The sequence below is a fragment of the Mercenaria mercenaria genome, chromosome 17 (genome assembly GCF_021730395.1).
Source record: "Mercenaria mercenaria strain notata chromosome 17, MADL_Memer_1, whole genome shotgun sequence".
NCBI lineage: Eukaryota > Metazoa > Mollusca > Bivalvia > Venerida > Veneridae > Mercenaria > Mercenaria mercenaria.
Genome location: NC_069377.1, coordinates 39,779,053 through 39,851,141, shown reverse-complemented (window position 1 = coordinate 39,851,141; position 72,089 = coordinate 39,779,053). Strand labels below are relative to the sequence as shown.

At 35.5% G+C, this 72,089-nt stretch overlaps 4 protein-coding genes across 4 annotated transcripts in view; 2 read left to right on the top strand and 2 right to left on the bottom strand.

Moving 5' to 3' along the window:
- Nucleotides 1–7,468, bottom strand: part of LOC123536228 (vitamin D3 receptor A-like) — an 8,223-nt gene extending 755 nt beyond the window's left edge. The window contains exons 1-8 of the mRNA XM_045319216.2: nt 7,312–7,468; nt 4,238–4,479; nt 3,790–3,931; nt 3,359–3,556; nt 2,879–3,063; nt 2,360–2,603; nt 762–989; nt 1–246 (exon numbers count right to left, since the gene is read on the bottom strand). The exon at nt 1–246 is cut by the window's left edge and continues 755 nt beyond it. Coding sequence (XP_045175151.2) covers nt 1–246; nt 762–989; nt 2,360–2,603; nt 2,879–3,063; nt 3,359–3,556; nt 3,790–3,931; nt 4,238–4,423 — 1,429 coding nt within the window. The 5' untranslated portion in view covers nt 4,424–4,479; nt 7,312–7,468. The remainder of the gene's footprint in view (nt 247–761; nt 990–2,359; nt 2,604–2,878; nt 3,064–3,358; nt 3,557–3,789; nt 3,932–4,237; nt 4,480–7,311) is intronic.
- A 6,314-nt stretch (nt 7,469–13,782) lies between these two features.
- Nucleotides 13,783–31,316, bottom strand: LOC123536905 (BTB/POZ domain-containing protein 6-like). The gene is made up of 2 exons (XM_045320404.2): nt 31,010–31,316; nt 13,783–28,145 (listed from the first exon to the last, which is right to left on the bottom strand). Exons 1-2 carry the CDS (start codon nt 31,270–31,272, stop codon nt 26,951–26,953), a joined length of 1,458 nt encoding a protein of 485 aa, XP_045176339.2. The 5' UTR covers nt 31,273–31,316; the 3' UTR covers nt 13,783–26,950.
- A 4,981-nt stretch (nt 31,317–36,297) lies between these two features.
- On the top strand, nt 36,298–37,662 carry LOC128550209 (zinc finger protein 22-like). Its single transcript, XM_053528740.1, has 2 exons — nt 36,298–36,475; nt 37,138–37,662. The coding sequence occupies exons 1-2, from the start codon at nt 36,310–36,312 to the stop codon at nt 37,389–37,391; spliced, it is 420 nt and encodes a 139-aa protein (XP_053384715.1). The 5' UTR covers nt 36,298–36,309; the 3' UTR covers nt 37,392–37,662.
- Nucleotides 37,663–57,520: 19,858 nt separating this feature from the next.
- On the top strand, nt 57,521–71,870 carry LOC123536159 (60S ribosomal protein L12-like). Its single transcript, XM_045319064.2, has 6 exons — nt 57,521–57,682; nt 65,076–65,149; nt 67,244–67,424; nt 68,338–68,445; nt 70,509–70,600; nt 71,808–71,870. Exons 1-6 carry the CDS (start codon nt 57,646–57,648, stop codon nt 71,811–71,813), a joined length of 498 nt encoding a protein of 165 aa, XP_045174999.2. The 5' UTR covers nt 57,521–57,645; the 3' UTR covers nt 71,814–71,870.
- Nucleotides 71,871–72,089: the final 219 nt, after the last annotated feature.

The following is a 72,089-nucleotide window of genomic DNA, read 5'->3' as shown; positions in this document are numbered from 1 at the left end:
CGTCATATGAGAGCATTTCTTTCCACAATGGATAATCGTGCATAACAAAGTCCCATTCGTTTAAGAATTTTTTGTTTGCTTTGACATTTAGATGAGTGACGTCGCGCAGTGACAGCAGCAAGTTAAACAGTTGGTAGATGCGTTGTCCGGGGTTTTGGCTGGTCTTACTTAGATAGTACTGCAAACATTCAACATATTTCTCTTGAAGATGTTGGATCCTCTGTGGGTCAGACAAGATACAGCGATCTATAAAAAGAAAATATGCAAAGACAAATAAGTACATGAACAGCACCATTGAAGTTTTCATAGTTCTTTATGCATGGATCCATTCTATTTCATCAATCTATAATTTAAAGGCCACAGATCTAGATTCTTTATCAATCCTTAAGAAAATCTAGTCTAAAAAACATTTTTCCATTTAAGCACAGGGCGTCACCTGAAACTGGATATCTCGCACTTATTTCTACTGTATAATGTACGACACAGGAATGGTATCGATATACTAATAAATCTTCCTTTTTTAACTTCTGTAAAGAAGAGTTTCAACTTTTCATGATTTATAGCTCTAGTCATTTCCGATTATCATGTAACAATGAGCATTTTAAAATTTAAAGGTTTAAAAGAGCCCAATGTAACCGCGAATCCATCCAATTTTCCAACCACATGAACATTAGTAGGTCTATTTATATGAAAAGTCGGTAGTATGCGTATACAAAAATGTTACATTTTGTAGATAATGCTATCAGTCGAGGAGTAAATACCTGTATACGTAAGAGCGATCAATCTGACAAGGGCTATCTCCTCTAATGTTAGATTCAGCAATTTAATTCTGTCAGAATACTCCAGGATGGTGTCGAGGATCTCTTTGTCAAAGAACTTAACCATGTCATCTTTCCTTACTTGTGATGTTCCATCAGAGCTACTACACACCCCTAGTTTCCCATTACACAACATATAGTTTCCAAGCATGTAGAATTCCATATGTGCAGCTGAAAAACCAAAAAGAGTCAAATTTAAAGGAATTCAGACCACGAAGCTTTGGTTGCTCAATGTGTACTTCTTATACCGGCAAAAAATTTGATTTTAACTATTAGAATAATAAAATGTTCATAAAAACTTTACTTTTAAGAAAATTATAATCAAAGGCCTGAATGGCCTGAGTCGGCTAATGATTGATGTACTGAAAGTATAGTCTACCAGTTTCAGTTTGTTTTTAGTTTTTTTCTTAAAATTTCATAACACAGCTCGATATTTACCCAAAATATTATATCCGGATACGATTACACTTTTCTCCAGTTTGAACAATATATTTTACAAATTGTGATGATACGAAGACATTTAGCAGCAATTGGCAGTATCTGACATTGAAGTTTACGGTTAAATTACCTCTTATTTAAATCTTTTCATAAAAAAGTTGTTTCGTTTCGCCAAACATAGACGATCTACTTTCGATTTCAAAAACTACAAGAAAATACAATTTAATGTTTCGCCGATTTGTTTATTTCTCGAAAAATAAGAATTAAAACCATTTCTAATATCAGTAGTAACTAAACAAACCAGTAAGAGCTTCTTCTTCCGATAATTTATCCGTTTACTGACTGCAAAATTCAACCCACGCAAAGTTTATAGAAATCATACGATGCGTGTTTACGTTCAATGTGGGAGAATTAAGGCTGATCGGCTATGTTAACTAACGCATCCAGACGATTCAGATTTTGTTTTTAAAAAAGCATTGTGTGCGTTTCTGTAATTTTATATACGTTTTTATACGCTTAGAAATTATTAGACATGCGTATTTGCATTATTTCTATACGTAATTTACGCTAATACGCATCTTATCTGGAGCCCTGCTGGAACTATTTTTTGTCTTTCGCTGGATGTTACCCAATTCTTAAAATGCACATTTATGCTTAATGAGTTACATTCGAGAATTGCACAATTACAAGTCATAAATATGACAGATTACATCGTATATTGGTCATAGCAAAGGGAATTGACACAACTTAACTTCATTCATGCAGTGAACTGTTTGAAATTTGAGAAATCTAATGGAACTACATCCCTTCACATGTTATTCGGTCCATTTAGAGAATCGTTGGATAGCAAGGACTCGTCAAAAGGCTTTCAGCCTTTAGCCGACTCAATAATAGTAATTATTTCTGTTCAGTGTGTGTTTTCAATGTTTACGGTGCACAAACTTTCATGTCAAAAATGACATATGCTGTAGTAACAGAAAAAAAAACATGGAAAAACACTGCGTTTCAACGATATCATGTTCTTTGTCCAAATATTGTTTGCGTTTCACTAGGTAAGTTTAAAAAGGGGTTTTCTGTTAATTGAGAAAATTTGATTTAACTACCTTTTAAAAGTTTAGAGACGTCCTTTGGATTTAAAGTCTTAAAACCTGGAACCAGTTTAGCGAAGTTGACATATTGGGCGATATTTTCTTCCATCGACTTCCCTTTATTGTTAAACACTGTCAATCGATCGTCCAGATCAAGGCCGGTCTCAGCAAATATCTGTTGATACTCCTCCGTAGAGACAAAATTAGTCTGAGTCCCGAACAGGTCGCCAAACACTTCTTCTTTCAGTGTAAACTGCTCCTAAAATTTGCAGACGATAGAAATAAGAACTCAATACAATGTACTTAATAAAACAGTAAACGGCTTAAAAATTAACGTTGATAAAAATAGTTTCGGACCAAAGGATTACATGTAATCACACCGTTCATGAACACGAGCCTTACTGGAGATAAAAGAGATACATCCGTTATATCAAGTTCTTTTTAGCCAAAACATCGTACGCAAGTCTACAGTGGTTCGAAACAAATGAAAACTATTCTAAGACCGTTTCACAAGTATATTGTAAGTATACGTACATATAGCTTGTAGTGCTGTTGTTCCATCACACGAGCGTACTTGTAGTGTTTCTTGAGATTTGGATATACAGCCTCTTGACACGACATTATTGCGTCAATCAGAAACTCTAGCTCGTGATTCTCTACAAAAACTGGTTTCACTTCCTGTTTGATGTCCTCAACCGTAATAGTGAATTCGGTGAGATCTGCATAAAAATAATTTTTTAAAAACAAGAAAAACCACCTGCAAATATCAATTAAAACTGGTATTTTCTTTTTTTTCAGTTTGTAATATGGTTGACAGGGAAGGTTGCCGATCAGAAACCTTTCCAATAAAAGAAAGTAAAGGCTATACGACCATATTAGCTTCGTAAATTATTATTTAACTTTACCGAGATACAGAATGAATGGCTGCTAAAACTGTGTAAAATTTCAGGCAATTATCGTTTTATTCTCTTAACTTTGTGTTAAACAGTTTTAATTAATACTATTTTCACTTACCTAAGTCTAGGAGTCCGTCAAATACGTCAAGCGCTATTCCTGAATCAGGTGAAGCGTCTAAATTGTTCTCTTCTGTCGAGTCTAGGCGCTGTTTCTTGACTGGTACAAGTTCCGAGACGGTAGTTTCTGCCTCTCGAGCTTTCGCTTCAAGTATGGCTTGCGTCCGGATAGCAATAGAATAACGTCCGCGACGTACACCTGAAAAAAGCGAGTAGAATATTTTAGAAGTGGCAGAATATGGACCTTGGAACGATTCATTTCAGAATTTTGGCTATTTTCATTGCGTTCCCATATTCAAATAAAATATATACTAAAGTAAAAAGCTGCAGCGACTCAAAATCTACAATTTGCAAACCCTGATCGACTGACCTCCTGTATGGCATAATAATGTTTATGAATTTAATTCCGAGATCGTGGTAATATAAACTTACCTCCTTTAGACATGCCTATGTCAAAGCATTTTCTAAGACGACAAGCGGAGCAGTTTCCAAGTTTCTTGTCAGTAATTTCACAGTTGTCGTCCTTGATACACTTGTAGTTATGTTTATGAAGCAACGCTCGGCGGAAAAACGCCTGAAAAAAATTATTAAGCCTTCATAACTTATTCAATACAAAAACGTCGAAACATCTTCCTTAAAAGTGTCTATAAGTCCATACCTTTTAAAACGGGACAATGCAATATGCCATTTATGGTCATATAAAACTCAGACTCGAACTGAAACTCAACTAATTCAGAGTTATCAGAACTTTATAATAACTTTACAACAGTTCAAACTGAGTAAAAATTAAACTTCAACTTAAACAGAAACTCGAAATATTGTAAAACTTTGAAACTCCGTATATAATTGTGATGAGATTAAATTTTTGACGGACGGATACCTTGCAAGCCTCGCATGTGATTACACCAAAATGATACCCGGTCGCATTTCCTCCACATACTTTACACGGGGGAAGGGGTACGGAGGTATATGGAGACCCGCTGCCGGTCTTCTTCCCCTCGCTATTTCTCTTTCGCCGCTGTGGTATGGTAGCGGTAGTGTCCATCGGCTGGAGTAAATCCGTCATTTTGGTTTTGTTGTTTAGAGATGATTTTGTTACAATGTCCACCTCTGGTTTGATATCTGTTGATTTAAAATGCAAATAATCATACTGTTTGTACTCAAACATATCCTGAATGGTAGTGCAGTCACGTAACAATTCCGGTTCGGTTTTTAACGTTATTGGATAACGTAAAATGTTAGTTGTATAACACTGGGAAAAAACGAAACTTTCGTCAGTGGGCTCCTGCTTGACTAGGCTTAAATCAAAATCAATGTTATCCATGGTTTGTAATGACACTTAACGGACCTATTTTTTTATAATTTACGTGCACGACTGAACAGTGAAACAATGAAGGGTCTTGTCAGATTAACACAGCGTTTTATATTTTCTTATCAAGGGAAAATTGTCATATGAAATCGTCATGTGTTTAGGATGAAATACCTTTCCTTAACAGTCGTTATCATTTCACAATTAGATTACCTCGACCTATTTAACTACTTTAATCACCCCAACACCAGTTTATAAATGCACTTACAATAACAAACAACAGTGGCACAGGACTCAGTTTTGTAAAAAAAAAATGGTCAAAGCTGTATATATATATATGCTGGCATCAAAACATCATTGGTTTTCAATACATGTGCACGTGAGATCAGTTCTAGTGCGATTGCACATTTTTAGTTGGATTCTATCAGAAGGATACAATAATTATGTATACTTGTTCATTAATTTCTCGCGAGTAAGTTCTAATTCGTAAGCTTATATATTGGAGATCGTGATTTTCCACTCGATCGCGCTCAACAAGCCGCCTCCTGGGTTTTTAAAGTGCAGTTAACACTATATTTTGATGACCTATAAACACAGATCTAGGCCGATAAACTTATACTTGTAATGTACATACTGAAGCGTGTTATGATATAGTCTACCCGGCCAAAAGCGCTCCCGATGTTTAGTTGACAGTGGGCACACACTGATGTGCCGGTCATTAAAGTGTGTAAATATTTCGAGTACTCGAGCATACACTGCAGGGGAGCTTTTAAAGAAATTACGATTTACACTTTCTTCAGTGCCCACTTTTACAGTCAGTGACCATTGTAGAAACTTTATATTAACTTTATACAGAATGACTGCTTGCCTCAAAAGCGCATTTTCCTCTAAAAAAAAACATCTAAGCGAATCACATGCAATTTCACAACACTGTATACTATGGATAAAAATTCATCATTTAGTCACGTATTGACTACAGTGCGCATGCACATGCATAATTTTATTGCCATAGTTTTAATCTCTGAAATCCGTCCCAGCTTTTGACTTGTCGAAATAATTTGCAATGGAAAGATTTAGCCAACCATACCATGCCTTTGTATGATCATTTTTATGTTTAAAATAGAAAAAGATATTGGATTTCTTAAAGCGTGATAAACAGTCGACCTCGCTACTATTTACATATTTTTTGTTTTATTATAAAGAAAAGAATTTCCCAAGGCCAAATGTTTCGGCTCACATATTCATTTTTGGTAAACGCGGGTGGTATAGTTTTTTCCAGACAAATTCATAGGGGGTAATGGTATTAATTAGAAACGATAATTAAAAGATCACTAGTAAAATAATTAGTAGCTGTTAGCATTCAGTATTCAAATGAACAAAACTTTGCCTTTAGGTTCCCCTGAGATTCCCCCCGGTAACGTACGTATAATCTAACTTATATTTATTCAAAACAATTAGTATTCAATTAAGAAGTAGCTGCTAAATGGTCATTTTGAAATAATTAGTAGCTTAATGGTCAGTATTCAAATGATAAGTAGCTGCTAAATGGTCATCATAGCTTTAAATGATCATTTTTCAAATAAGTAGCAGTTAAATGGTCAGTATTTAAATGATTAGTGACTAGTCACTATAAAATTTTTTTTTTCAAATGATTAGTAGCTAAACAAATTATTAGTAGATCTATTTTACTATTATTTAAATGATCATTGTTCAAATGATGAGCAGCTGCAAAATAATCATTTATATTCAAACGATTTATAGCTAAACAACCATAATCAAATGATAGGCCTAAGTAGTTAAATGGTTATTTTTTAAATAATTATTATTTCAAATACTAGGCAACGAAATTTGCAAAACAGGAGAATAATTATATTATTTTGATCATAACACCTGAATGGCGTAGAGACTGCCCATTAATGAGTTTCACAGCGTTATTAATTAACTAAAACAACAATTATAATAACTGAGCCGCGCCATGAGAAAACCAACATAGTGCGATTGAGACCAGCATGGATCCAGACCAGCCTGCGCATCCGCGCAGTCTGGTCAAGATTCATGCTGTTCGCTAACAGTTTCTCTAATTGCAATAGGCTTTGAAAGCGACCAGCATGGATCCTGACCAGACTGTGTGGACGCACTATGTTGGTGTTCTAATGGCGAGGCTCATATCATATTTTATGTAAAGACCACATACGAAGAAGAAAAAAAACAAGTACACTATTTTAGAAGACTCATTCGGTTGGAGGGTAAAAGTTCGAACCCTTCACACTACTGCTACCTGGCTGAAACAATCATTCATGGACTGGTTTCATCACAGGAGCCTGAAATTCTATCCAAAAGCCACGAAAAGTCTGTATATGAAAAAAGACCCCCCTTCTATATAATAAATTTTATTATATAGAAGGGGTGTCTTTTTTCATATACAGACTTTTCGTGGCTTTTATTATATAGAAGGGGGGTCTTTTTTCATATACAGACTTCTCGTGGCTTTTGGATAGAATTTCAGGTTCCTGTGGTTTCATATATGAGCACATGTGTACTAAAACTTAATCTACAGTCATGCAATGCACAATCTTATGTCTAAATAGACGAAAATAGACGAATTTTTTAAAATGTTATAAAATACTAAAATAGTGTGTACTTACCACTTAGTAAATAGTCCACTGCGGGTTTTAATTGACAGAATGCACGCTTATGCTTATGCAACAATATTATAGTGTAGTATTTTGCGGTTTATAACGTCACGTGTGTTATGAATGCATGCATTGGATAGCTGTACAATGTAGAAAATCCGCTACTCTGACGTCACAGCAGTTACGAGAGGCATCAAGCGGGGAATGAGCTAGAAAATAACCGCGCTGTTAAAACAGATTAAATTTCGGTCAAGTCTCACTGGTACTTTCAAATTTACTGAAATTGTCTTGTAGAGAATTATAAACCTAGATTGGAGAATGAAAGCATTTCCACGTTATTCTTTGCAAAACAAAAATGCTTTCATTCTAAAACGCTTTAATAGTCATGTTGACCCGAATCTTGCCCCGGTCATACCGAACAATTGGTTAAACCTTGGACGATGACCAACTCAAATAAAAGAAGTATTAATATGATCAATGTATTCAAGGTTTCCAGTCATCATGCAAAGGCCAAGTGGTTATATAAAAGGATGGTATATCATTTTTACAGAACTTAACTGGCATTTTATTTTTAGCAATGAGTCTCTTATTATGAAATCTGTTTGCTACTTTTATCATTTGTTGTCCCATCCCGAGCATATCTGGGTAGCTTAGTACTGTTCTTACGTTTGGCCTTGGCCGATATCAAAATTTGGATAACTCGGGTATCTATGCCGAAATATACTAGATAGACTTAATCCTGACGAAATGAGCATTTATTCTTTAACAGATACTAAAAAACGATGACGGCCGTAAAAACCAGAGTTGCCAATCAGCATTTTTTTTTGTGAATGAATATTGTTTGTTTTGTCCAATAAGTTCGCATAGTACTTATTGATTGTAGCGTCACGTGGCACAAGGCTATTTTTAGAATGAAAAGTGTTCTGGCTTGTATAGTGTGTTATAATATAGTATCGCGTGGGAAAATACTATTTAAAGTGCAACTTGAGCAGTTATGGCTAAGCGATCATCAGAATCCCTAAAAAAAACTCACGTAATGAGTACCACAACACTTAGTGTGACACCTTCTGTTCCCTTATGACTGCAGTACATTCAGAGTGTATCCCATAGTCAAATAAGGGAACGTTAAAAGAACTTTCGAGCTTTTGAAGAGTGTAGGATTGGCCGCAAAATGGTTTAATATTCGGATGGCACAGACACTGCGTGTCACACAGCAGTAAGCATGCAAACGTAGCTGTAATCTTTTTACCCCGCCTTCTTCGAAGAACAATAATTTACAGAAATGTGCTGCTCGGTCATCATCAAACTGTTTCAAAAAATGTCACCCTTTAGATCTACAGAAAATGTCACGCGCAAAATACACAGGCCCACAACTCATAGGTTAATGTCAAAGGCTTTAAGATGTGCTTATCGGCCGGTTTATAATGTGTTCGATCATAGCTATGCCATCAATACAACGAGCCAACAATGTTACGAGTAACCAGTTGACCTGTCACCTGCCAAATCAGTCAGTACCGCGGACAGCATCACAGTCTGCCAAGCATCAGTCACGAAATCTAACCCTTCCTTGAAAAAATAGCAACACATCTAGTCACGCAAAAACCCGGCCTGTTACTTGAAGGTCAAGGTCACACTTTGAGTCAGAGGGAGCAGGTGGAGTCAAATGTTTATATGGTAAGTTTGATATCTGATCTATAACTCTGCAATCCTTTAAGAGATTACAAAATTATTTGACACAAATATTACGCATAATGTAGACTAACCACGAGACTGATGATTAAGATATTTCTACATTTTTTCTCATTTTTCTAATTACATTTCATTGAAACTTTCTTAGAAGAATGATGTACAAATTGTCACTGTGATATTGAGTGAAGGATATAGCTGGCTCAATGCACTACATTGAATCATGAAAATGTAATCCAAAGATATAGCATAATCTAGAAGCTAGTGTAGCAATAATGAGGCATTTTGTCATGCACACAATGATTTTTTTTTTCAAAATTTTCATTTTATAAAGAAATAATTATTCAAATATTTTTGGCCTTTTCCAAAAATAAATGTCCAACTCGGATATCAATGTATACCCTCACTTGTACATCTAAGACTAAGGTCACGCTGTCCCGTACATGGAAACTCCACATGTCGCTCAACAGGACAAAACGAAAATATTGCAGGCACTGTTAGACTGAGCCTGTTTATGGACGGTAGTGGAAAAGGACGCTACTGTCAACGCCCTCTAGCCCCGGGTTGAGCAGAACTCAACATTAACACATGCTGCAAATACAAAAGGCAATTTAGAAGACATCCGCAGATGTGTTCATACGGCGGTGCACTTGGAACCTTCAATGATACACTCAGTCCATGGAATATGCCCAGGGAAAGCAAAAATACTAGCGTGTAATTCCATGAAAAGCGGCGTATGGTCCCCAGTTAAAATCAAAGCCCTGAAAGAACTGATAGCCAGAGCTTATTGGGCGATATTTCAACCGATACACCTGAAGAATTAACATTTCATTGTGCATAGACCGGTCATGATTTGAACAATGTTGGTAGCGGTCCGCTAGACAATGTAGTCCAAATAATAGGACGTTTCGGGACAGCGTGATAACTTTTGACTGTCGCTGTCTCCGTCACGTCCAAACTTGCATATTTCCGTTAGGAAATCCCAATGAAATCCGTTGGGAACGTTTTCTGGTACATGTACAAAATATTTGTAATTATTACATCTCTGGTAATGAATTTATGTTGACATTAAAGCATAAACTTGTCCCGCTGACATTTTATGAATGTATATTTTGTGTTTTGTTTCTGCAATTTAGTGCCATCGGCAGCCTGCTGTTTATTGAAACCGGTGTCAGGGTAGATATCTCCTCGCATCTGTCACATCATATTTTCGAAGATTTAAGCATCTTTTTAAAAAAAAAATGAATTAAATTCAACATATTTGAAGTTTCTACATGAATATTAATGTTTAATTTATTAAAGCAAGTAAGTCTAACCAGTATATTATGACTTTTTTAATTTTAATGTCTTCGTTTTCCTAACAGTAAAATGCAGATACGGGTAAGGCTTATTAGAAGGATGACAACTATAAAATATCAGATCATAAAATAAGTCATACCGATAAGCCAAATGAGTAAGGCTATAGACAATGCTACATGCCAAATATCTAAGCTCTGTACATTGTGGTTCAAGACAAAAAGATTTTTAAAGGGTTTCTCTATACAACTCTATGTAAAACTAAGTTTGTCCCAGGGTGGGGCCAATTTTAACCCTAACCCTAGAGCGGAGTGATTCCGAATGTGAATATATGAAGTTCATATTTATTCTAGAATCCGTTCGTTTCTGCTTTTTTGTTGTTGTTCAAAACAATAGCACTCAATTGCTCACACACTCACACAATACCAAGATTATAAACAAGGAGCTGCGTTCAATAAACGCTTGATGCCCCCGGTGGCATCCTTGTTGATACAAGGCAACCTAAGTCCAAAACGAGGTCAAGGTCAAACTGAGGTTAGGTGATGTTTGAAGATGAGGAATGGTCACAGGTTACATCTGTATTAGTATCAATTCATTCTTGTAAGCGGTATTGATGCTAGACGAAACGGTTCCTTTGGTTAACTGGCATCCTTGTCTATACAAAGCAACCTAAGTCCAAAACGAGGTCAAGGTCGAACTGAGGTTAGATGATGTTTGAAGATGAGGAATGGTCACAGGTTACATCTGTATTAGTATCAATTCATTCTTGTAAGCGGTATTTATGCTAGACAAAACGGTCCCATTTGGTTAACCAAGGGATGACCCATATAAAGCAACCTAAGTCCAAAATGAGGTCAAGGTCAAGGTCAAACTGAGGTCAGGTGATTTTTGAAGATGAGGAATGGTCACAGGTTACATCTGTATTAGTATCAATTTATTCTTGTAAGGGGTATTGATGCTAGACGAAATGGTCCCATTTGGTTAACCAGGATATGACCCATATAAAGCAACCTAAGTCCAAAATGAGGTCAAGGTCAAGGTCAAACTGAGGTCAGATGATGTCTGAAGATGAGGAATGGTCACAGGTTACATCTGCATTAGAATCAAGTCATTCTAGTAAGGGGTATTGATGCTAGACGAAACGGTCCCATTTGGTTAACCTCGTACGGACGAACGAACGGACGGACAGGACAATCACTATATGCCTCCCGCATCAGTAAATGCCGGGGGCATAAAAATAAATATGGGACTATTTTTTTACACGTGCAGAATATTTGTGTGATGCGGTCACATATAAATAGAAGGAAAACTCAAACAATGCGGGGTTGAAACTTGGTAGTTGATTTAGAGCTGTAGCCAGTACTTGTACATCATATTACAAGCTTACCCAAACATTCTAAGTTGAAAAACTGTGTCAGAGTTATGAAATTACTTATGCATTGAGCTGTAAATACATTATGACAAAAGACTTACGAAGAATTAGGAAGTTTTCGACGCAATTGTTTTCAAGAAACCTGCTGACATACAAAACTTTCAATAATTTTATGTTAAAATGGAGCATGATTTGACAAAATGTAAGCTGGAGTTCTGAAACCTGCCCACTGAGGTCAACTCATTATGCCAAGGATTTGTGTGGAATTTGAAAATATTTAGTTCAGTAGTTTTTTGAGAAATCTTCTTCCACGCAAATATGTTGAAAAGGGGCATACTTTTAGAAAAATGGAAGCGATAGTTATGAAACTAGCTTTGTATGACCATCTTTAGATGTCTGTTACATTGAACGCATTTTGTCAACAAGTTTCGAGAAAAAAAAACCTGCTTATATGCATCACTTTCACAAAACTTCTTTGTTGGAAAGGGCGTACTATTTACAAAATGTAAGCGAGAGTTATGTAACTTGCCATGTGACGCCCGCTCATAATACCAACGCCTGTTGTAGAATTTGAAATCTTTAACATGGCAGCTTCTGAGCAGTGAGCAAAATGTACGCTAGAGTTATGTTCTGTAAGGTCCTTTCAAGATGCCAATTAAGAATAAGATCAGATTTTGAGAAACCCGCAAAACTTTTGTCACGCGGAGTGACAATAAAAGTTCTACTACAAATATGTTTGAACACACTCAAATCGTCGAGCTAAAATTTAATAAAAATGGTGCCAGTTTTAGCTCAGAGTATATCTAAAACCTTGCTTGTTTATATCATATTCGTGGTACTGTACCTATACCTACCCATTTTATTGACTGTTAGCGGCCTTACTATCTAAAAGTGTTCGGTCATATTTAAGCAACATTTTACGGCATTTTTCAGTTTTAGTATATTATATTAGAGGCTTATTTAATGATAAAAAAGACCCATAACCAAAGTAAGCCCCCTATACTATAAGAAATGTATGTTTAATATCGTTTACGAAATTTTGTTCTAGTTTCACATTTGCATTTGACAGAAGCTGAGATATAAAAAAGTCTTATTCTAAAGGCCTTGTTTCAAAATGTGTGCAGCTTCCAAATTCATTTGTTTCCAATTAATCCTGGTTCATCATGCCGCAACAAAGATAAGTAAAAGGGGGTAATTACAATTTTACAAACATAATTACGACTTAATATGTTTTTGTCAACTATGATATTTGACACGCTAAAACAGCGTCCAATTAAGGCCATCGCTCGAAACAACGACAGAACGAAATCAAGATGTTGAGTACTCGAAATAACGAAACTGTGATGGTGAAAAGTCGAAACTCCAATGATGAAAAACACGAAACTACAATGTTCGAAAGCCGAAACAACGAACGTACGATGGTAATAATCGAAATTATTTCGTACTTTCATCATCGTTTTTTCGATTATTACCATCGTAGTTTCGTTATTTCGACTCCTCAACATCGCGGTTCGATATTTCGATTTTTCAAAATCGTTGTTTCGACTTTCCATCATTGTTTTTACCACCGTACTTTCGTCTTTTCACCATCCTAGTATAACGTTCCTGTAAAACATGCGCAAAGGATACAAAATCGACGAATACATTGAAATATACTTCCACGAGGTTACACGTACACAGAAATTATGTTGCTGCGCCTGTGAATCTTCGGGCTGGCCAAAGGTTAACTAGTGTTTATTTATACTGCTGAATTGTTATAAATAAAACACAAGTTACTCTTCTAATGTAATCATCCTTTCAATATTTTTAATCTTTTGCGCATGTGTAACAGGAATGCGATATACTGCGATAGTAAAATGTCAATGTTGAAAAGTCGAAACAACGATGCTGAAAAGACGGAAGTACGAACTAATTTCGACTTTTCACAGTCGTATATATAGTTTCATTGTTTCGACTCTTCAGTATATAGTAGTTCCGTATTTTCATCGTGTAAATAGGCAGCGATGGCCCCGAGCACCGTACAACTTTAATAAATAGATGTTACATTCATTTCATTACTTGGGCAAAGCGTACTTTTATTGAATTGTTAAGCAACCAGGATAGGAGTGATCAAAATCTGATTAACAACCTTCAAGGTTAACATGGAATTTATTAAGCAATATATTAGATAGATAGGTCCGAGTTTTCTTACTGACTTGAATAACTCTATCTATTTAAGCAAAGTATGTATTTAATCAATACATTAAGTTTAACCCTACAGTGTATCAAATCTTTCTCACGGTAGTCACCTAACTGCACCACTATTTCAACCGGGACTACTCTATAAATAAACTATGCGGGGCCCTTCACGGGAAAATATGTTTAACGTACTGATTCATTACCTTCTCTGGAAATTTCCATAGAAAAAAGATTATAACTGACTCAAAATTTGTCTAAAAATGCTTTTGTGCTCCCCTGTCCGTGTGTCTGTAGTGTGCGTGCGTGCGTGTGTGTGTGGTCGGAAATGAAGAGGTCGGCGTCCATGGTGGTATTCCGTACTAAGTCTTGCAACGTACAAACTAAAGTCTGCAGGCTTGGTTTGAAGCCCGTGAATGGATGGTAATGAAATGCAATTTATAGAGATGGTCTGAGGTTATAGAGCCTGCATATCACAGAAATTGCCAATTAAAAAGCAGGCACTATTTCCAATTATGGATGATTAAACAATACTCAAATGTAAATTATAAGCCGCCCAAACAGAAATGTTCCAGCTGACAAAAAATGCTGAACAATCTGAAGAGATCATTTGAAATACTACTTCAACTGTGTTTCTTCCAGCATAACTGGAAGTTGTTGCTGGAAGGTTGAGGGGTCATTAGTAAAATCTTACTATGAGACAAGGGTGTTAAATATAGTTAAAATAAGGACAAGAACATGTTAAAACAGCTAGGCTGTTAGTTAAGCACTGAAAGCTTGCACTAGCCTTGATGTTGTATGGGAGTTCGTTCCAATATCTGATTGTGCAAGGGAAGAAAGAGTTGATGTGAGACTGTGTTCATGAGAATGTTGTTTGGTGGTTATGGTCTACCATGACAATGCTATTAGAGATCATGTACAGCATGGTCAATGAAGCATTTATTCTAGGGTGTTCTAAGTCGGCCAATGATGTATCACTACCCTGGTATGAGTAGTCATTCATGACATATAGATTATCTGCAGCTCTTTCTATATTATCATGTGTAAAGAGATTTTGCCATGAGTGCCATACTGTGCTACTGTATTCCAAAAGTCAGGTCTCACACAGGTCTAGTATGCTTTTTCTTTTGTACTTTTGTTACTAGTATGTAGTAGATCTACATTCCTTTTTATAAATCTAAGGATATTACGCACTTTTGATGTTACATTACCAACAATATGCTTAGCAACAGCTCAAATTGAAAGTATGAGTAGACGGCACACAGTACGGAACATGTGCATTGCACGCCTGATCATCACAGTGAAAAAAGTGTGTATTCTCATTAGTGGGTACTGAGATATCAGCTTACAAAAATTTTACCAAAAATTGCAGAGATGGAAAAGGGGCATAATTTTATGAAAAAGCAAACTAGAGTTATTGAACTTCAGCAGTGCAATTTAAGTCAGTTCATCATAGTGAACACGCGCAAAGTTTCAATCCATTCCCACAACTGGTTACTGAGCTGACATACAAAAAGTTAACCAAATATGGACGCTGACGCAGACTCATAGGCAAGTCCAATATAGCTCTGGCTCAAAGACGGCAAGCTGAACAAACTTGCGAGAGACCCATGCAAGGATGCTACTAAACAAGTTTTGTGTGTCAACTGGTAGATGTTTAAACTAGAATTGTGTCCACTGGACACGGACGCCCCTACAAAGTGTGCCATCCTTTAAATAACAAAGTTTTTATTAAAGACCATCTTCATAATGAAGGATGTTCCACTAAAGGTTTGAAGAAAATTGTATTCAGATAAGGTTGTGCATCTGAGCAACTTTGAATCCATTCCTTCAAAATGTGTATGAGGAATTGAACACACCAAATTTCTTCACTATGGCCTATTTTGTGAAATTAAGGAAGGGTTATAATTCTAGAAAAAATAGCTACAGAAAAAAGTCAATTATTTATGGTCATCTTAACTGAATGAAGGACCTCCATCTCTGATGAGGAGTTGGACACACAAAATTTTTCTCTATATTCTTTATAGCAAAACTATCAAAGGACCATAACTGGGGTAAAAATAATCACAGAAAAAATCCTTCATTTAAGGTCATCTGCACATCAAGCTTGTTCATCAGTGAAAGTTTGAAGCAAATCAGGCTAACAGTGTGGGAGAAGTTGGACATACAAGTTTTTTCTCTATATTCTATATAGCAAAACTATCAAAGGGCCATAATTTGTGATAAAAATAGCCACAGAAAAAATTCCTTCTTTAATGGTCATCTGTACATCAAGATTGTTCATCTGTGAAAGTTTGAAGCAAATCAGGCTAGATATATACACGAGATTTCAGGATGTTCGTACATGGAACACAATTCATCATGCCCTTAATGTATATTTTTGACTAAGTCAAGGGCCATAACTCTGCTCTTGCTGAGTGATCTGTAAAACAAACATAAAACTAAAGTCCACAAATTCACATACTGAATAATATTCTTACATGGTTTCGTGACAAGGAGAAATATTTTTTAAATAATATTTTACAACACTAAGTAACTTTCTAGCACTTCATGTGTATTTTTCACAGTCAATGACGATAACTCTAGTCTAGTTCAATTAAATCCATAATAGAACACCAGGCACAACCTAACATGCTGTGACACTATATAGATATCATATGGCAGTGTGTATGACAATGTCAATGTCACACACACTGCCATATGATATTCATTTTATGATACCAAACAAAATTTAGTACATAAAAATGTTTAAAATTTTTTTAAGTTATTTAATGTAACAGTTTCATCTTTAGTGCGGTAATCACCTGTGTACACATTGAATAGTGACGTCACTACTGTAAGTGTACAAGCAAGGCAATCATACGGCTAAAAAATTGAAGCAGTTAATTGCCCTTATATGACATTCAAAATATCAGCACGGTCACATGACCTGACAGTCACTTACGCTTGGCCACGTGTCAAAAAGGTTGAAAATGTTTTTGACAGTCGAAATATCTCTTTCCCGGGTAATGGAATATTATCAATGTAGGCAAAAGAGAGGCATAATAAAAACTTATATGCCCTTTATGCATATTTTTCACTTAATCAAGGACCATAACTCTGGTCTAACAGACAAAATAACAAGAGCACCGCCTTGCAGGTGCTGACGCTCATCTGATTTTTTTTGTATAATAGAAATATTGTCCTACCCATGATTTTCTAAGCTTAAAAAGGGCCATCATTTTTGCAAAAAGCAGGATAGAGTTATGTTTCTTGATGTACAGTGTCCACTTATGATGGTGAAAAACTGTTGCAAGTTTTAAAGCAATAGCTTTGATAGTTTATGAGAAAAGTTGACTTAAACATAATACTCAACCAAGAAAATGATTTTCTAAGTCCAAAAGGGGCAATAATTATTGCAAAAAGCAGGATGGAGTTATGTTGCTTGCTGTACAGGGTCAGCTTATGATGGTGAACAAGTGTTGCAAGTTTCAAAGCAATAGCTTTGATAGTTTAAGAGAAAAAGTTGACCTAAACATAAAACTTAACCAAGAAATCTGATATTATCTAAGTCTAAAAGGGGCCATAAGTCTTGCAAAAAGCAGGATGGAGTTATGTTTCTTGCTGTACAGGGTCAGCTTATGATGGTGAACAAGTGTTGCAAGTTTTAAAGCAATAGCTTTGATAGTTTAGGATAAAAGCTGACCTAAACATAAAACTTAACCAAGAAAACTGATTTTCTAAGTCCAAAAGGGGCAATAATTCTTGCAAAAAGCAAGATGGAGTTATGTTTCTTGATGTACAGGGTCTGCTTATGATGGTGAACAAGTATTCCAAGTTTCAAAGCAACAGCTTTGATAGTTTTGGAGAAAAGTTGACCTAAACATAAAACTTAACCAAGAAATCTGATATTTTCTAAGTACAAAAGGGGCCATAAATCTTGCAAAAAGCAAGATGGAGTTATGTTTCTTGCTATACAGGGTCAGCTTATGATGGTGAACAAGTATTCCAAGTTTTAAAGCAATAGCTTTGATAGTTTAGGAGAAAAGCTGACCTAAACATAAAACTTAGCCAGGCAACACAGACGCCGACGCCGACAACCGCTCAAGTGATGACAATAACTCATCATTTTTTTTCAAAAAATCAGATGAGCTAAAAACAAATCAGATGCACAACTTTGCATTCTGATTAATATTCCTATCATGTTTCACAACCCTAGGTAAAATACGTGTGACACAAACTACCAAGTATTATGCTCTTTTATGCATATTTTTGACTAAGTAAAGAGTCGTAACTCTAAACTGGCTGAATGTAATCTCTAACAAAACCCCAAGTGCACAACTTTACATACCAAATAATATTCCTGAAATGTTACATAATCATAGGTCAAATACTCTCGAGATACATGCTACACAAACTTTTAGGCCCTTTTTATGAATACTTCTGATAGATTCATGGGCCATAACTCTGGTCTAGCTGTGTACAACTTCAAATGCTGAATAACAATCATGTGAGGTTTGATGACACGGAGTCAAACACTTTTTGAGATATGCACCACACAAATTCAAATGAACAGAAGGACAAGAGCAACTCTTAAGACTTAGTGCCAGTCCCAAATATTTGGGGGGCACAAGAACAATAAATAAATATTATGTAAATGCTTAATTTTAGTCTAGGTTGCTAAAATTAATGTAAATTTTTTTAAATAATATTTACTCAATCAATTAACCCTTAGCCTGCTGCAGGCGAATTTAACAGCCTTTGCAAACAGCTTGGAACCAGATCAGACGCCGATTAAATCGGCGTCTGATCAGGTTCCAAGCTGTTTGCTACTCTGACAATATTTCTTCCAATTTTGGAGCAAACTGAATGAACTTTACTATTTGAGCAGATGACATTTCCAGCAGACGACAATTTATCTAGCATACTAAGGGTTAAAGAACACAAAATTAAATCAGCATTTTAAGTAAATGTAACATATAACTATCATACATATAAAACAAGAGTAAATACAATGAATAATATAAATTTAAGCAAAATTACAGATCATTATTGTTGATATGCTCGCTAACAACTTCCTGTAAAATAATTTAATTTTGTGGGCATTACATTTCGTGGTTTTGGTCGAGATGGCATTTTCCTGGGGATATAAATTTGTGGATTTCAACTTTTGAACATAGAATGAATGGGAATTTTACTTGTTCGTTGGGAATAAATTTCATGGAATGACTCAACCACGAAATCCACGAAAATTAGTCCCCCTCGAATATTAATGATTCACAGAATCACTACAAATTCTAAGGTTATTATCACAATGAAATAAGAACACTGCAAAACAAGACAACATAAATCAAAGTTGTAAATCCTTGCCTGGTAAACTACAGAGCTACCTCTAAATAAAAGAACATCAAACAAAGGTTAGTGTCATCATAGTTTTTGCATTTTTACAAGCAGTGTATCGAATATCAAAAATCGGGGAATGGTAGGCGGTACAGATATGATTTAACTTTACAGAGAACTTTAAGTTTGCTAATTCATTCTTAATTTGTGGTCGTGGTGATGTTTACCAACAAGCTGATTTAGCAGTAAATTCGGCAATTTCGTCATGAAAGCACTTTCATTGTCATTTTAACTAATATTCTGAAGCAAACGAAGTAGGCGTGAGATAGCTGTAAAATAAACAATGCATTTGGAAATAAAATATGTACCGAAAATGGTTCGGGAGTAAAATTATTCACTTTTTATTGTGAGAGATAGCTTTGTCCTGAAGGAGATAGTCATGTCGCTAAGGAGATAGCTCTGTGTTGCATTAACAGTTTTGCGCAGTGTTGAATGTATCTGGATAGTAGTTATGTCCACTTACGAGATACAATTCAATTATCTCATCTTTATATCTATACATCATTTGTATAAAAGATATTGAATATTTTCTTATTTTTATTTTGCTTGTTTTTTATTTAGTGCCGTTTTAACAAGTACTTCTGGATTCAGCACCAGTACTAACTTGTTCTCAGCAACTAACTATAAAGTCCTCTTACAGGCACATTGTAAAATAGTCAGGGGGTTCAAACTCAAAGCCCATGATCAATAGATCTGCACTTTCACTATTGATATAAGCGAGCGAGCTATATTTTTTTTACAATTGGCATGTGCTACTTTTTCTATAAAAAAGATAAATTCAGTTAGAGAAAAATTGATGCGTCAAATTATCTTGTGAAAAGCAAGGGTTGCCTATAACTTTAGTGAAAGTGGCTCTGATACTTGTTTACACTACCTATTACACTATGTAATATTCAGATATGATTTTACAAGGCTTGTAAAATCATATCTGAATATAATGATACCATATTAACTGCTTTTCGTTGAGGACACGACCAGTTTGTTTGTACGTACCGGTAAATAAAATATACTTTCTACAAATATCAGAGTCGCTGTGACTTCATCATTGTACGAGCACGTTCAAATGCACTAATGAATCTAAAATCTGGAAGTTTTAAAAAGTCATGCTGACTTATACGGAAGCATGGAGGGGACATCAGATTTTTTTATTTTAATTTATGTCGTGGCCATGAGTTATAACTAAGAAAAAAACGAAAAACAAAGTGTTATCTCGTGGCCACGAGATAAAACTAAGAAAAAAACAAAAAACAATTTCTTAATTCGTGGCAATGAAATAAAACTAAGAAAAAAACAAACAAGAGCTGTCCATAAGACAGCCAAGCTCGACTATTCGAAATATTGTCACAGAAGCAGGAAATTATTACCCAAAATGTTAAATATCGAAAGAGTTTTAAGTTCGAAACGGGACATAATTTGACCAAAATGCATATCAGAGTTATGGGACTTGATGCTATCAACTAGTTTAATAACCCCGAAGAAACATGTTAAGTTTCAATTCCATATCTGCATTAGTTTTGGAGATAGTATCTTGCATGTAAAACTTTAACCAGAATTTTCTAAGTCCAAAAGGGGGCATAATTTGTTCAAAATACATGTTAAGAGTTATGGAACTTGACCCAGTGAGGTTGGTAACTGACCTAGAAAAAGAATAAATAAGTTTCAAAGCTATATGCCTTTTGGTAATAGCTGTATGTACTTCCACGCAAAACTTTAACCAGGATTTTCTAAGTCCAAAAGGGGGCATAATTTGCCCAAAATACATGTCAGAGTTATGGGACTTGATTCTATCAACTAGTTTTATAACCCCGAAGACACATGTGACGTTTCAATTTAATATCTGCATTAGTTTTGGAGATAGTAACTTGCATGTAAAACTTCAACCAGGATTTTCTAAGTCCAAAAGGGGGCATAATTTGCTCAAAATACATGTCAGAGTTATGGGACTTGACCCAATGAGGTAGTTAATTGATCTAGAAAAAGAAAAAATAAGTTTCAAATCAATATGCTTTATAGTAATAGCTGTATGTACTTGCAAGCAAAACTTTAACCAGAATTTTCTAAGTCCAAAAGGGTGCATAATTTGGCCAAAATACATGTCAGAGTTAAGGGACTTGACCCAGTGAGGTAGGTAATTGATCTAGAAAAAGAAAAAATAAGTTTCAAATCTATATGCCTTTTAGTAATAGTTGTATGTACTTGCACGCAAAACTTTAACCAAAATTTTCTATGTACAAAAGGGGGCATACTTTGGCCAAAATGAAGGTCAGAGTTATGAGACTTGGTGCTATCAACTAGTTTTATAACCCCGAAGACACATGTGAAGTTTCAATTCAATATCTGCATTAGTTTTGGAGATAGTAACTTGCATGTAAAACTTTAACTAGAATTTTCTAAGTCCAAAAAGGGGGCATAATTTGCTCAAAATACATGTTAGAGTTATGGAACATGACCCAGTGAGGTTGGTAATTGACCTAGAAAAAGAATAAATAAGTTTCAAAGCTATATGCCTTTAAATGATAGCTGTATGTACTTGCATGCAAAAACTTAACCAAGGTGTGACGCCGACGCCAGGGTGAGTAGAATAGCTAGACTATTCTTCGAATAGTCGAGCTAAAAACGATTTTTTTGTCAATTCATGGCCACGAAATATATCTAAGAAAACAACAAAAAATAAAAAAATTTTTTGCTAATACACTGCCACGAAATATAAGTAAGAAAAAAACAAAACAAAAAACTTTTTTTTTTTGCTAATTTGTGGCCACGAAATATAACTAAGAAAAAAAAACATTTTTTTTTACTAATTCGTGGCCACGAAATATAAGTAAGAAAAAAACGAAAAACAATTTTTGCTAATTCATGGCCACGATATATAACCAAGAAAAAAACGAAAACCGATTTTATGCATGTGCTCTGCACATTGTCTCATTGACACCTATCTAAGTGCCAAGTTGAAAGTCAACAAGTTAAATGGTGCGCAGATGGACAGACACATGGGACATTGCATACTGTGTTATATCATTTGTATTATTAACATGCATATAAAAAGAGAAAATTAAGCAATCTACAATACAATGAAAATATTTTAAAAGAAACTGAAAATATCTCAAATCTGAACTGTTCATCATGTTCCCAAACAACTTTAAAATGCAAGCAAGAACTTATTAGTTTAATGTTCTTGCTTTGATAGAGTCTAAAAGTATGTGCCATGGAAACTTAAACTTGAACATTATCAAAAATAACAGCAATTCTAAATAAAAAATATCTAAACAAGAATTTGTAACAGAGTTACCAACGTCCTCCACCATTTTTCACAAAACATACTGCATCTTCTAAATAATAGGGCAAGATACTAACAATGCAAGTAAGTCATAACTATAAAGCATGTCATTCATGAAGGCATTATGAAGTTTAAATATCTGTATTTTCTACTGTTTGTCAATGCAGAGCTGCACTACACAGGGTTTTTTCTAAGCTGTTTTGGGAACAGAGCCTATATCCCCAAATTTGGGAACTTTGACGCATAAATGTTCCAAATTGGGAAAATTTAGTCCCATAGGATATAGTAAGGACAATTTTCAATTCCCCAATCTAATTCCTTCTTTATTCAATGTAAAAATCCTCGGTTACAGGGAACTCGGTTATAAGGAATACTCGGTTATAAGGAACACTTTGTCCAGTCCCAAAGTACAAAATTCAATGGAAAACTCCTCGGTCATAGCGAACAGACATAGAGTATAAAAATTACTGAAAACCGAAAATAAACAGAATCACGGATGACGTCAGAGTAACATTGGCACTTTCACGCGCTTTTATAAACATGAATAAACACAAATATTTCATTTCTATGATCTTTAGTTTGTTAATTCATGGATACGATAAAAAGAAAATATATAATATCATCAAATTACCAAATACTAGACAATAGTAGACTTATATTCTCAAGATTATGTCCGAGAGCTACATGTATTAGATATTTCATGTTAACAATAGTGAACGAAATTCAGTCACAGTCATATCCTAAATAAATGTGCTAATCACACACGATTAACAATGGCAATCAGTTCAGTTTACCAAATTTCCAATTATAAAAATTATAGCAGGTGCTAAAATGGACAATAGCAAAATATAGGTATAATTTACACTTTAATCCATATGTATGGTGCCGTTTTCTAGTCGTAATACACTGTAAGTCATAAACACCCTACTTTTAGATTTTAATGGGTAGTCTAATTTAATATTTTTGTAATAAAAAAATTAACATTTGTTTTATATTAGTATTGATGTCTATTCACATAACATGTGGTCAAGCAAGGTAAGGGGAGTAACTGCAACATATCTGATAGTTATCATGTCTCTAAAAAGAAGATAGAAATAACCGACAAAAATTACAATCATTCTTACCGACGAACATTTTGGCTTGTTTCGGGTTTAACGCCGCGTTTCAACACTATTTCAGTCATATAAATTCTGATAGTTTACCCAACCATCTCTCCAGGAAAGGGCTGGTACTAGAAATGAAACTTTCTCACATGAGGATTCAAGGTCGGCCCGGAGTGTGAACCCACAGCCCTTATCAAACATCAGTCAAATAGTGTTCGCTATACAAATTGTGTTAATTATACAAACCTCGGTTACAAGGAACTAGTTTGCTATACGGATATAAGGAACCTCGGTTATAAGGAACAATTTTTAGAGGTCCCAAGCTGTTCCTTATAAGCGAGGTTTACTGTACTTCCATTACAAAATTGTCCATAATTTGGTCAATGTTTGTGCAATTTTAATGAAACTTTTTTCAGAATGTAGATTAGGAATTTTTGCACTAGTTTTGGGAAAAATACATATTTTTGGCACTGGGAATATAGCCAAATAACGGCTATAAAAAAACGGCCGAAAAATAAAACCTGCTACATATTAACCCATAGTAATGCTGCATTTACCTATATATACCATTAGGTTATAACTTGCGCCTGGGTCTACAATTGTTAACAGTTTTTTAAATCTATCAACACCAATCATAATTTCATTTTTAAATTAGTGAGAAAACTCATATAAAAACACATGTATTGGAGGTAATTTCATGAAAAAACAAGAGCACCGCCTTGCGGGTGCTGACGCTCATCTGATTTTTTTTGTGTGATAGAAATATTGTCCTACCCGTGATTTTCTAAGTCTAAAAAGGGCCATCATTCTTGCAAAAAGCAGGATAGAGTTATGTTTTTTGATGTACAGTGTCCACTTATGATGGTGAAAAACTGTTGAAAGTTTTAAAGCAATAGCTTTGATAGTTTATGAGAAAAGTTGACTTAAACATAATACTCAACCAAGAAAATGATTTTCTAAGTCCAAAAGGGGCAATAATTATTGCAAAAATCAGGATGGAGTTACGCTGCTTGCTGTACAGGGTCAGCTTATGATGGTGAACAAGTGTTGCAAGTTTCAAAGCAATAGCTTTGATAGTTTAAGAGAAAAAGTTGACCTAAACATAAAACTTAACCAAGAAATCTGATATTTTCTAAGTCCAAAAGGGGCCATAAATCTTGCAAAAAGCAGGATGGAGTTATGTTTCTTGCTGTACAGGGTCAACTTATGATGGTGAACAAGTGCTGCAAGTTTTAAAGCAATAGCTTTGATAGTTTAGGATAAAAGCTGACCTAAACATAAAACTTAACCAAGAAAACTGATTTTCTAAGTCCAAAAGGGGCAATAAATCTTGCAAAAAGCAAGATGGAGTTATGTTTCTTGCTGTACAGGGTCAGCTTATGATGGTGAACAAGTATTCCAAGTTTCAAAGCAATAGCTTTGACAGTTTGGGAGAAAAGTTGACCTAAACATAAAACTTAACCAAGAAATCTGATATTTTCTAAGTACAAAAGGGGCCATAAATCTTGCAAAAAGCAAGATGGAGTTATGTTTCTTGCTATACAGGGTCAGCTTATGATGGTGAACAAGTATTCCAAGTTTCAAAGCAATAGCTTTGATAGTTTAGGAGAAAAGCTGACCTAAACATAAAACTTAACCAGGCAACGCCGACGCAGACGCCGACGCCGACGCCGACGCCGACGCCGACAACCGCTCAAGTGATGACAATAACTCATCATTTTTTTTCAAAAAATCAGATGAGCTAAAAAGAAAGTTAACTTGGGTGCCTGTGACCTTGACCTTTGCACATGACACAATGTCTTGTAATGGTGAATATTTATGCCAAGTTATTTGCATATACAACCATGCATAAAAATGTTACAGACAAGACAAAAAAATACCAAAAATGTCTAAAGGTGACCTTGACCTTAAAACTAGGGATCTGGGTCTGCATATAAACTTAGAAGAGAGCTAGCAAAATTTCAGGATAAGAACATTAGTATAAAGATATATAGCTGCAGAGAGGATGCTAGTCTTCTGTATTTTAGTTCAACGGAAGAACCTCATTCCACCCCTAAGAGAAGCTCAACTCCATCAAAAACCAAACCTAAGAATGCCCGAGAAACTGACACAAAACATGTCGAAAACATAACTGAATCCGCTGATGTCTAGAAAAAGAAAAACAACCGAAGGAACATGGAAACAAATCCCGGCAGTAACAAAATAGGAAGAAGCAAAAATTCATCACTGGAACTTCAAATTCAAACTAGAAGATGCTTTTGTACAAAAGCGCATGTCTCCCCCAATGCATAGTTGTATAGGTAGGAAATCAATAGGGGACAGGAGCGAAATATATTATATGCCCCAACGGTAATGTAATGTTTATGAATTCAACATTTTTGTAACTCACAAAAACTTCATGAAAATCATTCTTATAATACTGGTAATATACAGCTATACTACAAGCTTTCAAGTGGACAATTTAGGCCCTTCCCGAATAAATGTATTTTCACAACTTCATCTGCTTATTCAACTTATTCTGTCAATCTCTTTTCAGCATAGTTTTAAGAATATAGATGAATAACTATCTTACACTGTAGAAACAAAATGTGATTGAAATTTACCTAAATACACTGATTTATATACATACTGCTACATTCATTCAATAAAATTTTAGACATTAAACACATCCTCTTGGCCTAATATATGTCACTGTCAATTTGAAACTAAAATCTTGTATATCTCATATTTTTCATTCAAATCATGTATAATTACCATCATGGAAATACAAAAGAATACAGTTATTTTGTGGCGCGTCTTAACGGATATTTTCCAAATGATTAAAGAAAAGCCATAAACAGGAAAGTAGGACAAAATGACCACCCATGTCAGTCTAAGAAAATACAAAATAAATCATTTGTTTCTCTGCACATGCTTTGACTTCAAGGGAATATTGCATGGCAATCGTAATGTTTAGTAGTATATTTCAAAATGTGTAGTCTTTTTTTAAGATTTATGTTTTTTTATTTGTCTTTATTTGGCACCTTTAAATACTATGCTCCTGTCAGAATGACATTATTTACCTTTTTCTGATTTTTTAACAAATACATATATTTTATGTTATTAGATTTGATAAATCATATTTACAAAGGGAAACAACTTGATTTTTCGTTCATTTAACATTACTACTCCAGTTAATTCCCTTCTGATAATAAGCCAGTAACAAGGGAGACCACTTGTGACCTTGAATCCACCAATTTTTCTGAAACAACATGTCCCAATCCATAAGGAAAGGGCTATTTCAGTGATAACTGGTCACGAGTTTTAGGAAATAGACACTTTATCAACTACCTAATGCATCATTCAGCTCTATCAATCCAGGTATTATGTCGCACTACCATCAGTTGACTGAGATGTGCCTTCAGTTTCGTCTTCTTTCACAGTTTCCTGAGAATTATTACGACCAGAATCATTCTGAAAAATGACCGACTTAATTGAATATATATTAAACGCTGACCCGTAAGTATCACCATATGATAAGTTCAAGGCTTTGGAGCATCCGTTTTCAAAATTATTAGATATTGTATGTCTTTTCCATTCATGATACTTAATCCTATGTGAAGCAACTTTCAATTGTAGTACAATATCAAACTGCCCTTCTTGTTTTACAAGTTTAACAGGATTTCTCAACTGGACTGAAAACTCATTGTTATATTCATTAAATTCCACTATTTTTACAAATTTTTCACTTGTCTTTAACTCCTTGTATGACACTTCAAATTTTCCTTCAAATTCAACATGTTTATTAGGCTTTACACCGCAACAATTTCTGCAGCTTGACGTACAGTATCGACATCCTGGGAGAACTTCAATCTTACTTGTATCAATCGTAAAGCTAAGGATTGTCAAAGTTTTCTCCACTGACCCAAAAAGTTTAGTTTCAATCTGGTAATTCCCTTCTGACTTGCCCAATCTTTTTTCGACTAACTGAACTTCGTCAATTCTTGGGTATCGCAACTGGTTACTATTGGGTAGCATACTAGCATCTCCACCACCTGCTATGTAACTAAGGATGCGCTCATGCTCTTCAAAATTATAGTAACCTTTCAAAAACGTGCTTTCACTAAATTCCTTCACAGACATTATTGGCACACGTAGCTGGTAAAACACATCTTTTAACATTTCCCTTACAGTTTTGCCATCTTTTGGCAAACTTTTGATATCACACTGAGCCTCCGCCCATTTTACAGCCAATTCAAATATTTTTTTCTCATTTGCGTCAAATGTGTTTCCTTTAAGAATAAGAAACAAACAATCCTGAGGAAGCGTAAGAAAACTGTCGCATCCTAAAATCTTATCAGCATTGTCATCAATAAACTTCAGTGTTTTATCCTCGTAAGTTTTTTCTTTATAAAATAATGCCATCTGAAGTAGATCTAAGGCTGTATTGACAGTAATGTTTTGTATCATGTATTTGAAGCAGTATTCCACGAGGCCTGTTACTTGATACATGTGTGCATTCTGCAAAACAAGAGGAGCCGTAGATTCTGTCAGATTTGCCATGTCTGTGTACAAATACCTGAAAATATCCAACAAGGTGTAATTAATCCTAAATGTTATATTACACATTCTATGCTTGTGTTCGGCCATACCTCCCACAGTTTCACCGATCTAAATAATATTCATACAAGGATCCTTTAGAAGCATTGACAGCAACCATGAAAAATAACAGTAGTTTACGTTTGGTAAAATCTAAACATGATGAAATATACTAAAGCAGAATGAAATTGTAAAAAAAAAAACATTGAATGGACTTAATAATCCAAAATGATCAATTTAGACAATTATAGTCAACATTTTCACTACATCTTGTCTTGAATCTTGCACTGAATTATAAGAATTTATCAAATGGTGCAAAAAAGGAAAACAGGGAAGGGGATAGATTTTTCAATCAAGAAAATTAATGTCTGACCTATTTCTAATTGCTTTGTATGAAGTCAATGCAGTAATGTTTTAAAAAATGCAATAAACAATCAAGCCTTAACCCTTACCCTGCTTAATTTCTATAATGAACTTGTCCATCTTTCAATCTGGACATTACCATTAACTGTTAAAAGGGGTGCTTACTTGATACTGACTGAACGGCAAACAGTGCAGACCATGATCAGACCTAGTTTTATAACCCCAAAGACACATGAATGTGAATTTCAATTATCTGCATTAGTTTTGAAGACAAAATTCATAAGATACTATTACAACCACTCACTAATGAAGTCCTATCAAAACTACAGCTATCAATGAAGGAGACTGATACCCAAAATACTACTTTGAAACAGGGAAACTAAAATGTTGTGATCATGACATCTGACCTTCAAGTATGACCTTGACCTTGGACCTAGTGACCTGGGTTGTGCACTCTGCATGCTGTCTTAATGAGGCTAACAGAATCTGATGATGCTAGTTTTATGAAAATCCTTCCAGAGGTTAAGAAGATATGAACTGGACACACATTTAAGCTATAGATTTGATCTTTGACCTTGATGTATTATCTTGCCCTTGGCCATACCGTTGGCCCTAGTGACTTGGGCTTTCAACTCAGCATATTATCTGGATAAGATTTATAGTTGATGTTAGTTTTATGAATATTATTCTAGAAGTTTAGAAAGCATGGCATGGACATGAATTAATGCTAACTGATTTTTGACCCCTGTAACCTTGACCTCTGACTTAGTGACCAAGGTCATGTGCCATGTATTTCGCCTTCATAAAATGAATGATTAAATTTCGAGGGCTGAGCGCGAAACTAATGTAACTGTATATGAATAAAGAACAAGATACAATAGTTTCGCGCTCAGCCCAAGTAATGCCAGTTTTATGAAAATCATCAAATTTGATAAGAAGATAATGGAGTGCTAAATTACAGACAGACATGTGTGTCAGACTCCAATATAGCCCCAATATACTTTGTATCTAGGGGTATAATCAGAGTCCATGTTATGTACATTGTAAAAAAAGAATCCAAGATCTTAGATGCTTTAAAGATGATCATGAACAAAATCTACATTCTGCATGGCTTTTTGCAACTACTCTTTTTTGTAAGTGTTGTTTGTTTGTTGGGTTTAACTCCGCACTGACGCAATTCAGGTCATATGGAGACTTTCCAGCTTTGACGGTGGAGGAAGGCCCAAGGTGCCCCTCCATGCATTATTCATCACAGGTGGGCACCTGGGTAGAACCAACAATCTTCCGTAAGCCAGACGGTTGTCTTCCTCACATGAAGAATTTAATGCCCCAAGTGAGGCTCAAACCCACATCGGTGAGGGGCAAGTGATTTGAAGTCAGCAAGCTTAACCACTTGGCCACGGAGGCCCCTAGTTTATTAGTTATGGGCTGATTAATCACAGCATCGCTGAACATAAATAAATATTTTATGATGTGATACATCAACAAAACTTCATTGTTGACCAATCTTTAAGTCCTATCAATACCCACAAATTTATACTAATCTAAGTGCTTTATAACATTCTGGCAGTCAAAATTCCTGCTGTGAACTAATTATGTGTATGTAAAATGATTTTATATATTAATATTATTATTATGCCTCATTTGTGGTAAAAACCATAACTGGGCATTATGGTTAATATCAGTGGAATTCTTCAATTCTTCTATTGCTCTAAGGTCACCTTTTTGATCTTCTTTTGGCCACTGTTCCTGTATCATTCTGATTTTTTATCATTATTAGTTACTGTAAAATCATTTAATTTCATGGGCATGAAATTTCGTGGTTTTGGTCAAAACGGCAATTTCGTGAGGATATGAATTTGTGGATTTCAACTTTTGAACATAAAATGAATGGGAATTTACTTGTTCGTTGGGATTAAATTTTGTGGATTGACTCAACCAAGAAATCCACGAAAATTAGTCCGCCACGAATATTATTGATTTCACAGTATTTAATCAACGGTTAGGCTATTTTTGTACTGATTAATCAGGGTAGAAATTTTGACCAATTCCGAACACTAGTAATATTCATTACAGGTTGTCCTTGTACATTTGTATAGATCTCCAATGTCCCTCATTTTACAGGTATACATTCTTGTAATTTATCATATCCGACAGACATCATCCTAACAGCTAATTCTGCTATAATAAATGACAGGTTTGTGTTTTGGCTTCAATTATAATCTAATACAGAGTGTGAGAATATTTGTAAATAGTGACATTGTTCATCCAGTTACTTTCCATTCATATTAACTTTAATAGCAAAAAGTTGAGATACATACTGTTATATTAAAATAGCAAGCAGAAACCTCTTTTGTTTCCCAATAGTAAAGTATACATTTTACTGCAAACCTTTTGCAAAGGAAGACATCACATTTTTCAACCAAACTGTGAAACATTCTCAAGAAGTTTAAATGAAAATGAAATTTTAGAAAATCTTACATGAGAAATAACTCAAATATCTCCGAGTCTATTTCTTCCATCTTTAGTGGATATGTCTCACTAGCGCAGGGACCATAGAACATTGCTTCAAAAACAGGGCTCCTTGCTGCCAGGATGACTTTATGTGCATGTATACAAGCTTCAATGTCATCTGGATCCTGATCTCGACATTTAAAGCTGACATCAGTCCATCGCTTGTCGGTCAAGATGGTACCCATACATTGTAGAGCAGTCTTCCCTAGTTGCCAGTGCTCCAGAACCATGCTTCTTTTTGTCAGCACCCTGAACAGCTGTTGTTTTTTTTTTAAATCTCTGAAATGGAAATTCAATATTTAAACTAAAGTCTAATAACCTAGGGATTCTATTAATCATGAAGACAAACTGTGAATAAATGCATGCAGGTCCATGAATTAATTCTGGACACATAAATGTACATCATAGATAAATGTGTACATCCTAAAAATGCCCCACAAAAGTAGAATAAGATCAATCAATCAAAAATGGCATTTTTTAACTATTAATGTACAAATATTTAATGATCTGTAATTAGGCAGAACTCTGAAGAATTTACAAGTCTCATTTTAATGGACAATAATTATTATTATGATTAAAAGTATTAAATTTTATGAATCCCTGTCGCTACACAGTGAAACAAGAGCTGTGCGCTACACTATTGGGTGATTTGACAGTAAAATGAATTTATGTCTCAATAAGAGACCTCTACTTTAAAAGGAAGATACAGCAAGATAAAAAATTATATCCAGAAAGCGAAGATTGCCAAAAAACTTTAAGTATGAAAGGGGCATAATTCTATCAAAAATACAATTAGAGTTGTGGGGATTGTAACCACACATGCAGATGATGATTATAAAGAAACATTTTTAATTTCAAGTCATTATCTTTTAAAGTACCAAAGATATGTCTATAAACGAAGCTTTCAAAAAACATTAACAAGAAAATAATTCCAAGTATAACAACTTGGTGACCTTGACCTTGGGTATAATGGAACCAGCCCCTGCACATACTTTGTATGCTGGACAATGTTTATGTGAAGTTACAGTAAGATATAAGCAAAAGTAACAAAGATATGACAGAAAAACAAAGGTTGCCGAAAAACTTTAACCTTAAAAATAACCTAAGTATATCACCTTGGTGACCTTGACCTTATGTATAATGGGCCCAGCCCAGCCCCTGCACATACTTTGTATGTTGGACAATGTTTATGTGAACCTACAGTAAGATATAAGCAATAGTAACAATGATATGACAGAAAAACAAAGGTTGCCGAAAAACTTTAACCTTAAAAACTAGAATGTGTCTGTAGGACACAGGGTGTGCCCCCAATGGTACATCTGTCACAAATAAGGGGAAATAATTCAAATGTTTGCAGTCTTAATGGGGTATAGCCTCAACAAACATTTTATGAAAAGGGTTAATTATTCTAGGCCATATACTTTTTGAGCTATGAGCATCACAAACAAAAAATCCACTATTCTGGGTCATCCAAGGGCCATAACTCTGTAATAAGCGCTCAGATTCTCAAAAAGAATGCCAAGTGTGCAAGGTCATATCATGATAAAGACTCAAGCAAGGTTTCATGAATTTACATCCAATACTTTTTGAGCTAGGCACATAATTAGATGAAAATGTGCATTTTTTTTACTATTTCAGGGGCCATAACTTTAACAAGAGATCACACAGTAATCTTGGCGCCCACCATTGAGCCATTTTTAAATGTTCCAAATTTCAAGACTAGCTCAAGGTCAAAATCAAGGTCAAATTTCATTTTGGTACACAACACTGTGCATGTGGTCCATGCCATGTGGTCCAAATTTGAAAGCTGTAGCTTGAGAAATGTGAAAGTAGGTCACTAGATCAATTTCGAGGTCAAAGTTCATTTCGGTATACAAAACTATGCGAGTGCTTCAAATTTGGAGGCTGGAGCTTGAGAAATGTGAAAGTAGGTACTAGGTAAAAATCAATGTCAAATTTCAATTCAGAACGCAAAAATATGCATGTGGTCCAAATTTGAAGCCTGTAGCTTCAGAAATGTGAAAGTAGGTCACTAGGTCAATCTCAAGATCAAAGTTCATATCGGTACACAAAACTATGCATGTGGTCCAAATTCGAAGGCTGTAGCTTGAGAAATGTGAAACAAGGTCACTAGGTCAAAATCAAGGTCAGATTTCATTTCTGAACACAAAACTATGCATGTGGTCCAAATTTGAAGACTGTACCTTCAAAAATGTGAAATTAGGTCACAAGGTCAATGTCACGGTCAAAGTTTTTTTCAGTGCACAAAACTATGCATGTGGTCCAAATTTGAAGGCTGTAGCTTGAAAAATGTGAAAGTAGGTCACTAGGTCAAAATGAAGGTCAAATTTCATTTCTTAACACAAAACTATGCATGTGGTCCAAATTTGAAGCCTTTACCTTCAAAAATGTGAAAGTAGGTCACTAGGTCAATGTCAAGGTCAATTTTTTTTTCAGTGCACGAAACTATGCATGTGGTCCAAATTTGAAGGCTGTAGCTACAGAAATGTGAAAGCAGGTCACTAGGTCAAAATCAAGGTCAACTCAGGTCAAGGTTCGTCTTGCCACTCAAAACTATACATGTGGTCCAAATTTGAATGTTGTAGGTTATTGACAAGAAGATTTTAAAAGCTTCTCCCTATATAAGTCTATATTAACCATGTGAACCCCGGGGCAGGCCATATTTGACCCTAAGGGTATAATTTGAACAATCTTGGTAGAGGACCACTAGATGATGCTACATACCAAATATCAAAGCCCTAGGCCATGTGGTTTTGTACAAGAAGATTTTCAAAGGTTTTCCTATACAAGTCAAACCATGTGACCCCCGGGGCGGGGCCATATTTGACCCTAGGGGGATAATTTGAACATTCTTGGTAGAGGACCACTAGATGATGCTACGTACCAAATATCAAAGCCCTAGGCCATGTGGTTTTGTACAAGAAGATTTTCAAAGTTTTCCCTATATAAGTCTATATAAACCATGCGACCCCCGGGGCGGGGCCATATTTGACCCTAGGGGGATAATTTGAACAATTTTGGTAGAGGACCACTAGTTGATGCTACACACCAGATATCAAAGCCCTAGGCCATGTGGTTTTGGACAAGAATATTTTTAAAGTTTTTCCTTTCGGTTGCCATGGCAACCAGAGTTCTGCATGGAATTCAATTATTTGAATAATTTTGAAAGGGGGCCATCTAAGGATCATTCCTGTGAAGTTTGGTGTAATTCTGCCCAGTGGTTTTCAAGAAGAAGATTTTTTTAGAAATTGTTGACAGACAACGGACGACTGACGACGCACGACGGACAGCAAGCGGTCACAAAATGTCTGTCATATCTAAAATAGTAAAAAAAATATCTTCACTTCTGAGAGACCATTATGCCCTTTTCTCGTTATTTTGAGCCCCTTAACCGGTATTAATAGACAAAAGAGTTTTTGCTATAGTTTGGTACTTAAAAAAATTCCCATGAAGAAAAATTCTAAGGATTGTTGTCAATGAATAATCCAGGCTTTTACATGATGACCCTCTCCCTCTGAAACAGCCAGGTGCTTTCTCGCTGAACCTAGACTTGTGATCATTTGTACTAGCTTGCAAAAACTAAGGCTTTTTTGAAAAAGTTCTTTTTTAAAATTAAGAACAGATATATAACTTTATCTTTTACAGTAAGTGGTTACTGTTTCCAATAAGACAGGCAGTGATTTTAGATAAGCAAAATTTTGTGCAATAATTTTCTCTTGTGTATACAGTCAACTCACCAATAGCGGATCACTGCCAATAGCGGATCACTTGAAAATAAAATGTGAATCTCTCTTAAACTTAGGAAAGTATACAATATTAAAGTATTCAGTTATATAGACCTATCACTTAGTAATTCTTAGACAAAAGAAGATGGATCTAATCTGATGAGTTTGAGTTCCATGAGTAGATAACTCTTGCAAGTTGCAACCATGTTTCCTGACTTGAATTTTAGCACTCTTGAATTCTTCAAAGTAGAATATTGTTTAGCATACCTCACAGTTTCTTAGATAAAACCACACAAATTTGGTAAACATTTGAAGAGTGAAACACACACTTTCATAGGAATAATATTTTTCGAACTGTTTATTAACTTTGATGAAAAAAAGTGCCATAAAGCAGAGGTGGTCATTCAACCAATAGAGGACCACCCATTTCAGGGATAATCAAAAGGTTGTTTATTCTGCTTAAAAATACAAATCATTACTTGATATGATGTTGTAATGGTTTGACCTTGGCAAATTTAGATAAATAAATAAGGTCCAACACATCAGTATAATTTAATTTTAAATAAAGTTGATGCTAATTATGCATAGAAATATAACTGAAAACTAGCGCTATATTCTTTTACCTAGTATCTCCTGTTTGAAATGTAAAATACTGATTCTCACAGGGTTCAAATTTAAGCTCGCATACTCGCAAAATGTGTGACTTTTGCCCAAACTTGCAAAATTTAGAGAAAGTAAAAGTTTGTCAGGTTTCCTAGGCTACTCAATCCACCTAGTGCTTCCTAACAGTTGTGATGTGACAAAAAAAGGTGCAAAAACCTAACACCTCAATTTCCTTAACTGCAAAATATATATACAAATAAACTGTTGTGCAGAAAGGAAAACATTAGATATCATGAAAGTCTAAATTTTCTTCACTACATGTACCAATAGGAGGATACTACGTCATCGCGCACCTGCTAAAACGATCGTCCGCGGACACCAAAGGTAAACAAACCTGTCGCTCGGAAAGTAAAATTTGATCTTTATTTATCAACACTGACTTTTTGCAAAATCTCTTTCAGTGCATCGAAGAACTATATGTCCTATAGTGTCCCCGGTGTATATACTTTTCTAACAGTCCTTGTAGTTTTATAGATTACGATGTTAAAATTTTTTTCTCTCAAAGACCCACTGCGTAGACGGACCCATAGATTTGCATGTCTGGCTTAATAGCCGCTTATACAACCGTGCACGAGCTCGAACAATTGTCGTCGGGTCTTCCAAAATGCCCATACACTATCATCAACGTTCAAGTTTGTCCCGTGGTTATGTATTTAGGATGTTTTGAGAGAAAATTTAAAAAGATCCATCATGTAAACAGCTGATGAAAAGATCCACCATGTAAACGGGAGATAAAAAAATCGATCCACCAGGATGTAAATTAACCTGAACCTCCTCCTTTTCTTTTTTTTCTAGTTATGCTGATATTCTTTTAATAAATATTAATTGTATATTTCAGAAAATGTTCGTCTGTGTTCTATGCGCTATAAAAGCAAGTCTGGCTTAATTAAGCACGAGAAGAGGCATGCGGGTGTTGGCAAGCATAAATGTCTTCAATGTGGTATGCTTGCCTTCTCCAGAAAAGACTTCGGGACGCACATAGCCAGGCACAGCAATGACAGACTATATGTATACACCAAATGTGGTATGTAATTAAGCAATGGCGACTTCTTATGTAAATTCTGTTAGTTCATTGCTGATTTAATAGCATCCGAAATATTATGACTGATCATCTTTATAAACATAGGTCATAGACCTATAAACGAAGGTCAGTCACAATTCATTACGTCTCGTGACCAAAACCCGGTCTCGTTAGCTTTCAAAATAAAATCTCACTATTTTCACCTACAGTTTTGATTATTTATTTTATATACACATCTAGTATACTTATTATATGAATGAAAAGAAATAAAATATTCCTTCAAAATCTTTTAAGTATGACAAGTTAAAATGACTTAAGTTTTAACATACCCAAATTTTGCTTCTTCACTATGCTAGATCTATATGCTTATACAGTTAGTTAACGGAATGGCAGATCTCAATTCCTAACAACAAAATTATTTTTAAAAAGTGTTTGGACATTATCATTAATTCCAGTTTCTGTGAAGACTTATCATTATTTAGACGCATTTGAAGTGATGATAAGATGCTAAAAATGTATTTTCAATGGTCCCCAAGTCGAACTGTTAAAATGATGCAATAATAATCACAACACACCTGTTCCCGTAGTTTGATTTAAGACTTAGTGTAATGATATTAGTAATGCTAGCGCAAAAGATACTTACATATCTACTTTAACCTTTTCAGGCAAGACATTTAAGATGCAAAAAGACATGCAAGATCACTCAAGGCTAGAGGATTCTGATGGGAAATACGAGTGTGACACCTGCGGGTCAAAGTACAAGAAGAAATCGGACCTAACGGAGCATGTGAGAAAACATAGTGGAGAGAAACCTGAAAGATGCATCGAATGTGGGAAGTGTTTCCGGTTCAAGAACAATCTCCGTAGACATTTAAAGACACATGCAAAAGGACCGCAGGCTGGTACAAGTGGCATGTAAATGTTAATGCTGTAACAATGTGTGCCATTTTTAGCTCATCTGATTTTTTGAAGAGACAAGAACACCGCCTTGCGGGTGCTGACGCTCATCTGATTTCTTTTGTGTAATAGAAATATTGTCCTACCCATGATTTTCTAAGTCTAAAAAGGGTCATCATTCTTGCAAAAAGCAGGATAGAGTTATGTTTCTTGATGTACAGTGTCCACTTATGATGGTGAAAAACTGTTGCAAGTTTTAAAGCAATAGCTTTAATAGTTTATGAGAAAAGTTGACTTAAACATAATACTCAACCAAGAAAATGATTTTCTAAGTCCAAAAGGGGCAATAATTATTGCAAAAAGCAGAATGGAGTTATGTTGCTTGCTGTACAGGGTCAGCTTATGATGGTGAACAAGTGTTGCAAGTTTCAAAGCAATAGCTTTGATAGTTTAAGAGAAAAAGTTGACCTAAACATAAAACTTAACCAAGAAATCTGATATTTTCTAAGTCCAAAAGGGGCCATAAATCTTGCAAAAAGCAGGATGGAGTTATGTTTCTTGCTGTACAGGGTCAACTTATGATGGTGAACAAGTGTTGCAAGTTTTAAAGCAATAGCGTTGATAGTTTAGGATAAAAGCTGACCTAAACATAAAACTTAACCAAGAAAATGATTTTCTAAGTCCAAAAGGGGAAATAAATCTTGCAAAAAGCAAGATGGAGTTATGTTTCTTGATGTACAGGGTCTGCTTATGATGGTGAACACGTATTCCAAGTTTCAAAGCAATAGCTTTGATAGTTTAGGAGAAAAGTTGACCTAAACATAAAACTTAACCAAGAAATCTGATATTTTCTAAGTACAAAAGGGGAAATAAATCTTGCAAAAAGCAAGATGGAGTTATGTTTCTTGCTATACAGGGTTAGCTTATGATGGTGAACAAGTATTCTAAGTTTCAAAGCAATAGCTTTGATAGTTTAGGAGAAAAGCTGACCTAAACATAAAACTTAACCAGGCAACGCCGACGCAGACGCCGACAACCGCTCAAGTGATGACAATAACTCAACATGTTTTTTCAAAAAATCAGATGAGCTAAAAAAAGATGAGTTATTGTCATCGCCTGATCGGCGTCTGCGTCGGCGTCTGCGTCGGCGTCGGCGTCGCCAGGTTAAGTTTTATGTTTAGGTCAGCTTTTCTCCTAAACTATCAAAGCTTGCAACACTTGTTCACCATCATAAGCTGACCCTGTACAGCAAGATACATAACTCCATCCTGCTTTGTGCAAGACTGATGACCTCTTTTGTACTTAGAAAATATCAGTTTTCTTGGTTAAGTTTTATGTTTAGGTCAACTTTTCTCCTAAACTATCGAAGCTATTGCTTTGAAACTTGCAACACAAGGTTTTACTTTGATCTGACCTAGTGACTTAGTTTTTGACCCCAGATGACCATATGCAAACTTGACCTAGATTTCATCAAGGCAATCATTCTGACCAAATTTCATGAAGATCAATTGAAAAATACAGCCTCTATTGCATACACAAGGTTTTTCTTTGATTTGACCTAGTGACCTAGTTTTTGACCACAGATGACCAATAACCAAATTCAACCTAGATTTTATCAAGGCAATAATTCTGACCAAATTTCATAAAGATCAATTGAAAAATATAGAGATAGTACCTAAGTTTTTCAAATCATAGGTTTGAAGTTAAAAAGCTTTGAAATGAAGACAAATGTCCATATATTTCTCAAAAACAGAAATATAGACAATATTTTAACCAGAAGTGTGGACTTATGAGCATTTAATATTTTCATGTTAACGAAAATTTTGTGATCAAGGAAATGTAACTCTTCTTGAACATGGAGAGCATAAACATCAAAGGGACATAATATAGTCAATATTTTCTAATTGGGTGCATTTGATTTAACATTCAACTTTGATCTGGTATGCTAAATAATGATCCATGATACTGTGTGCAAAACATTTAGAACATCTGGAAACGGCTGTTAACAGCAAATCTATGCTTTAGCAGAATCTAAATAATTAAGCTCTAACTGGGACTCGAACCCAGGACCTCTCACACCTAAGGCAGACACACTACCACTTCCCTATAACAGCAGTAGCTAATAGCTATGCAATTTAATTGCTGAATTACATTGCGTGAACTGGAACAATAAACGGTGAACTCCGGATTATCGGCGTATTCGCTTTGTTACCTAACGGCATTTTTGTGTAAATAAAAAATATAATCTAATGCTGCCAGAGTCATAATCGGTCAAATCTGCCCAAATTTCTCTGACGTGTTGTTCAGAGTATGAACTTACTAACTGGTAGTACCAGTGAAATATTACTTACACTGAATCATTAATATTTGCCCTTTTTGCAGCTGTCGAACGGCAAAGACGGTGAGTTTTGTCCAAATATAAGTAAGTATTTTATCAGTTTTGAGAGGATTTCCATTGATGGGAAATTACAGTTACAAACTAAATACCTTTCTGCAACATATGGAGTCATTAGAATTCACTGTCAGTCAGTATTATGACTAAGATCGACTGTCATTCATTCATTTCAAAGTTTCATAGACAGAGTCCGTTGTTTACATTTTTATCGTAACCGGTGCACTTGTAAAAATCACTTTAGTTTGAAAAATCAAAGTATGCGAAGAGCTATGGTACGGTCTCTAAATAAATACAGCCTCTATCGCATACACAAGGTTTTTCATTGATTTGACCTAGTGACCTAGTTTGTGACCCGAGATGACCCATTTTTGAACTCGGCCTAGATTTCATCAAGGCAATCATTCTGACCACTATTCATGAAGATCAATTGAAAAATACAGCCTCTATCGCATACACAAGGTTTTTCTTTGATTTGACCTAGTGACCTAGTTTGTGACCCGAGATGACCCATTTTTGAACTCGGCCTAGATTTCATCAAGGCAATCATTCTGACCACTATTCATGAAGATCAATTGAAAAATACAGCCTCTATCGCATACACAAGGTTTTTCTTTGATTTGACCTAGTGACCTAGTTTTTGAAACGAGATGACCCACTTTCGAACTCGGCCTAGATTTTATCATGGTAATCACTCTGATCAAAATTCATGACGATTAACTGAAAAATACAGCCTCTATCGCATACACAAGGTTTTTTTTTTATTTGACCTAGTGACCTAGTTTGTGACCCGAGAGGACCCATTTTTGAACTCGGCCTAGATTTCATCAAGGCAATCATTCTGACCAATATTCCTGAAGATCAATGGAAAAATACAGCCTCTATCGCATACACAAGGTTTTTCTTTGATTTGACCTAGTGACCTAGTTTTTGACCCCAGATGACCCATTTTCGAACTCGGCCTAGATTTCATCAAGGTTACCATTCTGACCAAATTTCATGAAGATCAGTTGAAAAATACAGCCTCTATCCCATACACAAGCTAAATGTTGACGGTCAGACGACAGACAGACAGACAGACGCCGGACATCGAGCGATCAGAAAAACTCACCTGAGCATTCCTCAGGTGAGCTAAAAATACAGCCTCTATCGCATACACAAGGTTTTTCTTTGATTTGACCTAGTGACCTAGTTTTTGAAACCAGATGACCCACTTTCGAACTCGGCCTAGATTTTATCATGGTAATCACTCTGATCAAAATTCATGACGAGTAACTGAAAAATACAGCCTCTATCGCATACACAAGGTTTTTTTTTTTTATTTGACCTAGTGACCTAGAGTTTTTGACCCCAGATGACCCATTTTAAAACTCGGCCTAGATTTCATCAAGGTAATCATTCTGACCAAAATTCATGAAGATTAATTGAAAAATACAGCCTCTATCGCATACACAAGGTTTTTCTTTGACTTGACCTAGTGACCTAGTTTCTGACCCAAGATGACCCATTTTCAAACTCGGCCTAGATTTCATTAAGGTAATCATTCTGACCAATTTTCATGAAGATAAGTTGAAAAATACAGCCTCTATCGCATACACTAGCTAAATGTTGACGGACAGACGGACGACGGACGCCGGACATCGAGTGATCAGAAAAACTCACCTGAGCAGCTCAGCTAAAAAAACAGGAAATAGAATATTCCGAAAATGAAAAACTGCTAGGTGTTAATGTAGACAAAAATCTAAAATGGACAACCAAAGTAGAAAAGACACTAAAGAAATGCAACTCACAGTTATACTTGCTCCTAAGAATCAAACAATATCTTGATCTGCACTCACGGAAATTATTCTTTAATGCCTACATTTCTCTATTAACTTTGGAATTGAAACATGAACTATTTACATTAAGTGCCTATTTCCAAACATTCACGCGCAAAAGGACAGAATTCCTTAGGCTATTGGCCTACTGTAATGCACTTTTGAAATTTTCGCAGTCCAAGCTTTTCAATTTGAAGCAGTTATCATTTGTGACTGGTTTCCAGTATGATAATAACTTATGTAAAATTGTTGATGCAGTACGTTTTAATAAGAACAAAAGAAATTATTCAAATACATGTACGTTTTTTTTCTTTATCTTGATGCAGATGTTCATCTATACCGAACTTTCTTTTGATTATGTATAGAATATTTGTCTAGTTTTCACATGTCGAGATCTAATCTTGATCCAGTCTAAGACATGCATTCAGAAATCATGAATTAACATTAATACTTATAATTTTAATAGATCTAATAGAACATAAACTTCCTAAAACAGATCCATAATTCCAGATAATTCCAGCACCACTCCTTTAATCTTTAAGGGGCACTGGTGATTTTTCAAGGGAGCTCTGCCTTTGGTATCAAGTCAACTCGTCCCCGATTTGGTCATTTCGTCCCCCTCATGATAAAATTTGGTCAACTCGTCCCCATTTTGGTCAACTCGTCCTCCTTATGGTAATTTTGTCCCCCTAAATATTTTAGGTATTTTTGCCTTATTATGATATCTTTGACTTTAAAATCATCGTGAGTTTTGAAGGAGTTATATTGGAAATAGTTAACTTTTAATAATTAGGTTGGATAAAATAATCAAAGACATATACTGAAAATACGACAATTAACTGAAATGAAATAAAAAAAAATACAATGCCTTTAGTAATAAAATATAATATAATAGAAATTCTAATTAACTTTTTAAAAAATCATAGTAAGAAAAGAGAGAGCCCTGATCATAAACAAGAGGGCCAAGATGGCCCTAGGTCGCTCACCTTAGAAAGACACCATAACAGTGTAAAACATGTTTTACCTAGTGATTTCATGGAAACAAATATTCTGACCAATTTTCATTAAGATTGGACCAAAAAATTGGTCTCTTGCGATCAAACAAGCATTTTCTTAGATATGACCTGGTGACCTAGTTTTTGACCATAGATGACCCATGTTCAAACTCGACCTAGATTTTATCAAGGCAATCATTCTGACCAAAATTCATGAAGATCAATTGGAAAATACAGCCTCTATCACATACACAAGTTTTTCTTTGATTTGACCAAGTGACCTAGTTTTTGACCTCAGATGACCCATATTCAAACTCGACCTAGATTGCATCAAGGCAATCACTCTGACCAAATTTCATGAAGATCAATTGAAAAATACAGCCTCTATTGCATACACAATGTTTTTCTTCGATTGACCTAGTGACCTAGTTTTTGACCCCAGATAACCCATTTTCGAACTCAGCCTAGATTTTATCAAGGTAAATATTTTGACCAGATTTCATGAAGATCAGTTGAAAAATACAGCCTCTATTGCATACACAAGGTTTTTCTTTGATTTGACCTAGTGACCTACTTTTTGACCTTAGATGACCCATTTTCGAACTTGGCCTAAATTTCATAAAAGGAAATCATTCTGACCAAAATTCATGAAGATCAATTGAAAAATACAGCCTCTATCGCATACACAACGTTTTTCCTTGATTTGACCTAGTGACCTACTTTTTGAACCTAGATGACCCATTTCGAACTCGGCCTAGATTTCATCAAGGTAATCATTCTGACCAAAAATTCATGAAGATCAATTGAAAAATACAGCCCCTATCGCATACACAAGGTTTTTCCTTGATTTGACCTAGTGACCTAGTTTTTGACCCCAGATGACCCATTTCGAACTCGGCCTAGATTTCATCAAGGTAATCATTCTGACCAAAATTCATGAAAAATCAATTGAAAAATACAGCCCCTATCGCATACACAAGGTTTTCCTTGATTTGACCTAGTGACCTAGTTTTTGACCCCAGATAACCCATTTTCGAACTCGGCCTAGATTTCATCAGGTAATCATTCTGACCAAAATCATGAAGATCAATTGAAAAATACAGCCCCTATCGCATACACAAGGTTTTTCCTTGATTTGACCTAGTGACCTAGTTTTTGATCTCAGATGACCCATTTTCAAACTCGGCCTAGATTTCATCAAGGTATTCATTCTGAGCAAATTTCATGAAGATCAGTTGAAAAATACAGCCTCTATCGCATACACAAGCTAAATGTTGACAGACGACAGACGACAGACGCCAGACGACAGACAGACAGACGACGGACGCCGGACATCGAGCGATCAGAAAAACTCACCTGAGCATTGCTCAGGTGAGCTAAAAAAGGAAAGTTTTAATTAGAAATACAATAAAAAAATAAATAAACAACTAATATCTGTCCCACATATGTATGTATTACGAAAGATAACCAACATGCTTTATATTCATTTTTGTCATTAAAACAATAATAATAAAAACAAGAGCTGTCTCCATAGGATGACATATGCCCCCGATGGCACTTTGAATGAGTAGTTATGGCCGATGTTAGAGTTTAGGACCTTTGACCTACGGAGCTGGGTCTTGCGCGCGACACGTCGTCGTACTGTGCCACACATTCATGCGTAGTTATTTTAAAATCCATGCATGAATGACAAAGATATGGACCGGACACGCCCATCAATGCACTATCATGAAAAATGACCTTTAACGTCTAAGTGTGACCTTGACCTTTGAGCTACGGACCTGGGTATTGCGCGCGACACGTCGTCTTACTGTGGTACACATTCATGCCAAGTTATTTGAAAATCCATCCATGGTTGACAAAGATATGGACCGGACACGCCCATCAATGCACTATCCTTTAATGTCTAAGTGTGACCTTGACCTTTGAGCTACGGACCTGGGTCTTGCGCGCGACACGTCGTCTTACTGTGGTACACATTCATGCCAAGTTATTTGAAAATCCATCCATCGATGACAAAGATATGGACCGGACACGCCCATCAATGCACTATCATTTAATGTCTAAGTGTGACCTTGACCTTTGAGCTACTGACCTGGGTCTTGCGCGCGACACGTCGTCTTACAGTGGTACACATTCATGCCAAGTTATTTGAAAATCCATCTATCGATGACAAAGATATGGACCGGACACGAAAATTGCGGACAGACTGACAGACCGACAGACTGACAGACGGTTCAAAAACTATATGCCTCCCTTCGCGGGCATAAAAATAGTTCAAAAGTCGGGAGACAGGGTTTTTAAAAAAAAAAAAATAGAATGCGCTTATAGCTATATAAATGTGTACGAAAGGTGTTAAAGGTTATTTAATCACATTAAAAGTCGTTGATTGGGCTGATTGGAAGGTGTTAATGGTATTTAATTGCATCAGATGTTGTTGATTGACCGAATGAAATGTGTCAAAATTTCCCCCTAGTAGAATGAAATGTGTTAATAGTTGATTGGATTGAGGAAATTTTTTGTTACAAAAAAGTTTTATAAAAAGTTTAATCTTATTCAAGAGTTTGAAAATAAGCAGCACCAAATACGGACATTTAAATATGCATGGATGAGACATAAATAAACTTTAAACCGCAATCATGTTGTCCAACATAGCAGGCTTACAAAAGAGAGAGAGATAAGAAAATACTCCTTGTTAAATCGATCATTTTTGAAGCAAAATGTTCTTATTATAATAAAACAAACGAAAACTTATGTGTATTTTTAGCATTAAATATATTTATTTGAAAGAAAAAACGACTTAATTTATCATACTTCGGTTTTTTTTTTCAAAAATACGTTTAAAAAAGGGGGACCGAAAAAGGGGGACGAAATGACCAATTTGAAATCGCCGAGGGGGACGAAATGACCAAAGGTAGCAGGGTACACTTCGAATTTTGGCCCTTGTCAATATTTGTTATAAATAGAACTTTGTGATTTTGGATGTCTGTAAATGCGAGATAATGATTATTAATTCTTTAGAAGATTTATACAGCCGATACAGTACGTGTAAAATTCTGATGTCAGTTGGAAAACTAACTGCTGGTAGCTTTGTACAATCAATGAGACACCTTTTCGCGGAAAAATTCAAATCACAGAAGGGTTCTGTGCTTGTTGATTGATACTCAGGAATATTTTCGCTTTTTTGTGAAAAAAAAAAACGAGCTGGATGGGCCCCAATTCCGTTTATATCCTGACATTCAGTAAGGACTATTAAACTGAGAAATGCAATACAGTACAGCTAGCGCGGAACCTTCATTTGAACACCCATCGCCGCGATTCCAATTCCCGTGTTCGTTTTTACTGTTCGCCGCGACGGGTGTCATATCGGATGTTTCGGGTGTTCAGGAATGGTCATTGCCGGAGGCAGCGAACACCACGCGTTGCAATGGAATGGCGCGATGGTCCGTGGTGGTCGGCCGCGAGGAACCCTGGTGTTCATTCAATACTTTTTGAAAGAATTATTTATTTAATAATTTGTAAATATAAATGCTTAAAATGTCTATGCATATAATAACTAATTATTTAGAATGTATACCTCGTCCGTATACTCAGAATAAGTCGCGATGTGATGATATAATAATTATAATAGTAATTATCATATTGTTTTGTATTTTCTGTACATTACATATTATCATGTGTATCATGAAATGAGAGTAATAAATTGAACTGAATTGAATTGAATTGAATTGTAAAATCTAATTAGAGTTGCATATTCTTTGTTTTGTTTCAACAGTTTTATTTCTATTTTCAGGTCAATGCAAGCCTATAAATCTTTGATCTTATTGTTCATTTCTAAATCGATTGTTGCGTTAATTTTATGTTATTCGCACTTCTTCTAACAAATACCTTACAAATTATGTTTTACTAACACCTGTTTTTCTTACTCGTTTTATTTATTACGGTACCTAATACGCTCTTTTGTTTCGCTTGTTTGTCAGTTTTCAGATGTTTAGAAATTATTGGTAAGTTTCTTTACACTGTTCTATGATTGCTACTAATCAAATATTTATTGTTATTTGTTCGTAATATGTTTAATAATATAATTACTATCTTATTTGTTGACAATTTATTTGTTAACAACCTTTGATAAGATGAATGTATTTAATAGAATTTCAAAACTTTTTACTCGAGTCTTTGATTTATTATTTTCATTACTTACTAGGTAAATATTTAATACACTTTTATGATATATGAGACTTAGGTACATACTTTTCATTTTCGGAATTCCGCATATTGTAATATTTACTTTTTCTATAAACAATAGAAACAGTTGTATTTTTTCTAATTACAGGTAAACGTAAGCGGCAAATTTGGTGTTTGAGAATAAGACGAATATGAAATTTTTGTTCAAATACAAATAGACTGAGTCTGTTATTTTACACCCTCTTGCTTATTTATTAACTATTTAAACAGTCATAAATGCAATATAGTGACCGAAAAAAAGTCTCCCTTTATTTGGTCTCAGTGTTGTTTATTTTTCTCTGGGCCTTCGTGTTTCTGGAGTCATCTCTGTTGTGTTTATTTGTTCTCTGGTCTTTCGGGATGCTCGACTCGATCCACTGTCTATACATACTGTACTGTGAAGTGAAGTTCCGTCTTATGGTAGGTTTTGATGGGGTGGTGATGGTTGGTGAAGGATGTTGCACATTTCATTACCCCTCAAGCATTTATTAGTTTACATGTTAGTGTTCTGTGTACTTTAAAAACTATTAACCATTACAATAGCTGTCATTTATTAACATTCAACATGGGTGGTTACACCATAAGAAGATTCAAACATCTGTAAAATATCCATTATATAAAACTGACGATATTAATATATTGTAATAATTAATATCTACACATTCATATATCATTATAAATGACCTTTGCTACTGGATGAAACAGAAATATCAATCTGAATGAGGTCTTTTGGATGTCAGGTAAGCACAAAAAATGTCCAAGGATATTTAGTCACAGACAGGTACAAGTTAGTAGTATATGTAAGCTGCATAAGGCAATATTTCTAAATCATAGCTGCGTATCTTTGACGTTACTTATCTCTGACGTTATATGTATCCGACGTTATTTGTCTCTGACGCTATATATCTCCGACGTAATGTGTCTTCGACATTATGCTATGTCCTGTCAGCGCTGTTACTAGTCGTGGTGTGTCCATTTGTCGTCCCATCGTTTTTAGTGTTCCTGTCATTGCTTGTTCTGGCCTTGCCATATTTAGCTCATAATTTTAATGGTAATAAAATTAATTCTGTGTCCAGATGTCTCCGTTTTCTCAGTTCGTCAGTTGTGTCTTATCTTCCAGTTTGTCAGTGGCCCACATACTTGTAGTACTAATACTGCGTAATAAAATGTGCCAAATATGGTAAGGACAGAACAATGACGGGAACACGTTAGGTAAATATGTACTGAAAGAAAAATGTTAAAAACTCCTTGTGCAGAAATATTGCAGGAAAACTAATCAGACACTAATTCTTGCATAGTCTTCACCTGAAACAGAAAAAAACTCATTCAGAATGTGTGCTCAATACTTCCGAAGACCACTAAACTATTCACCCAACATATCATTTTATATTAATTCCTTAATAAAAACTAGAGCTATCACTAAAGGTGATGAATGTACCCCCCGCATGCACTGACACAGTACATTGCAATTTGACGCACACAAGATTGCTTAATTATGTGGACTGTATATATATATATAGACTGTATGTATACAGTATAGTAACAAAAAACAAAGTCCCATAACTATGCAGAATATTTATCTAAAAGAATGTAACATGCACCATGCACAACTAGGGTTCAGGTACTGATCACTTGTGTGAAGTTTCATTAAATTGTGTGCAAGGGTTTGGTAGATTAGGCATGCACAAGATTGCATATGCAGACTGTATGTACATAGTATGTTAACAAGAAACAAAGTCCCATAACTCTGCAATTTTTGTCACTGAAAGAACCTAACATGCCCCGTGCACAACTACTGTTGTTGCTGATCACTTGTGTGAAGTTTCATTAAATTGTGTCAAGGAGATGAGGAGAGATGGTGCGCACAACATTGTGTCTATGTATATAGTATAGTAACAAAAAAACAAAGTCCCATAACTCTGCAAAAAATTTTTCTAAAAGAACCTAACATGCCCCATGCACAACTACTGTTGGTACTGATCACTTGTGTGAAGTTTCGTTAAATTGTGTCAAGGGGATGAGGAGAGATGGTGCGCACAAGACTGTGTCTATGTATATAGTATAGTAACAAAAAAAAACAAAGTCCCATAACTCTGCAAATTTTTTTTCTAAAAGAACCTAACATGCCCCATGCACAACTACTGTTGGTACTGATCACTTGTGTGAAGTTTCATTAAATTGTGTCAAGGGGATGAGGAGAGATGGTGCGCACAAGATTGTGTCTATGTATATAGTATAGTAACAAAAAACAAAGTCCCATAACTCTGCAAATTTTTTTTCTAAAAGAACCTAACATGCCCCATGCACAACTACTGTTGGTACTGATCACTTGTGTGAAGTTTCATTAAATTCTGTCAAGGGGATAAGGAGAGATGGTGCGCACAAGATTGCGTCTACGGACAGACGGACAGACAGACAGACAGACAGACAGACCTGAAACCAGTATACCCCCACTTACAACTTTGTTGTCGGGGGGTACAATAAGTTACTGAAATACTACCAGTTTGTAATTCACACAAATATATTGAAATAAATATTGATTATTGATCATTGAACCTTAAAACATTCAAAGAGAACCTAGTATGTACACTGTTTCTGTATATATTCGCTTGGATTGTGCACTTTAAAAAAAATATTATGCAGACGTTTTCGAACCAAACAGAACGTTGTTACTGGCAATAACAAGAGCTGTCACAGGAGACAGTGCGCTCGACTATTTTGATGCTGGATAGTGAAACTGGGCACATCTGAGGAAACTAGAGCTGTCACTGGAGTGTGTAATGACTCCAATTGTGGATGAAGATATTACACCATAGCCTAAGTCAATGTCAAAAATAACAACTTAAAGTAATAAGAGAGGTAAAAATAAAATGTATCAAAACACTATATAAGTATATCCTAAGCATAAAGGGGCATAATTCATTAACTATTGGTGCCAGAGTTATGCACCTTGTGTCATATGGTGTGGGTGATGATGTTGAACAACTATTTTAAGTTTGAATCAAATCTATTCAGTAATAACAGAGACAGAGTGAAAGTGCATCAAAACTTTAACCTGAAATTCTAAGTAAAAAGAGGGAATAATTAATGAAAAATTGGTGCCAGAGTTATGCACCTTGCACCATATGGTGTGGGTGATGATGTTGAACAACTATTTAAAGATTGAATCAAATCCATTCAGTAATAACAGAGACAGAGTGAAAGTGCATCAAACTTTAACCTAAAATTCTAAGTAAAAAGGGGAAATAATTCACGAAAGATTGGTCCCAGAGTTATGCACCTTGTGTCATATGATAAGGGTAAAGATGTTGAACAATTGTTTAAGTTTGAATCAGATCCATTCAGTAATAACAGAGATAGAGTGAAAGTGCATAAAACTTTAACCTGAAATTCTAAGTAAAAAGGGGAATAATTCATGAAAAATTGTGCCAGAGTTAAGCATCTTGTGTCATATGATGTGGGTGATGATGCTGAACAACTATTTTAAGTTTGAATCAAATCCATTCAGTAATAACTGAGGTAGAGTGGAAGTGCACCAAAACTTTAACCTGAAATTCTAAGTAAAAAGGGGGAATAATTCATGAAAAAATGGTGCCAGAGTTATGCACCTTGTGTCATATGATGTGGGTGATGATGTTGAACAACTATTTTAAGTTTGAATCAAATCCATTCAGTAATAACAGAGATAGAGTGAAAGTGCATCAAACTTTAACCTGAAAATCTAAGTGAAAAGGGGGGATAATTCATGAAATATTGGTGTCAGAGTTATGGCCCTTATGTCAGATGATGTGGATGATGATGAGGAATAAGTATTTAAAGTTTGAATCAAATCCATCAAATAATTACAGAGATAAGTTGAAAAAAGAGAAAGTGCACTAAAACTTTAACCAAGGTGGGGACGCGGAAAGACGCCGACGCTGGGGCGAGTAGGATAGCTCTCCTTATACTTCGTAAAGTCGAGCTAAATATTCGTTACAAAACAGAACGTGTTTTAATTTAAAAATAACTTTTTAGTTGTTAATGCAAATAAATTCATTAAAAAAAGAAACCTAGCAACTTACCTTTATTATAATCTTTCAATTTTATGCCAAATTCATAATAAAGATAAACCATTAAGTACTAAACAATATAACTGTTAGGTATTGTTAGTATACAAGAACACAAGATTGGAACGAAAATAAATATAACAAAGTACAAAAGTATATACGTTTCTTGACAACGGCTGTACCTGCAAAATAAATTAAAATCAATATGTAATAATACTGAAACAATTTCTCAAATCTTCAAGCTAATATAAGTGAAAAAATAAAAACATGTTCATAACATTAGAAGTTCTAAAGTGGTATACTTTGAGATCCGCTTTTGAGATAGTATATCTTATTTGATACCGATCGGCGGATTAATTATTTCTTTCATGCATATGGTGGTCTGACTGTCTCTAGATTTTGTAACAGTTGAGAAAACAGAAAACAAAAATATATTCACTCAGAGATAAAAAAACAACTTCTATCGGCTATTTTATTTTGTTATTAACACTTACGGTTATGTGCGAGCTCCTTCTATTTAAAATATGCCAACAACGTGTCAAAATATGACATGTGTTCAGGCAATTATATGAAAAAATCTTGTGAATGTAATCAACGTATCACATTTGATACAATGTGTGTGAAAAACATCCCTTCACACAATTACTTACAATTTGGATATAATTTATTGAAAAAGATATAATCGTCAATGGCAATAACTAAAATCAAAACATTAAAAATATCGGACGTAGATAACAACAGTTCCTTTACAAAAGAAAGGCCTGTTAAAGGTGGACGAGTAAAATGAATAAATGATATACATTGCATATTTACAATAAATACATTATTATTATAGATGATAAATTTAACAATTAAGTGCTACAATATACTGTTATAATTTAATGTTAAAATAAAACGTTGACCGCGATGGTCCCTCGCGCGTGAACACTGCGAATCCTCGCGGCCATCCACCGCGAACCGCTGTGATCATGACCGCGAGGGCCGATGGCTGTCCGGCCATCGCAACTGTACACCCAATTTTTCTTTTTGCCCGCGAGGGTCGAAGGGTTTTTGAAGGTGCCGCGCTAGCTGTACTGTAAACACTGATAAAATTGGGCATTGTTCTTGCAGCAGGATCATTGCAGGCTGTTCAAAAAGTGCAAAATTGATGATTTTGGCATGCTATTTTTCATGGATGGTGTAAACCTTACGTTTTGATAACTTTCTTTATTCTTGTATGAGAAGCCTGATCTTGCCATTAATTAAAAGCACAAAACATGCACGCAATTTATAAAATGGCCACCCTGATTCTGCTCATAAGGGAAGTGCAATATTGCGACTCGCTACATGTAAGACCGTCCGTGCCCAAAATTTTCGCATCTAAGTGTACCCTGCTACCAAATCGGGCACAAGTTGACTGGGGGACGACTTGACTAAAGTTAGGGGACGAGTTGACTGTAAATCCTGCCTTTTAGGTTGCACCTAATTTCATATTATTTGATTCGTGTCGCAGATATATTTTTGGATGTGTGGCGGTAAACGAATGATGCATAGGAGAAAATTGTATGAAGCGACTGAAGTATTAAAGCCCAAACCAAACTTACCAACGGTGACAGGATTGGAAAGCGGAAACGGAAATTAGATTTAGTAAAGGAACCAGCGTGGGAGCCATCGGACAGGTGTTTGAACACTAATTTTTCACTGACATGGCCACAGAGATCTAAATTAAAATTGTGTGTGTGTGTGTGCGTGTGCGTGTGTGTGTGTGTGTGTGTTCGGGTTTAACGTCTTTCTGAACAATTTTTCAGTCATATGAACGACGGTGTCTACTTGTAGCAGTGAACACAATGCCCAACTTTATAGTGCTGCCTCACTGGAATATCACGCCGTAGACACATGACATGATACCCCACCCAGTCACATTATACTGACACCAGGCTTACCAGTCCTAGTACTATCCTCTTAATGCTGAGCGCCAAGCGAGGAAGCTTCTAGTACCATTTTTTACGTCTTTGGTATGACGCGGCCAGGGATCGAACCCACTATATTAAAATTGGTTTCTGTTTAAATTTCATTGTGGATGTATTTTTGACATTTTGGTAGGAAAAATGGGAGAGGAGGTTGTATTTGGTGAAGTGAAGTTCAATCTTAGCACGAGTAGTACTTCCAGATCACAGCAGTGTGATTTTGATGTGATTTTACAGTAAGCAAATGTGACAAGAGCAATCTCTCTTAGAAGATAACTACTTTCCTCTTCATTTTATATCAGTTTCATCATAACTCTTTAAAATGAGGTAAGAATTTGTTCTCTGAAATGGGTCTAGCTATGTTTGGTAGCTCTTTAAAAATTGTCAGTTTTATATAGAATACATAGGGAATACTATTTACTGGTGTGTGACCTTTATAGGGCTCAGGGTTGAGCACCACTAAATCTAATCGCACACACCAGGCACAGTATTCACAAAACATTTTTCGGTCTCAGCTGAGTTTGAGATTGAAATTTTAATATCAACTTTACTAAAACTTCAAGGTTAAATTCCAACTGAGACTGGCCATCAATACTGAATAGCCACTTGAAAAAGATCAGCCTACACATCCGTGCAGGATGTTCATGGTCTGCGCTGTTCGCACTATCCGTATTAAATAATGGACCAGTCCATTTTAGAAATTTAGTAGGGTAAAAGTTAAGTTAAAATTTAGTTTTAAACATGCTATTTACATATAAATGACAAATAAAGTTCAATTATCAAACTCAGCTGAGACTGAAAATGTTTTGTGAACACGGGGCCTGGGCCCAATTTCACGAGAAAACTTAAGTAATTACTTAATTAAGTCTGTTATTTTAAAATCGTGCTATTGGTTAAGCCATTGTATTTAAATGCTGTTTTTTTCTATAACAATGTGTCTATAGCTAAATTATACTATGGTTAGTAGTATTTGTCTGCAGTACTTATTTCAGTCATGCAAATATCCGTCGGATATGATATTTCTATTTAAGCACGATATAATGAAGGTAAGTATTTGCTTAAGTATAATTCTTATTTCTTTACTTCGTTTTCTGTTAAATTCAGAACTGTTGTGTTTTGATCAATGAAATAGCCATATACGGTTCTGATATAGATGAAAAAGTCAACATGGAAGATGCATACAGGGCAAAAAAAGCATTTGAAATAACGGTTTTAGCTAAGCAATTATTTCAGTTTTTCGTGAAATTGGGACCAGAGGTCTACCACGGTTCCCTGGTTGCAATCGGTTCGTGATTTTGAAGGACCTCTGATGGATGAGAATACACTAAACCCGGTTGTTCTTTATTTCATATAAAATCCATTTACTTAATAACGTTGTTTTTGACAGTTTCTTGAATATAACATTTCCAGAGACTTATGTTCCCATAAAGAACTACATCACTACTATAGAAAATATAGAAAAATAAAAGTTAAAAGGGCTGTTAACTTTTATATAAGAAAGGTATTCTTCATTTAAAACAACCCATCTGAACTTCTTTCAATGTATCTTTCGAGACATCTATCTATCTAATTTCGATTACTGTTTACACCACTTTCGGGTATTATTAACTGAGGCACGGTCGATGTAAAAGAAAGATTTATACAAATATATTGATAGAAAAACGTCGAAGTCAGAAACTTATATTACTTTGTACTGAAATAAGCCTTCAGCTGTAACCATTGCTGAAATTGTTTAGCTTTATCTCTGAGAGGAACTTGCCATTTTTTTTACAAATCAAATTTCGTTTACAAATTTTGCATGTACAACTTTAAGTACAATCAATACTGTCGTAAGATTTGTCCGGTTTCGTTTCGGAACAAGAATACATGGAAAATTCCAATTACTGTTGCTCGGTTAACTGAAATGTCCGAAAAATATTTCATTTCCTCCTTTTAAAGGGAATTCCTATGGTTTTTGTGCGCATCTTTCTGCGCACCTGATACTATCTATGGAAAAAGTGAATGAAGTGAAGTCAACATTTGTTGAAACATGTGATAGACGTTTATAAATATGAGGAATCTTGTATAAGATAATGTACCAGGCTGTAGTCGGACTGGCTCGAGTCTCAGCTGCGAAATAGATCTATATATAAATTTCTAATCTAGGTGATCATATAGTGGTGGTAGAACTGATTAATCTATGGCCGATATGTTTCTGGGACTTTCCTACACTACAATGAAGACAAGAGTCAACAACTCAGTGCTACTATTTTATTTATAAAATATATCTATATATATTTATTTAATTATTCCAGTATTAATTTATTTTAAATAAACAAAGAAACTTTAAGAATGAAACTAGAACTATTAATTGTTTATATCTGTCATGTGACTATGCGCGGGAAATTTCATTTATATTATAGTCGTGCATAGCAGTTTGTTATTTAGATAGACTGTGCCGGACAACCGGTACTGTCACAAAAGCCTACGCGCTTCATTTATTTAATTGAGATCATTCTCATATAATTTCTTGCTTATAGCAAAACTCTAAAACTAAAACTTAAATACATTTCACTTTCTCTCGTGATAAATAATTAATAATTCTTGTTTCCTTCTTTAAGTTTCTTTGTTTATTCAAATTAAATAAATACTGGAATAATTAAATGAATATATATAGATATATTCTTTAAATAAAATAGTAGTACTGAGACTCGAGCCAGTCCGACTAGAGCCTGGTACATTGGTGCCGTGAGTGTGGTGACTAGCCTTGGAATCCTAGAGCTAGGGTGAAGCAATGGCTGGGTTAGTCAAAAAGAATTCAAAAGTTTGTCTTTGAATAAAAGGAGAGAGGAATGTAGCAGTGTGTATATAATGTATATAATTAGTCTATGATATCGATTCTCCGATAAGCTCAGTTTGTAGAGCATCTGACTTGCAAACAGAAGGTCGCAGGTTCGAGTCCTGTACCGCGGACTGCACATTTTTCCGCTCCTATTACAATAACATTTTTCAATAAGTTTTATCAATAATTAAATGTTGATACTGGTTTATGTTGTATTGACATGTATCATGCCTCACATGTATCATGCAACTTGCCATTTGTGGTTGTGTTTTGACAATGCATTTCAGTACAAAGACAGTATTGTTCATATAATGCTAGACAATTAACTTTGTATTGATAAGACAATATCTCCTTTCAAACCATTTAGTATTCAGTTATAGAAAGGATTAATATTTTTTAACTTCTAGCAGATATAATCAATTTGGTCAAGTTCGGGCCATTTTTTCGTCTGAACACGTGTTGTATTCAAGCGGTCTTAACATACAATTTAGCCTGGTGACCCATATTTTTTTGGCCATTTTTATGTTCACAATACAATTATCTATACACAAGTATAACCGGGTTGAATTTATTACAGTTATATTTATTAACTCTCGGTTAATACTTAATCATATTCCTTTCCGATTAATCCCTGCTTGTCATCTGTCTACTTTTACTTTCGGTTTTGTAGTTATTTTTAGTTCCCGCTCTTTGGTCATGTGATTAGTCATGTGGTAGTTTTATACCTGTTTTACGTCATTCTTTCTCTATAGCTGACAGAGGTCAGACATGTTTTATTTAGAGACTGGAAATGTTTGAGTCTTGAGTTTCTAAACTCGGCCATGTACTGTGTGATGTAGACGTGGTACCTTTTTAGAGTAGTTACAGTAACCGGAGCGCAGACAGAGAGAGAGACGTGGTGTGTGATGTGTATAGTTCCAGAAAGGGTTTGATCCCATCAGATCAACCTGAAAGGTTCTGGTATCTGTCTGTTGGAGAGAATTGTATTTGGAAGAATACTGGTATTAACTGTAATCATCTGGTAATAAAAGTATAAAGGTCGAACGTCTTCTTGGATGTGTTTATCTGAGTATAATAGATACAGATCCCAAGATTACTCAAGGAAAACAGAAAAAAATCTATGAAACTTTTTTTCATAATTAAAAAAATTCTATGAGTATTTTTCATTGAAAAAAAGTTCACAAAAGTGAATATGAAACAAGATTTTTTTTTCATTTGTACCCATCATTGTAATGATATTGTATTAAAAAGCAGAGAAGTATGAAATGTTGAAAAATGGCTAGTAGTTTCAGCATCAGTGGGAGTGTACGTTCAAAACAATTTTTCACAAAAACAAGCTTGGTGACCCATTTTTTTATTTGTTCATTGTTTTCAACACAAAATTTCCTATCAGATATGTGAATTTGAAAAAAAATCTATGAAATAAAAAAAACCCATAGGAATTCTCTTTAAACGATTCTAATTTGTTGGGTTCATTCTCTATGGATATTGTTTGCTTGGAGTAGGATCTGTAAGTTCAATGTCATGAAAGATTTTATCAGTTCTAGCAATCGCGGTGTCGCGAGTTCGATCCTCGGGCGGGGCGTATGTTCTCCGTGAGGATTTGATAAAAGACATTGTGTCTGACATCATTCGTCCTCCACCTCTGATAATACATGTGGGGAACTTGGCAGTTACTTGCGGAGAACAGGTTTGTACCGGTACAGAATGCAGGAACACTGGTTAGGTTAACTGCCCGCCGTTACATGACTGAAATACTGTTGAAAAACGGCGTTAAACCCAAAACAAACAAACAAACAAACAGTTCTAGTAAACTTGTACATTAGTGGTATCTAACCTGTAACCAATATGCCTGATTTTAGTGTTTTTTAACCTGTATTATTCCGAAAAATAATTTTATAGCAGCACCGTTCACTTACTTCCTTTTCCGCCACATCAATTCTTCTGAGTGGTGCAACTTTTTGGTCGTGTCCAAAAAAATCGGACTCATCCAACACTTACTTCGAAGAATTGAAGAAAATCAACTGTATAAACAATGCCTCCTAAGTTTGACCCAACCGCTGTTACAATTGGTAAGAATGTATGAGGCATTTTAGTAAGTTGAATTTAAAGGAGTTGAGAGGTGGAACTTCCGCGTGAAAGGTAAATACGGCAATATTTCCTATAGGTAGCAACAACCGCCGCTTTTTGTAAGTTTTGATTACAGGAATGAAATTTTGATTTTGGACTCTTGGTATATGTATAAATGACAAATCAATTGTGTTTTTGGTCATAAATATAATCGATCAAGTTTATGGGGTGTTAAGTTTCTTGTAAAGCTTGTTAGTCAAAACATCCCCTAGTCAAAACACACCCCTTTTTTTGGTCATGCCTTTTATATTAAACACATTTTTACTAGATCTATTTATGAATTGGGTGTGTCATACATATTTTCAAGGTCAGGTGGCCCTCTTTGCTTTTGGACTGCCTCGTTTTACTGAAAGCAGATTAATAGGGGAATAAGCCTTGCATGTTTTAAGATTATGTAGACCTTCCAACTAGAAACCTAAATTACTTAATCCCCATGTCTCACACTCAGTACTTTTCTAACTCCTACTTCCCTAGGACCATCCGACTCTGGAACTCCCTACCAACTCATGTTAAATCTAGCCCCAGTCTCAGTATCTTTAGAGAGAGGCTGGCGGTGGTCAGTATGTAATTCTGTTGCCTCTGTCCCATTTTAACTGTAGCATACTGTCTTTTTTAGCTTTTATTCTTTTAACATTGTAACATATCAATTCTTTAACAACTGTTTCTCTGACAGCGCCGCCCAGTGATAGTCGGAAATCGACGGTTGGGTGAAAGATGTAGATGTAGATGTAGAAAATGAATATTCCATACATGATAGGAGCATAATGTATCAATTTTGCTGAAAGAAAATTACTTCTTTCGATGAGAGACAGCACATGGAAGTTACAACTTTGGCAAAAAATTGGCAATTGGAAAACAAACACTGCATACAGAAAACATGTCTCAGAAATTTAGGCAAACTTTCAGCAGGCTGGTAACATTGCCCGATCGGGCTTTTGACATAATAACTAATATTTCTTGAAAAGTAATGAAGATAATTCTTTCAAACTTGGTCCATTTATTAAGCATAACATTAGTTCTGGCTACCATATCTTAACTGACGCTGTTTTTATTTTCTGATGGTCGCGTCCATTAAGTTATGGCGAAACCCCATTTGGTTAACTAACCAGTATCAAACCGCAACATCTCGCACACTTCTCTCGTGAGAAACGGATGACGTCATGCAACAGTTCAGAGCACATGGTTATTTTTGAAAATCAAGATCAAAATTTCACTTATTGATGCATTTATTTTAATCATAAACATAACTATTTCAATAAAATTCATAAAAAACATACCCTAGAAAGTTTAAGTTCTCAGAAAAGGTCAGTAAATAACAAATTCTATACCGCCTATTGGTTTTCAAATGAAGAGATACTCTGATCAGGTGACAACTGGCTGCAATGGCGGACACAATATTGCAGACAGGGGTACCAATTTGAAACTTGTGTGTATAACTTGTGTTCATATTATGTTGCATGGATTATTTTATGCCAGATCAAAAGAAAAATTAATTAGAAACCTTTTAAAATAAAAGGTGAGTTCATTGCATTTCATTTGATGAAATTATAGCGTGACAGACTTCTGGCACGATTCCTGGTTAGGTTTCAGTACGGGATTCGTTTCAGCACAGAGATCCGTAACAGCATATAAACATCTCTGAGCTGATTTTTTTTTAGCTAGCATAACATATGATGCATGTTAAGATAGAAATAACTGTTGCCATCAGTTTTTAGCTCACCATCATCAGATGGTGGGCTATTCAAATCACTCTGCGTCCATGGTCCGTCGTCCTTCCGTCAGTCCTTCCGTCCGTTAACAATTTCTCGTTATCGCATCTCCTCAGAAACTACTGGGGGGGATTTTGACCAAACTTTGTAAGAATGATGTTTTTGTACCCTAGTTGTGTCCCCCTGAAAATCAGACTGGTTCAACAATTTTTGAGTGAGTTATATGGCCCTTTATTTATTTTTATAATTTACACAGATTTATATAAGGGGAAAACTTTGAAAATCTTCTTGTTCAAAACCACAGGGCCTAGGGCTTTGATATTTTGTATGTGACATCATCTAGTGGTCCTCCACTAAGATTATTGAAATTATCCCCCTAGGGTCAATTATGGCCCAGTCCTGGGGGTCACATGGTTTACATAGACTTATATAGGGAAAAACTTTGAAAATCTTTTTGTTCAAACCACAAAGCCTAGGGTTTTGATATTTGTAATGTAGCATCATCAAGCGGTTCTCTACCAAGTTTGTTAAAATTATTCCCCTAGGGTCAAATATGGCCCCGCCCCGGGGGTCACATGGTTCATATAGACTTATATAGGGAAAAACTTCTTTTTGTCGATAACCTACAACATTCAAATTTGGACCACATGTATAGTTTTGAGAAGCAAGATGAATCTTGATATGAGTTGACCTTGATCTTGACCTAGTGACCTACTTCCACATTACTGTAGCTACAGCCTTCAAATTTGGACTGCATGCATAGTTTTGTGTCCCGAAACAAACTTTGACCTTGACATTGACCTAGTGACCTACTTTCACATTTTTGAAGGTATAGGCTTCAAATTTGGACCACATGCGTAGTTTTGTGTTCCAAAATGAAATTTGACCTTGACATTGACCTAGTGACCTACTTTCACATTTTTCAAGCTACAGCCTTCAAATTTGGACCGCATGCATAGTTGAACTTTGATCTTGAGATTGACCTAGCAGCCCTTTTTTTGTAAATTTGGGGAAGGGTACCAGGTCCCTTTTGGAGGGGAAATTTACGTCGCGAAATCATTGTTTGAAGGAATATATTTGCTGAAAAGTTGTTAAAATCAGGACTGAAAATCAAAACTAATTTCATTTTTTTTTGCATGGGGAATTTTTGGCCAAGGTGGGGAAAAAAGTATACTTTTTAGATTGGGGAATGGGGCCGAATTTCGGCCCTAAAATCAGCATAAAAAAAGGCCTGCCTAGTGACCTACTTTCACATTTCTGAAGCTACAGGCTTCAAATTTGGACCACATGCATATTTTTGTGTTCTGAATTGAAATTTGACATTGATTTTTACCTAGTACCTACTTTCACATTTCTCAAGCTACAGCCTCCAAATTTGAAGCACATGCATAGTTTTGTGTACCAAAATGAACTTTGACCTTGAAATTGATCAAGTGACCTACTTTAACATTTCTCAAGCTACATCTTTCAAATTTGAAACACATGCATGGACCACATGCACAGTGTTCTGTACCGAAATGAAATTTGACCCTGATTTTGACCTTGAGCTAGTCTTGAAATTTGGAACATTAAAAAATGGCTCAATGGTGGGCGCCAAGATCACTCTGTGATCTCTTGTGTTAGAATTACTTCACTTTTTCAGATCTTTATGATGAATAATTTTTGAAGCCCCGAAAAATTAGTTTTTAATGCAATGTTAAAACGGAAAAGGGTTCAATGGCTTTCTGTTGCTCCAAACTTGTGCGCCAATACCTTTATTCAATATATTTAGGGTGAATAATTTGTTTCTAGTGCAGACCTATGCACACTTTTTTTACAACTAACATTTTTTTTGAAATGTAAGTGTTCCAGATAAGCTGCGTATTGGCGTATTTTACGCATAAAAATCAACTAAAAACGCACATGATTTCATTTTGATGCGTACATTATACGTACATGACTTTGAACTTACGCACGACATTAAAACTTGAAGCGTACCTTAATTATATTTAAATGAAAACATGTTGAAAACAGCTGATCACTACTTCCGTATAAACAATGCGACGGGTAACCATTATTAACTTCGCTAAAACGTTCTACCTGTCTTAGAAACCGTAAACTAGTCTACTTGAACATCTGCGTCGTCTAGGCACTCTAGAAATTTTATGTATTTACTTATCAAAATCAAGCGTTTGATCGTTGTATTAAAACGAAAGTAAACACATTATTTTTTATCATGGCTTCCGAAGCAAAACAGAGAAAAGTTGATAAGTTTTTTGTGGTTAAAACACCTCTACCGACTAAGAGCTTGGTGCAACCAATAATCGAAGACATTATTTCTGCCGTTTTAAAAAATAAAAAGTCGCATGTGGCTGTCACAGAATCTACCATTGAAAGTTGGAAAAAATCGTATCCTTGGATAAAACTTACTGAAAAGGACAGTTTATGGTGTTGTTATAATGTCTGTCTTTGTCTCTATAGTAACGGTAAGTATTGTTAAAATTACCCTTTATCCGAGTTTGGAATTTTGAATTTACCCCCATCTTCTGAAAAGTGGGGGTAATTACCCATGGGGTCAAAAAATTATCTGGAACACTGTAAGTGAAAGCACAGTAAAATGTATACATTCATGTACTAGCCGCTAGCGCAAAAATTTAGAGCATAAGAAAGCCATTGAACCTTTTTTTGTTTTAAACTTAGCATTAGAACATACATACCTCTCAAGTCTGACGCTTGAATTGTGATTGTCACGAATTCAAGGTTTGATCAAGACTTAACGAATTGGATCATTTTCTCATGCTTTCTAAAAAAATCAGACCAAAAAAATTTTGGACCACTTATTTTCTCTAATTTGCCAACTGGCATCGTTATTTTAAGACAGGATGAGACAACAATAAACAGAAAACACATGTCAAGTGTCATTTTCAATGTACTGATTACGTAACGGACCTGCCGAAACTGGTTTTGGCCAGTTTTGCTTTAACCGAAGCTTCCCGAGAGAGATTGTACCAATCAAATTGATGCGTTAATTTACGAGCCAACCATTACGTAAATCATCGATATTGACTGACTGATTACTATTTATGCTATTTTTGGACGTTGCATTGTTGGAAAAGTATCTAGAACCATTCACGCACTTGACCTTGACCAACACTAAAAAAAAACAAAACATGAAGATGCCAGAAAAAAAGAATTATTCGTCAAAATATAACAACGCATGGGAACTGGAATTTCCTTGGCTTAGAAAAGCAGACAATGGACCTAGTTTTGTTTTCTGCAAGCTATGTAGGAAGTAAGTTGTATACACAACCATTTTTCCGGTGCAGGTTCAAACCGAAAGTACATATCAAATCGAAAGTAGAATATGTAGATCAGTGAGACGTTTTTGTATTAAACATTTAGGTTCATAGATATATTTTATATCACGGCTGTAATAAAAACTCAAAACAGTTTCACTGACAAAATCACATTATTTTTAGCTCACCTGTCACAAAGTGACAAGGTGAGCTTTTGTGATCGCCCGGTGTCCGTCGTCCGTGCGTGCGTGCGTGTGCGTCCGTCCGTAAACTTTTGCTTGTGACCACTCTAGAGGTCACATTTTTCATGGGATCTTTATGAAAGTTGGTCAGAATGTTCATCTTGATGATATCTAGGTCAAGTTCGAAACTGGGTCACTTGCCCTCAAAAACTAGGTCAGTAGATCTAAAAATAGAAAAACCTTGTGACCTCTCTAGAGGCCATATATTTCACAAGATCTTCATGAAACTGGGTCACATGCCATCAAAACATGCCATCAAAAACTAGGTCAGTAGGTCTAAAAATAGAAAAACCTTGTGACCTCTCTAGAGGCCATATATTTCACAAGATCTTCATGAAAATTGGTCAGAACGTTCACCTTGATAATATCTAGGTCAAGTTCGAAACTGGGTCACGTGCCATCAAAAACTAGGTCAGTAGGTCAGATAATAGAAAAACCTTGTGACCTCTCTTAGAGGCCATATTTTTCATGGGATCTGTATGAAAGTTGGTCTGAATGTTCATCTTGATGATATCTAGATCAAGTTCGAAACTGGGTCATGTGCAGTCAAAAACTAGGTCAGTAGGTCTAAAAATAGAAAAACCTTGTGACCTCTCTAGAGGCCATATATTTCATGAGATCTTCATGAAAATTGGTCAAAATGTTCACCTTGATGATATCTAGGTCAAGTTCGAAACTGGGTCAAGTGCGGTCAAAAACTAGGTCAGTAGGTCAAATAATAGAAAAACCTTGTGACCTCTCTAGAGGCCATATTTTTCATGGAATCTCTATGAAAATTGGTCTGAACGTTCATCTTGATGATATCTAGGTCAAGTTTGAAAGTGGGTCACGTGCCGTCAAAAACTAGGTCAGTAGGTCAAATAATAGAAAAACCTTGTGACCTCTCTAAAGGCCATATTTTTCATGGGATCTGTATGAAAATTGGTCTGAATGTTCATCTTGATGATATCTAGGTCAAGTTCGAAACTGGGTCATGTGCGGTCAAAAACTAGGTCATTAGGTCTAAAAATAGAAAAACCTTGTGACCTCTCTGGAGACCATACTTGTGAATGTATCTCCATAAAAATTGGTCAGAATGTTCACCTTTATGATATCTAGGTCAAGATTGAAACTGGGCCACGTGCCCTAAAAAACTAGGTCAGTAGGTCAAATAATAAAAAAAACCTTGTGACCTCTCTAGATGCCATACTTTTCATGGGATCTGTATGAAAGTTGGTCTGAATGTTCATCTTGATGATATCTAGGTCAGGTTTGAAACTGGGTCAACTGCGGTCAAAAACTAGGTCAGTAGGTCAAAATTATTAAAATCTTTTGACTTCTCTAGAGACCATATTTTTCAATGGATCTTCATGAAAATTGATCAGAATGTTTACCTTGATGATATCTAGGTCAAGTTCAAAACTGGGTCACATGAGCTCAAAAACTAGGTCTCTATGTCAAATAATAGAAAAAATGACGTCATACTCAAAACTGGGTCATGTGGGAAGAGGTGAGCGATTCAGGACCATCATGGTCCTCTTGTTTTTTTATTTGTTTTTCAGAAAACTAAATTTTCTTGTAGATCTATCATGATTAAATAAAATTAAACAAAAAAAAGCATGAGATTGTGTTTTCCGTATAGAATGTGTTAAAGCAAGGCAAAAAAGGGTGGACCTGAAATTCATATTAATGGCCTCAGAAAGCACCAGAATGCATATTTTCATGTATATTTTAAATATCGCACAAATCTCACTCTCATATTTTGGAAACTTGACAGGTATGGTACATATGTTTTTGGACTTCAAAAATTATGCGTCGTAAAAATCTGAAAAGGGGAAATAATTCTACCAAAACTGAAGGCAACCAAGTTATTTTTATTTTAATTTGTATCCTATGTAATGCTTAATAAATGGACCAAGTTTGAAAGAAATATCTTCATTATTTTTCAAGAAATATTAGTTTTATTGCTGAAAGCCCGATCGGGCAATGTTACCAGCCTGTTCAAGAGTACTTCCTTGATAAATACCAAATATTCTGAACACTGGTTCCATCATTCTAGAATAAGATGATTGTGTGAATGGCAGCGACCTGTTCAAATAAATGTTACTTTCATTATGTATTCAATTTCAGTATATGTGAAGGCTGTGGGAGGGGAAGTTCCAGCAACATCATCTCTGGCCCCTAAAATTGGTCCACTTGGTCTGGTAGGTATTTATACCCCACAAAACGAAGTTTGGGGGGATATATAGGAGCGAGCTTGGCGGTCGGTCCGTTGGTTTTCATGGTTTCTGGATGATAACTCAGGAAAGGCTTGACCGAATTAAATAATTTTGGTGCACAGGTGTAACATCAGATAATACAGTTTCAAGTTCAACTTTGGGGTCAGTAGGTCAAGGTCACTGTGGCCCTGACCAGTTAAACGGTTTCCGGATGGTAACTTGAGAAGGCTTGGGTCTAGGATCGAAACTTTTGGTACACAGGTGTAACATGATGAAATACAGGTCAAGTTAGACTTTGAGGGTCAGTAGGTCAAAGGTCAAGGTCACATGATTCGGAACAAACAGTTAAATGGTTTCTGGATGATAACATAAGAACGCTTGGGTCTAGGATCATAAATTTTTGTACACAGGTGTAACATGATAAAATACAGGTCAAGTTCGACTTTGAGGTTAGTAGGTCAAATGTCAAGATCACAATAACACGAAACAGTTAAACGGTTGGATGATAACTTGAGAACGCGTGGGCCTAGGATCATGAAAATTGATAAGGAGGTTGGTTATGACCAGCAGATGACCCTTAATGATTTTGAGGTCAGTAGATGACAGGTCAAGGTCACAGTGGCCCTGAACATTTAAACGGTTTTCGGACAATAACCAGGATGCTCGACTAGGATCACGAAACTTGATAGGGAGGTTGGTCATGACCAGCAGATGACCCGTATTGATTTTGAGTTCCAAAGGTCAGAGTGACCTGGAACATTTAAACCTTTTCCAGACAATAACTTGAGAACGCTTGGGCCGAGGATCATGAAACTTCATATAGGGAGGTTGATCATGACCAGCAGATGGCCTCTATTGATTTTGAGGTCAGTAGGTCAAAAGTGAGCAAGTTCGGCTTTGACATTGGTTTAGTTCTGTATCAAGGCCATACTGTGGGGGTATAATTCGTCACTCTTGTGACAACTCTGAATTTACCTTGTAAGCTTAACCTGCCTCGAGACATGCACCTCTGGTATTAAAATGGCATAATGTTACCCTATGTGTTGTCTTTAGGGATGTGTGTTTGGGTTTAAAAGATTGATGCTACTGGAATATCACTACTGAAACACTCACTAGGCAGAATGCCAGTTGCCAGCTTTGATCCCTACCTCAGAGATGAAGGTTACACTAGTGTTCTGTCTAAAAATGTTGAAATCAAAGTGCCATTACAGGGCATACACTGCTATGGCCTTGCATTTCAAAGGAGGAATCTGTGACCTATGGACATATTTTCAGTCTCTACTGCATTTAATTGCTTGGTGTAATTCTGCAGAACCTAGAGATGGTGATGTGCCCTGGTTGTAACAAATGTTGTTGATCAAGGTGAAAATACTTGCCTTGTGTAAAACAAAGGATGCTCTTGAGCATTGAATTTTACTGTGGATACAGTCAATTTTGTAAATGAAATAACAGTCACTTCTGTGAAAATTAACAGTTCCATATTCAAGCAAGTTACATCGAACCCAATCTGACTAAAGTACATATCCTATTACGCTACGCATAGGATCTGAGAACGGCCTATTCATTGCCTCGTTCTGACGACCCTTTCGCTAGCCAATCAGAGCCTAACTTACAACATCTTGCAAATCTTCCTGTAGCCTTGACTTTTGATATTTATAATTCTTATGTCATAATGTATCAGATAGCCGGTTAGCTCAGTTGGTAGGCCACTTGCTTTATAAGCGAGGGGTCCCGGGTTCGAGCCCTGAAATGACTGCACATTTTTCTTACTCTTTGACATTCAAACAAGTCGTCTGATTGGATAAGATAAAAATAGCAATACTGGAAATCCAAAATATACAGAAGACGAATGTGAATGGGTCGTTCTCAGATCTTCGTTTAGAAGATCAAGTACTTTAGTCAGATTGCATCGAACCTATTGCAGCAATGATTCTTTCATTGTAAATTTGAATTTATTGTATGTTTCTGTTAATCAAAATTTAGTTTTTTAAATCGGCAACAAATCACAATGTCAGGAAATTCCTAGCTCCCAAGAGGTATGTGTCATTTAAAGTTCAGAGAAAACACCTCTTATTTTAGTCTCCAAAGAAGATTGGTGATGACATTCAGAAGAACACTGGTGACTGGAAGGGTCTTAAAATTACAGTGAGATTGACAGTCCAAAACCGACAGGCCAAGGTTGATGTAGTACCCAGTGCTGCATCCCTCCTCATCAAAGCACTGAAGGAACCACCCAGGGACAGAAAGAAGGTTAAACATGGTAAGAGTTAATTTAGCATCAGATTTTTTTGTTTAGCAAAAAGCTCATTGATCATTGTACTTTAAAATGGTTCGGTTTAGTCTATATGTTAAAGTTAACTAAAACAAGACAAAATATTTGATCATTCAATTTATGTATCTCATGTTTTAGTATTGATACATCACTGAATGGCTTTATGATAAAAGATGAGAAATGTTCAGTTCAAAGAAGGAACAGAACTATAAATACTACCGCCTCTACAAATAAGATCCAGTGATTGGGAAGGCCACGCTTCGTATGTGCATTGAGGTTAAGAAATGCCCAGCATTACTTTGATAGAATGCACATGTGTCCTTTGCAATCTTTGGGCATAATGTCAATCACAATACCCTAAAATCACATATAAATTATATATTATAATCAAAGCCATGAAGCTTTGTACCGAGACAGGAAGTGGGGCACCAGTGTTGTATGGACAACCGTCTAGTTTTAACTTGTACTAACCAGTCATGAAAGTGCCTATCCACCACTGATTTTAGGGATCTTTGGGCATTTTGCCCATATCAGACAGTCTTCTCAATCACTGTAATGTGTACGCAAATCAAACTTTGAATTGTTTCAGGAGTTGGAAATACAGATGTCTGTGAAATGATTAAAACTGCTTTTTGGAGAATCACACCATGTTTGTTTTACGATCTAAGAATGATCACAGACATTCAAAAATAGATGTGTTTTCTATAATTGTTTGTTAGATACAAGCATGTTGCCTTGTGAAGGAATTATACTATTTAAATGAACCAGTTAGTTGGTTTAAAAAATTGAGGCTTTTACTAGGATTCCAGTTTTTCATCAGAATTTGCTTTAGCACCTTGTCGGTTGACATGCTAGTAAAATGAGAGGTAACAAAAGTTTAGTAACTCTGAATATATTTTAGTGAAACACAGCGGCAGTTTGACCTTTGATGATGTTCTGAAGATTGCCCGTACAATGAGAGAGAGAAGTATGGCGAAACATTTGTCTGGCACTGTAAAGGAGATACTTGGTAAGTTAGCTGAGGCTGCACTGGCTTGAAACTTTCTTGAGCCTTTTTCACTGCAAAAGTGACACTGAATTAGAATTTTATGTAAAAAAGAAAAGTGTACTGGTATTTAGTGAGCCATATAAAACTGTTACGAGCCACTTTCATGAAACTTAGTTACAAGTAGCATGGTGCCAGTAGGATGGCCCAGATTGCTGATCTGTATGAAAAAGTTACTCCTAAAAATAAATTTTTATAGGCCTATACAGAGCTAAAAACTTCACAGAAGAGTCATTAGGTAGGTGACATTTTTTAATTCCATGTGGCCAGTGATCAGTGATTAAACCAAAAATTGTCATGTATTAGCTTTTGAAAGAGAATGAAAAGCTTATTTATTTATGAGGTCACAATTCGTTTGAAAAGAAAGTGGTTCTAATTAAATGTTTCTGATATGAAATAGAATGATAGATCTGTGCATGTTTATAGTCAAAAACATATTGGGTCAAAAACTGGTCACTAAGTCAGATCAAGGAAAAGCTTGTTAACACCTTAGAAGCCACATTTATGACTATTTTCATGAAACTTAATCAGAATGTTTATCTTGATGATTCCTATGCCGGTTTCAAAACTGGGTCATATGGGGTTAGAAACTAGGTCACCTGGTCAAATCAAAGGAAAACAAGGTCAAATTTAGCAACATTTCCTGCTAGCTAAAAGTAGCTAGTGCCCTTTTTGTTCAATACCTAAAATGAAAAGATACTAGCTAATGTTAAACAATAATATTTAATTACTTTATTAATATTTTACTGGCCAAAACCTACTAACTAATCTCTGTAAGTAGCCAGTCACAAAAAAAAATTATAAGCTTAAAATAGCTAGTGCCATCTTTATCCACTTAAAGCTAAAGTCAAATCCTTCCATGTTAACTTAATGCAAGCTGCAATCATGCATTATGTCAGAGTATTGTTGAACAAAAAATTATCATTTATAAACATAAATGATAACATTCCTTTCATGCAGAAAAATGTATACCTGCAGAACAAACTTTATTTAAGCTTTGAAGACATTTGCTTGGTACATTATTGACTAGCCAAAATTAGCTAGTACATTCCAAGCCCACTAGCTATTCTCAAATTCTTCTAGCATTTAGCTTGTATGCTTGTCTAAATTTGAACCCTGGGAAAAGCTTTTTTTAACACTGTTGAGGCCACATTTATGACCCTTACTTCAAGAAACTTGGTCTGAATGTTTATCTTGATAATTCCTAGGCCAGGTTGGAAACTGGGTGATGTGGAATCAAAAACTAGGTCCTACTTAATTCAAAAGAAAAGCTTGTAAAAACTCTTGATGCCATATTTATGACCCTATCTTCATGAAACTTGGTCGGTATGTTTATCTTGGATGATTCGTAGGCCAAGTTTGAAACTAGGTCATTTAGGGTCAAAAACGAGGTCACCCACACAAAGCAAAGTAAAAGCTTGTTATTACTCTAGAGGCCATGTTTTATGACCCTGTCTTAAAAAAAACTTGATCAGAAGGTTTATCTCGATGATTCCAAGGCCAAGTTTAACAGGTGAGCGATATAGGGTCATCATGACCCTCTTGTAATTATATTATCAATCAGTTTCTGTAAGATAGGTTGGAGAGCAGCCTTTGTGGACATCGGCTTTTCAGTCTTGAAATAGTTATGGATTTTTCGCTGTTTCGGATTTGAATCCATGCTCTGGATAATCTTTGATAAACAACATGCAGACGCTCGCAAAATTTTTCAAGTGTCTCCACGACAGACTGGTTTACATAATTTACACACGAGAGCTGCTTTAACGAATATTAAATGCATTTAAGCAGTCTGTGTAGCAGTCCAATACAGTAGCAGAAGTAAAAATCAGCTGTTCAAAAATAAGAAGTTCGCTTGCATGTTTTCACGTTTTGCGAAACTTCTGAAGAACGGGCGTAACTTGTACTAAAGGATCTTAAATTATGAGCGTATTCCAGTATTTCTCGAGCGTCAAATACACAGGTACGCACCTTATTTGTAGCACTGTATTTGTTTTTAACTTGCAATGTGACTCGCATTATTTTTCTAGGCACAGCACAGTCTGTTGGTTGCCGAGTTGATGGTAAAGCACCACACGATGTTATTGATGAAGTAAATGAAGGGGGATACGAAATCCCAGACGTATGTATTTTTTTGATGTTCAGTTACCGTTAAGAAATAATATATAGAGTAACCATGTTTTAATACATATCTTTAACCTCAAGAAAGAGGTAACAAGTCTTTGGAGTAATTACAGGAGGGCAAAGCAAAAGTGAATTGTATGCAGTGTATAGCAGAATTATGGTGTTTGAATACATTAAAACATGGTTCTGCTGTGATTATTTTGATTCTAATTTGTTCCCTGGAAAAAAATTGGATGAAATAAGGAAGCAATTTATAGTGCGGAATAGTAGGTCATCATGACATCAACATGATTGCAGGTATTATAAATCTGCTAAATGTCAAACCAGTTAATTTACGAGTGTGTTAAACAATTGTTAACTATAGACCACTCACATGCTGGAACTGTGGATAGACCAGCAGTTATCAAGTTGTAGATTTTAAGACGGTGGAATCAACATTGCAATGAAACGAGACACATTTGCCAGCTAAATGAGGAAAAACTACTTGACTTTCGTTCTGCTGAAAGCTTGTGTGGAACTTCTTAGATCTGATTAGCTGGCTAATGCTAGAAGTTAATTTATTGTCGTATTTCAGCAAGTTTTTCTTGAAACGTGATAATTTTTGGAAAAAATTGTCAGAAAGTCTTTAACCGCAGTATCCTACTAGTGGTATACTAATGGAAGCAGTATTGAAATTGTAATAATATTACATAAGCAAGTATTATGACATGCAATATAATATTAATCTACTCGCAAACATTTCTTGCAAGTAAAACTGTGACAAATTTGCTGCAATAATATCAATACCTACTTATATAGATGTAAATATGTATCAGTTACGATTAGCTGTTAAGAATCCCTTTGGTATACAAATTAATAGTTCAGTTTCTGTGAGGTTACCTGTATCGTACTGTACTTCTGTTAAATAAATTATTTAAGAGAGTATTAGCACTTAGTATTAAAATAAAATTGCATTTGTGAGTCTTACTGTATGATGTTGTGACACTTAGGCACGTTCGATACTGTTAACATTTATGCTACCAAAGACACATTGCCGATAACATATTGAACTGACATGATGAGAAACTGTATGACTTTCGTTCTTCTGAAAGTTGGTGTGGAAATCATATTTTTCTGATCTGTTCTTCTATTTGATATCAAAATAATGTTACCTTTATGATGATGATATTAAATACTTAAAAGTTGTTCTTTATTCTCTATTTCAGGAGTAAACAAGAAACTTGAATTGACTTGTGAAGAGAAAAACAATAAATAAAAAAAAAAGAACATTTTGTTGTTGCTTATCAAATTAGAATTGGATACCGGTACAACTATTATTATGCCCCCTTCAAAGAAGGAGGGGTATATTGTTTTGCAATGTTGGTTGGTCCATAGACAGTTTGTTTCCGGATGACAACTCCAGAACGCTTAGGCAAATAGTTGGTCATGACCAGCTGATGACTCCTATTGATTGTGAGGCCAGTAGGTCAAAGGTCAAGGTCCCAGTG

Coding starts and splice junctions, on each gene's coding strand:
- LOC123536905 (XM_045320404.2), bottom strand. CDS start 31,272: ATGGTTCTGGAGCACTGGCAACTAGGGAAGACTGCTCTACAATGTATG. Junction 28,146..31,009: donor ATATTTGAGTTATTTCTCAT/GTAAGATTTTCT, acceptor GGATATTTTCAG/GTATTTGTACACAGACATGG.
- LOC128550209 (XM_053528740.1), top strand. CDS start 36,310: ATGCGCTATAAAAGCAAGTCTGGCTTAATTAAGCACGAGAAGAGGCAT. Junction 36,476..37,137: donor ATATGTATACACCAAATGTG/GTATGTAATTAA, acceptor TAACCTTTTCAG/GCAAGACATTTAAGATGCAA.
- LOC123536159 (XM_045319064.2), top strand. CDS start 57,646: ATGCCTCCTAAGTTTGACCCAACCGCTGTTACAATTG. Junction 65,150..67,243: donor AAATTGGTCCACTTGGTCTG/GTAGGTATTTAT, acceptor CTCTTATTTTAG/TCTCCAAAGAAGATTGGTGA. Junction 67,425..68,337: donor CAGAAAGAAGGTTAAACATG/GTAAGAGTTAAT, acceptor AATATATTTTAG/TGAAACACAGCGGCAGTTTG.